Raw genomic sequence first — 60,948 nt, 5'->3', positions numbered from 1 at the left:
AACGGGAGCTCAATCCGTTATGTGGTGCTAGGGATTCGAACTGCAGAACTGCTGACCTTTCTGATCGACAAGCTCAGCGTCTTAGTCTCTGAGCCACCGCATCCCTCTGGGTAGAAGATATGAAGTGCCAATTTTCATGCTTCTGCTGGGCCACTGGGATGAAACAAAACTGGTAGATGTCATAGTGAAAAATGCAGCTTCATAGAGATGATGTAATGGATGTAGAAACAGGAAGTTGGCACCCACTGCAGCAGCAATATTTTAACTGTAGTAGTAGTAGTGGTAGGAGTAATTAGAGTAAGCCTCTTGTGATTTCTGTTGAACGCTTAAATAGTTGAATGGTATCTCCTTACTGTTGGAGGAGACAGATACCAGGAGTTGATTTAAGGACATGAAGGTTATTCCAGGACATAGGGAACAATCCCCAGAAAGGCACAGTCAAGGTCTAAGGGTGCTGGAAGCTCTAATGTAGCTAAGAAACTTGTAGCAGAGGCTTAGTACAAAATACCAGACATTACGAGCCATCTGGGACCTTGCAATGAATACGCGCCAGATGATCACAAGCAGAGTGGCCTTCAGTGCACACTGGATGATCTTTAGCCTGACAAAAAGAGAGAGAAGAAAAAAAAGAAGAGCTGAACTTTCAGGGCTTGATGGTTCACAACACAGACCAGTTCGACCACCAGCTGCAGTGGTGGGATTCAGCCAGTTTGCACCAGTTCAGGAGGACCAGTTGTTAACTTTCTGAGCAGTTAGGTGAACTGGTTGTTGGAATAAATCACTAGGACAGAGAACTGGTTGTTAAATTGTTTGAATCCCACCACTGACCAGCTGGGACAGTGAGATGCAGAGGTGGTATTCAGCGGGTTCTGACAAGTTCTGGAAAACTGGTAGCGGAAATTTTGAGTAGTTTGGAGAACCGGCAAATGCCACTTCTGACTGGCCCCACCCCCATCTATTCTCCGCCTCCCAAGTCTCAGCTGATTGGCTGGGTCTTCTTTGGTTGCCCTGCACAGAAGAACAGAGCTGGAAAGCATGTTAGTGGGGTGGGAAGGGAATGGGGATTTTGCACTATCCTTTCCCCTGCCGTGCCCACCAAGCCACACCCACCAAGCCATGCCCACCAAGCCACGCCCACCAAGCCATGCCCACCAAGCCACGCCCACAGAACAAGTAGTAAAAAAAATTTGAATCCCACCACTGGTGAGATGAACTCATCGTATTAAAAAAAAAAAAAGTATTTCCTTCTGTGCCGTCTTGGGCCAAAACGAAATCATAATTCCATCCGTCTGATCCCAGTCATTTAAGGAAACGGGAGGAAGGAGTGGGGACATGATCAGAAGACTTGGTGACCCAGATCTCAAAGACTCCTGTTACGGGGTTTCCTTATCCAACTTAGATAGGAGATTTGAGCAGTCCAGCTTGAGATAGCAACGTCAGTTTCCACCCACCATTAACCATTCAGAAGGTTAACACCACATTTCATGGGAGCAGCAATCAGATTTAGGTCATTATGTAAGGATCAGACATGATATATGCACCTGGACTACCTAACCTAAATCACTATTGCTATTGTTAAGTCTTCCTATTCAGGTCTTGGGAAACCTCCTCCAAGTTTCATGCTTATTGTGATAGGAATGAGAAATGCTTAAGTACAGAGAAGAATAGCGCCCAAGGAGCACTGAATTAACTTTACTTTTAGAATTACATAGAACCATGATGGCAAACCTATGGCACGCGGGACACAGGTGACACGCAGAGCCATTTGTGCAGGCACGCGAGCCCCAGGCAAACTTACCTCACTGCGCATGCGCACGCCTCCCAGCTGATTTTCGGGCCTTTTTTGGCCTGCCAGAGGCTTGAGGGATGCCTCTGCAGGCTTTGAAGGCCACAAAATAGGCCCGTTTCATCACTTCCTGTATTTATGGAAATACCGGAAGTGATGAAACAGGCCCATTTTTCGGCCTGCAAAGCCTGCAGAGGCAACCCTCAAGCCACTGGCAGGCCGAAAAAGGCCTCAAATGGGCTGAAAATCAGCTGGGAGGCGCAGTGCAGATAAGGGGGCGGTGGTGGGGATTGTGTGTGCATGCGTAGGGGGCGTGGTGCTGCTGCGTACATTGCCTCCTGGGTGCTGGCACACAGACACAATTTTTGGCACAGAAGCCCCAAAAGGTTAGCCACCACTGACATAGAACAACAAAGTTTGAAGGGATCTTGGAGGCCATCTATCCAAGCCTCTGCTCAAGCAGGAGACCCTATACACTTTCAGACAAATGTCTGTCCAATCTCTTCTTGAAAGTTTCCAGTATTTGGAGCACTCACAACAGTGGTGGGATTCAAAAAAATGTACTACCTGTTCTGTGGGTGTGGCTTGGTGAGTGTGGTGTGGCTTGGTGGGCGTGGCAGGGGAAGGGATACTGCAAAATCCCCATTCCCTCCCCACCCCACTAACCTGCTTTCCAGCTCCGTTCTCCTGTGCAGGGCAACCAAAGAAGAGTCAGCTGATCAGCTGGGACCCAATGTGAGGCAGAGAATAGATGGGGGTGGAGCTGGTATTTGCCGGTTACTCAAAATTTCCACTACTGGTTCTCCCGAACTGGTCAGAACCTGCTGAATACCACCTCTGACTCACAACTTCTAGTAGCAAGTTGTTCCACTGATTAATTGTTCTAATGGTCAAGAAATTTCTCCTTAGTTCTAGGTTGCTCCTCCCCTTGATTAGTTTCCATCCATTGGTTCTTGTCTCGCCTTCAGGTGCTTTGGAGAATAGCTTGACCCCAGAATCAATCAATCAATCAATCAATCAATCAGAATAGAGCTGGAAGGGACCTTGGAGATCTTCTATACCCTATACAATTTGAGACAATTTGAAAGCTCCTTTTTTGTGGCAGTTTTAATTGTGTGTACTTTAATATAGATACATTAATTATATATACCTATCAATCAGATCCAGTTCTTTTCCTCGCGCTACCTACTTCTTTGATCTTGACTACTCTTTCTTTCTTGGAGGTAATATAGCATTCCAGATATATGTGGCATTCAATCCAAACCCTGTTTTGTGGTGACCAAACAATTTCATTCACCGAAAGCATTCTGCTCTCAGGCTGTGAAAGTTAACATAAAAGATTGTAACTTAACACAAAAGATAGCATGCTCTTACTTTCTGATGTGCTGTCGGGTTGCAGGAATTCCAGCCATGTCTTCTTTCAACAGATACTTCTTAGTTCCTAAGCAGTAATCTTTCACATATTCTGACCAAGTCAATTGGCAAATATCAAAGTAGAACAACTGGAATCAAGCAGAAAGAAGACTACTTAAAATGGAGGAAAAGGACTATTCCACTCTTTATTTTATGGTCAACATTATAAGAAATGTCTTTTTCTGGACAATACCCGTATTGATATACTGATGTACCATTCAAGCAATGGCAAAAGGATATTTCTAAATTTGTTTGGCAAGGCAAGGAACATAGAATTAAATACAAACTCCTGCAGGATGCTAAAGAAAAGGAGAAGGTTCAAATGACCAAATTTGAAATTGTATTTTGCAGCTTGTTATTTAGTTTGGATTAAAGAGTAGGTGGCTGTAAGAATTAGGATTTTATTGGAATTGGATTCAAGATTTGGATGCCATGGTTATTTGTGGAATGACAAAGGTGAAATACAGATATCAAAAATCATTTTATTAGATGTACCATAGTAAAAATTAGGAATAGGCATACAACAAAATTGTCTCCTAAAATTCCATGCCATCCAAATCTTAAATCATGTGCTTCCAATTCTAATAAAATCCCAATTCTTGCTGTATGGTTGCCACCCCAACAAGCCTTTTTTTTAGAAGGTAAATGATAGTTAAACAAAAATAATAATAATAACTTAATGCTAATTTGCCAAATCTTTCCCAAAATTTAACTTAATAACAAGACAAATGAGCTATATACAAATGATGAAAATAGAATTGTTAAGATGTGGACACTTTTCTTGAAACCGGTTAAACAAGTTAATGATTATGTGTATAATGGCCAATTTTTTTAGATATAAAATACACCTGGATCAATGGAAGACTATGTGGAAGAAAGGGTTGAAATTTCAATTTAATTCTAATCTTAAAGGGAATTTCTATAAAGTGATATATCCTTGGTAATAACAACAGATAATTTGTCAAAAAAAGTAGGGAATTTCAAATATTGGTTTGAAATGCAATCAAACTGAGGGAAGATTTTTCATCTTTGGTAGACATGCAACAAAATGAGAAAATTTTGAGCTCAGGTATGTATTTTGATGCAGAAGATTTTAAGTGAACATATAATTGAAACCTGGGTTTTTCTCTTGGACTTGATCAGCAAACAAATAGAAAGATCTGATATAACTTTGAACAGTACAGAACAGTATATTCTTATAGAATCGTATATTCAGTATAACAGCATATTCTTTTGGAATAGTATATTCAGTATATATTCTTATAGGAGACCTTCAAATTTCTAGGTTCTATCATATCTCAAGACCTAAAATGGACACCTAACATCAAAGAAGTCATCAAAAAAGCACAACAAAGAATGTTCTTTCTGCTCCAACGCAGAAAGCTCAAACTGCCCAAGGAGCTGCTGATCCAGTTCTACAGAGGAATGATTGAGTCTGTCATCTGAACCTCTATAACTGTTCTGACCCAAGCCTTGTTCCAAACAAACAAACACCAAACAGAGATAAAAGCAAAACCTTTTGAATGCTTCTCTGTGAATTCCGTTCATTCACAGTAAAATGCAATTAAAACTAATTGTCTTTGATAAGAACAAGCCTTGCCAAGGTTGTGCAAGGCTGCCAAGAACACTAGATTAAATTGCAAGGAAATATTCAAAACCAAAAGTCTCCAAACACAAACCAAGATAGTCCGGACTTCCACAAGGCTTGAAGTGCAAGAACTTCTTTGCTTCCTGCAAAGAATCTCAGTCTCTCAAGCTGGCTTTTATCTCTTAAGGGAGGAGCCATTACCTTGCAGCCTTACTCCTGAGTCGCCCGTGCTGCTTTCCTTTGAGCAGCCCTGTGCGCACGCACATTGGACACAGGTTCCTCGGGGACCTCTTCCTCACTGCTGCCAGCCCCCACAATCTCCAAAGGCAACACTCCACTCTCTGACAGTCCTGGCCCCATCCCTGCATCACACGCAGGCCCCTCATCCGAGGCCTCACCCTCCGAGGTCTCAGCCATCTGCATCTGCTGCCGGTGAACCACAACAATAACTGTCTGGTTTGGTTCTGCAACCAAACAAGACAGACACAGACATCAACTGGGCAGTGGCACGCCAGAAAATGAGCCCCATCCGTGGGATGTCCCATCCATGGAATGCAGGCAGCACACGAAATCATGCCCCTTCCGATCTGTGGAGAAGCCTCTTTCCACAGAACCAGTCCCGGGTTCCCAAAAGTTTGGGAGCCACTGCTATAGATAGTTGTCCATTTCCTTAAACTGGCATTGCTTGTTCCATGGTCCCATCACCAATTCTTGGGGAGCCCTTGAAAAATCCTGCTGTTCAGAGGGGAAAGAGTTGTGTTTTTATTCTGGAAGAAAATTCAGGGTCCTCTTGAAACTTTGACTGTAAATAGCCAGATTTTTATGCATTGAAAAGCTTGGGTAGGTTTCTAAACTGGCTGATCAAATTGCAAGTGATAACATCTATTTTTTGGACCCTTTTCATGAATGTGGTTTTCCAGGTTGAGATGGCAACCAAGATAAAGCCTGCTCTAAGAGCACTCCAGGTATCCTTAGAAGGAAAATTCATTAGTCAGCATTAGAAAGACTAGAAAAAGATATAACAGAGGGGACGAAGCCTCCTGTAGCCCACCTGATGGGGTTTGTGAGAGAAACCTCCTTCTAGCCCTAAAATTCCCTGTTGTGTCATTGGTCCTGGTATCTGCTAAAGGCAGGAATGGACCTGGGTGTAGGCTTGAAACCTTGATCTTGGCCTTCTAGCTTGGTAATACCTTGATTCTGAAATCTGCATTGGAGAAGAAGCATGCTCTAGAGAAAGAGAGAAACCTAGACACGTGCCAGAGGTGGCACAGACAGCCGTCACCCCAGCTCAGCTCTGCCACGCATGCGCACATACCTCCTGCCAGCTGGAGTTCGGGTCTCTGCCGCACATGCTCGAAGGGTGGGGCTCGTGGGGGACATATGCGCATGTGCGGGGGTGGGGCGCATGCATGGAGAACACACACGGATGCACAGGGGGTGGGACAGATGCATTGGGGACAGGGCACATGCATGGGGGCTGCATGTGCATATGCAGGGACACAAACACAGATGTGCATGGTGGGGCACGTGCACATTGCATTTTGGGGGTTTACATGCGTGCTTTGGGCACTCGGTGCCGAAAAGGTTAGCCATCACTGACCTAGGCCCTTTATGGTGGGATCTGTTATTGGCTTGAGAGTTCTATAACTGGCAGAGAAACTACAGAGGGTCCATTCTAAGCCTCTTGCCTCACCCACTTTCTAGGCTGCCTTTCGTCGGATCATTCCCTAAGCAACATCTCTTCAGGCCCGTCTCCCAAGGTCTTTCCCACACATCATTACAGGGACTGACCACTTGCATAGGGCCAGTGGTGGGATTAAAATAATTTAACAAGTGGTTGGCCCAGGGTCAGGTTGGCTGTCGTGGGAGGTGTGGCCATCTCTGCCCTCCATCTCTGCTGCACTTGCAGGATGAGCTTCTTGATCCTGAGTGAACCAGTTGCTATAACCCACCCCCCACAGTATCCAAGTGGATCCTGGGCCCTGCACTGTAATGGAGAAATGGGAAGCGGAGCAGCCAGCATGAGGGAAGGAGGAGAATTATGGAGAAGAAAGAGGAAAAGCGGCCTTTTCCTTCCCTTGCGCCAGCTGCGCCATTTGCCCGTTTTTCCAGTGCCTTTGATAGCAGGGGTGGATGGGTAATTTAACAACCGGTTCGCATGAACCGTTGTGAACCGTCTGAATCCCACTACTATGTAGGGCTCTGAGGAAAGAATATGTCCTTTTTGAAATCGTTTGCAATCTAGCCCGAATACACTTTTTAATTATTTAATTTTGACTGATGGGGTTCAATAAGATGCTTACAGTTTTATCTTTTGGATTGAGCTCTTTCAGTAACATGCTTGTATTTTCATAGCTCCAGTCCCAGGAATTGCTGGTAAAATATTCAAGAAGATTCAAAGTCTTGTCCAAGCGGGTGACAAGCTTCATCATCCTGAAAGACAGAATAGAAACACATCTATCTATGGATAGATAGGACTGTAGCATCTCTCCTGAAAAAGACTGAGCAGAGAGTGCTTTCCAAATCATCTTGGCGACACAATCCCCAAATATCTAAGGTGGGCTATTGTCAAGGCCTTTCCCAGAGGCATCTACAGACACCTTTCTGATGGGAATGCTGGGAAACCAAGGAAGTTGTGCATTTAAAGGCTGCCACAACCACTATTGGCTGTTACTGATTAATTTTGTTGATTGCATTTTTAATTAAAATCATTTCCATTGTCTGTAAGCTGTTGGGAGAATTATTACCCTGAAAGATATGGATGTTGTGGTCTGCCAGCAGAGCTGGCGGCAGACTCGGACAATGAGGAGGTTGGGGAGGAACATGGGCCAGGCCTGGAGTCTGGGGAAGGCTCTGATAAGGGCTCTGCATCAGAGGCAGAGATGGAGCCAAGGCCATCTGACAGTTATCAGCTGCCTTTGGAGTCAGAGATCAGTGGGGTAGAAGAACAGCTGGAGCCTGTTCCCAGTGTACGCATGTGCAGAGCTGCCAGGAGAAGGGAACAGTTAAGGAACAAGGGTTGATTTGGGAATAAAGGCACAGGTGGACAGTGAATGGCCCCTCCCATAAGGAATAAAGAGGAGCAAAAGAGGAGTGGTGTTTGCAGGAGACAATTAGTTCATTTAATTAGGGGGAAGATAAATCACCCTTGAAAGACTGTTTGCCGGGACTTTGCTGGATGTGAATGAGAGGAATTCACATTAGCTTAAAGAAAAGGGGTTTTGTCGGGACGAGGAGTTTGCTTTGTGATTTTGTGAAGGCTAGGTCAGAACAATGGAAGAGTTGTTATTGTTGTTAGTGTGTGTGTGTGTGTGCGCGCGCACGCACACACACACACACACAAACACATAATAACAATAAGCAAAGCCGCAAGTCAATCAGATCGTTTTTCTGATAAATCCTCCAATGCTGTGAAATTGGTGGAGAAATTCATCCTCCTTCGAAAAATGTCTTTTTTTATTCTTAGGGGTGCTTTTTGGAACTGCCCCCTGCACCCCACAATGTAGATCCAATCTCACCATGGCTTCTTTCCTAGCAGCCGCAGATACCCATCACAAAGAAAAGCAGGGATGGTGTGATAAACAAACGTCCAGTACTGATGGAGGAAGTAGCTTGAGGTCATGGTGGCCTTTGGTATTCTGAAGGGTTTCTCCAGTGGAATTTTTTCATATACAGTTGCTGCATTCATTTCTGCAGAATGGTAGAAAAGAGATACTGCACCCATTGTGGTAATTGCATGAAAAAGAGACAATTATTGGAAATGTCCATTTAAGAAGGCAAAGTGGGATATAATATAGAGCTGGGACTGGGAAAATATCTGGAAAAAATTATACGATAACAAAATCAGAGGCATATAAAGAAAACCAATATAAAATGTGCTACCAGTGGTATCTAGCCCCTCGAGATTGGCTAAAATGTATCCTAATTTAAGCCCAAATTGTTCGAAATGTAAGCAATCACAGGTTACCTTCTATCAGGTTTGGTGGCTGTGTCTGAAAATTAAGAAATATTGGACTAAAATACAAAAATTAAAGGAAATTAAAGGTTAAAGGAAATTGCGAAACTCCCAATAGAATTTAAAGCAGAAATACTTGTGGGAATTATCAAAGGGAATTATACAAAAGAGATAAAATATCTAATCCTGCATATAATTACAGCAGCGAGATTAGACTCACATAGTGTTGGAAAGGAGATTCGATGCTGAAAGAAGATTCTAATTAAGATAGCTTAATTATCCAAAAGATTTTTGATTGCGCTGAAATGGACAAACTTACATTAGAACTAAAACAGAAAGAAGACTCAGATTATTATACAGTTTGGGAAAATTGGTATCATTAGATAAATAATAGAAACAAGCAATTAAATAAATAAGGAATGTATAGTTTAGAAAAATAGAGGTATATACTATATATAAGAACAATTAGGAGTATAAAATATACACTGGAATAACAATTGAAATTTAAGTATTGTCAAAATGGATTGTAATATACACAACATTTTCATTTTAAATATCTGTATTGTATTTTGTATTTTAATATTTTAAATCTGCAATAAAGGTTATTTATTTATTTATAGGTATAAGTAAAAACATAATTATGAATACATGGATACATGTAAGAAAAATAATAGAAACAATAGGACAGGGACGGTAGGCACATTGGTGCGCTTATGCATGCCCCCTACAGACCTCTTAGGAAAGGGGTGAGGTCAATAGTACACAGTCTAAGGTTAAAGTTTCTGGGGTTTGGGAAAGAAACCATGGAGTCAGGTAGAGTATTCCAGACATTGACCACTCTGTTGCTGAAGTCGTATTTCCCGCAATCAAGTTTGGTGCGGTTAACCTTGAGTTTGTATCTATTGTGTGCTCTTGTATTGTTATGGTTGAAGCTGAAGTATTCATTGACAGGTAGGACATTGCAATGTATGATTTTATATACCGTATTTGCCGGCGTATAAGACGACTTTTTTGCCCTGAAAAAGATGCCTCCAATTGGGGGTTGTCTTATATGCCGGGTGCAATCTATACGCCCGGCAAATAGTAATTGGGAAGCACTGCGGCTGCCGCGGCTGAGGCACTTTGCGCACCGTGGAAACAAATCCCGTGAAGCCGAAAGGAGCAGCCAGCCTTCTCCCAGCTCCCAGAGGAAACGAGGCTCGCACCGCCCGAGCTCCGCTGAGGTATCCGGCTGGGGCTGTCAGGAGTTGTTACCGCTGGCGCGGCTCCGCGCGGCTCCAGTCCGCGTTGCCTCGGGAAGGAAAGGCAAAACCAGGAGCCGCTGCTGCCATTGCAAAGCGCCGCCGCGGCTCTTCCTTTTTGCCTTTCCCTTCCCGAGGCAACGCGGGACTGGAGCCAGCGGAGCCGCGCCAGCGGTAACAACTCCTGACAGCCCCAGCCGGATACCTCAGCGGAGCCGGGCGGTGCGAGCCTCGCTTCCTTGGGAGCTGGGAGAAGGCTGGCTGCTCCTTTCGGCTTCACGGATCGCTTCCACGGTAGACAAAAGTGCCTAAAAAAAAAAAATGCAAAAGTGGAAGGCGTGCGGAAGAGGGGCGAGTATATAATAAACTATATTTTGAGTGGAAATGTTGGGGTCGTCTTATACGCCGGGTCGTCTTATACGCCGGCATATACGGTACTATACTTTGAACATCAAAGAAAACAGACGTAATTTCCAATCACATGATCAGAGGTAGTATTCAGCCGGTTCAGACCAGTTCTGGCATACCGATAGCGGAAATTTTGACTGGTTCTGAGAACTGGCAAATACCACCTCTGGCTGGCCACGCCCCCCTGCCCCTGGCCTTATCTCTCCTATATTCCCATGTTTTTTTAGCTCAGCTGATTTGCGTGGCAGAGCGGATTGCCACGCCTCAACTGAGGTAAAAAACTGAGGTAAAAAATTGAGGCAAAAAACAGCACAGCTCATCAGCGTTGATACAGGGTTGAGCTCTGCGCGCACGCACACACACAAAGTGCTCTCTCTGAACCAGTAGAAAAAATTTGGAAACGCATCACTGCACATGAGGTAGATGAGCTGAAGAAAGAGGAATAATTCCCTGTCAGAAAAGAAAATGGCTCTTCCCCCAACCACCGGTCTTGTTAATTATTATTGTTATTATGATGTTACGAAAAATGTTTTGCCTCCCTTATTTTACTTGGTCGATGTCTAAGGCCACTGCTTTCCTATTAGGAAGAAGGTAGCCTTAGAGATTTACAAATAAAAATAAAATAAATCACTGGGCTACTTGCAAGGTATTTCCACACAGATAGACGTTGTAACTTCATTGTAAGCTTACATTAACTGAATCTTGTGAAGAACCCCACCCTATGTTCTTTTATCCACAATGAGAATGGCGGCCCTTGAAATCTCAACGGTGAGACAAGCGGTTAAAGGATGACTTCCAACCAAAATAATCCGGTGGAATTTTCTGAATTCTGAATTCTTAAAATAAAATAAAAAAAATACTCACGCAATTCTCCCCATGACAATGGGTTGAGGCCACCTGAGGTACAGTTGTAAATCAGTGGTGATTTGGGCCTGAAAAGGATAGAAATAAAAGGCCAAGAATTCACAAAATGCACCAAATGTATGAATACTCATTTATTATAAGGATATATAAATGGGAGGATAGACATACAAAGTTATAGCAAAATGAGAGGTGTTTGAAAAGCATGTCAGAAAGGTCAGGATGAGGCTGTTGATTGAAGCTGCATTATACTATCTCTGGCAATCTCAATACTCAAAAAAGGGGACAATTTTTTGATCTCAACCACTTGTGATGATGATGATGATTATTATTATTATTATTGTTGTTGTTGTTGTTGTTGTTGTTGTCATTTTTTAATCTTTAGTGAGATTCACAGCCTTTGGGGCCGGTTGGTAGCTCAAGAGCTCGAGTCCTAACCAAGGACCTAGGAACTGTTCAGGTAGCGTCGGAAAATATAAGCTGTTCCAAATAGGATGGTCTTTTTGTAGAATCAGGGTATTCAAGTCTGATAAATTTCCCAAAAGCGAGGTAGCCCTTTAGGTATTGCTCCCAAGGCTCCAATTACAATTGGGATAACACACAATTTCTTTTTCCAAAGTCGCTCAACTTCAATTTGTAAGTTCCGATACTTTGTGATTTTTTCTTGCTGTGTGTCTTCAATTCATGCACCACCAGATATCACAATGTCAACAAACCAAACATCATCATCATCATCATTATTATTATTATTATTATTATTATTATTATTATTATTATTATTATTATTATTATACCCCAGGGCCCATTTCAAGGTGCTTTTTCAAAAGGTAGCTGGAAGGTCAGGTACTGATAGTTGAGACTGGATGGTGAGGAGATGTGGACACTGCCATCTTCAAAAAGTGAAAAGTACTTTAGATACAGAGGATCATTGGTTTGTGAAACGAGGGGTAAAAGAGTCCATCTATGTTAGAACTGTGAGCTTAAATAAACTCCAGAGGATGATAGAGGACAGGAAGGCCTGGAGGAATGTTGTCCATGGGGTTGCAATGGGTTGGACATGACTTTGCAACTAACAAAAACATGTTAGAACTGAACAGCCCTCCCTCAATAGCGGGGGAGGAATATGGCAGCATCTATCTCTTGTCCGCAATGCATTCCTTTCAGCAGTTCCAAGAAGATTCTCCAACCATTTGCACTCTGATTCAGGTGACCCTGAGGGTACACATAAGCCCCCAAGTGGCCTCATGCTAATGACCAGATGGTTGCAAAGAAATACAATATTTACACACACACACACACACACACCAATTTTATCAAAACCTATTCTTCTATCCCCACTACCATCCAGTTCTTCTTCTTCTTCTTCTTCTTCTTCTTCTTCTTCTTCTTCTTCTTCTTCTTCTTCTTCTTCTTCTTCTTCTTCTTCTTCTTCTTCTTCTTCTTCTTCTTCTTCTTCTTCTTCTTCTTCCTTCTTCCTTCTTCCTTCTTCCTTCTTCCTTCTTCTTCTTTCTTCTTCTCCTTCCTCCTTCCTTTTCCTCCTCCTTCTCTTCTTATTCTCCTCCTCCTTCCTCCTCCTCCTCCACCACTTCTCCTTCTCTTCCTCCTACTTCTGCTTCCTTCTCTTCCTCCTCCATCTCCTCCTCCCCCTTTTCCCTCCTCCTCCTTCTTCCTCAAGGGGGAAAAAACAGTCCAGTTGCCTTTTGAACAAAAACCATTGAGACATCCATGACCTGGATGACTGAGAACCTCCACAGACACCCACTGTCCAATGTTCAGTCTATTATGAGTCATTTTTAGGTAAAATTGGAAGGCAGGTTAGGAGTAGGGAGGACTTTTATCATTAGATTCAGCTATAGAATTTTTAGTTTGGGTTACAATGGCTTGAACATTTTTGGACCAGAACTCCCTTCCCTGCAAGTCTCTTATAAAGCCATTAGAATCCACGAAAAGTGTGTTTGTTTGTTTGTTTTGCAGGCTTCAATATGCAGGCTTCTTCTTCTTCTTCTTGTCTAGTGGTGATTTCTGCCCTTGACAGTAGTACTGAGTTGTTGTAATGATGCTGTCTATGAGCTGTGTTTGAGTGCTCCCTATAACATTGTACAAAATGGCAGCGTTCACCTGTTCCCAGGAAAGAAACCCCAGCAATGAAGATTGTGCCGGCTTCTCTCACAAGGCAGTGGCCAGAAGCCAACATTATGGATCTTGTGATGGAACGTATGGTTAGAGTGCGGTACTGCAGGCTACTTCTGCTGACTGCTAGCTGCCTGCAATTTGGCAGTTCAAATCTCACTGGGCTCAAGGTTGACTCAGCCTTCTGTCCTTCAGAGGTCACTAAAATGAGGACTCAGATTGTTGCGGGCAATAGGCTGACTCTGTAAACCACTTAGAGAGGGCTGTAAAGCACTGCAAAGCAATATATAAGTCTAAGTGCTATTGCTATTGCTTGTGAATGCACTACTGCCTGTAGGAGGCACTGTTGGGCTTTCAGAAAGCTTTAAAGACCTGGATGACAATATTTATTTATTTATTTATTTGATTTGCCAATTGTTTACAAGATAATAAGTATAAGTGTATACATAGTTGTGAATACATGAAATGGGTACATATAAGAAAAATAAAAGAAGAATAAGAGAAACAATAGGACAGGGACGGTAGGCACGTTGGTGCGCTTATGCACGCCCCCTACAGACCTCTTAGGAAAGGGGTGAGGTCAATAGTAGACAGTCTAAGGTTAAAGTTTTTGGGGTTTGGGGAAGAAACTACAGAGTCGGGTAGAGTATTCCAGACATTGACCACTCTATTGCTGAAGTCATATTTCCTGCAATCAAGTTTGGTGCAGTTAACATTGAGTTTGTATCTATTGAGTGCTCTTGTGTTGTTATGGTTGAAGCTGAAGTATTCATTGACAGGTAGGACATTGCAATGTATGATTTTATATACCATGCTTAAATCAGACCGAAGACGGCGTAATTCAAGGTTTTCTAGTTCTAGAATTTCAAGTCTGGTGGCATAAGGTATTCTACAATGAGTAGAGGAGTGGAGAACTCTTCTTGTGAAATATTTCTGGACTTTCTCAATTGTGCTAATATCAGATATGTAATGTGGGTTCCAGACTGATGAACTGTATTCGAGTATTGGTCTAGCAAATGTTTTGTATGCTCTGGTTAGTAGTGTGATATTACCAGAGAAAAAGCTACGTAGGATTAGGTTAACAACTCTTAATGCCTTTTTGGCTATGTAGTTGCAGTGGGCTCTAGCACTTAGATCATTAGAGGTGAGTATTCCAAGGTCCTTTACAGAGCTTGGGTCATCAACAAGATCTTGACTATTCAGCTTGTATTTTATTTTCTGATTTTTTTTGCCAATATGTAAGACAGAGCATTTATTTGTTGAGATTTGAAGTTGCCATTTGTTTGACCATTCTGATACATAGTCAAGATCTTTTTGTAGGGTAGCAGTATTGTCTGTGGTATTGAACAGCTTTACATCATCAGCGAAAAGAACGCAATTGCTCTTAATATGATCACAGAGGTCGTTTATGTAGAGTATGAAGAGAGTTGGTCCTAGAACACTGCCTTGGGGAACACCACTATTGACAGGTACCGAATTTGATAGGACGCTATGGGGAATATGGGGAATTGCAATTTTGGCAGCTCCTTACAGCCTGCAACCTTGAAAAAAAAATCATTCTACTTCAATGGCCTATCTCTCGATCAACAAAGAGGCCCCACCTGTGAACTGCAGTGTACCAGCCAGCAGCAATGGTTAAGTTGATAGCGAGATCTACTGGGATAATGTCAGCTATGGCAGCTGGATTGCATTTTACACTCCGTAAAATCCCTTTGCCACCCTAGAAATAAAGAAATTCATTAACCTAGATAACTCGACTTCCTTGTTTAGTATAGAGTTTAGGTAGTCTGAGAGCTGAATTCTGTAACTGTGGGATAAGTTCTCCTGAGCTATACTGGGAAGAAAACTTTAGGGGCTTGTAGAACACTTTCCACCTCTGCTGTCCCCAGAATCTGGCTATCCACAGCTGCGGTGTAAAAATTCCAGAGCTTTTACTGTCATAAATGTCAGGAAAGCCAAAAGCTCTTAAATTCAGTCAGAAACACCAGGCCTGGTGAACCTCCTTCTTGATCAGCTAAGGCCAGGGATGTTAAATTATAGGCCTGTGGGCAGGATCCAGCCTGCAGGGTGCTTAAATCTGGCCCACGTGGCCGGCCTGGAAATATCAAAGGACTGGCTTGTGGAGCCTCTGCCGGCCAAAACAGGCTGTGTGGAGGTTTCACGAGGCCCTCACAAGACCCTTTTCAGCTGCCCCGGCCTCTAGAAGCACTCTGCTGGCCAAAAATGGGCCATGAGTAGGCCCTGTGAGCCCTCACAAAGTCTGTTTTCAGCCTCCAGCAGCATTCTGTTGGCAAAAAACGGCTGGGAGAGTACTGCAGGAGGCCATGGGGGCTGAAAACTAGGTGTGGGGAGACACATCTGGCGCCCCATGCCCCATTTTGGTTGGCAGGGTGTTACAGTAGGCATCTGTCTCATCTCCCCCACTCCCTGCTCCCCCCCACATGCCGGCCCACAGAGGAGAACTACAATGCTGATCTGGCCTTCGGAGAAATCCAGTTTGACACCCCTGGACTAGGCTATGCGTTGTCAGAATCACTAGATTCTGCCTTTATCTCTTTAGATAAGCTTCGTGCTTTGGTTCTCGTGGTTTCTTCTGGGCCTGTTTCACTGCTCCTAAGATTTAGAAGTCCTATTTTCATCTCTACTTACCGCAACAAGGAGGCCACTTGTACCGTTGAAGTTGTCAATCCAGCCCTGAAAAAATGAAACATAGAAAAAGTGGTTGTTGTGGAGTCTGCATGTTCATTAAGATTGTCCACAGGTCGGCAGTTCAGCAGTTCGAATCCCTAGCAGCGTGTAATGGAGTGAGCTCCTGTTACTTGTCTCAGCTTCTGCTAACCTAGCAGTTTGAAAGCATGTAAAAATGGAAGTAGAAAAACAGGGACCACTTTGGTGGGAAGGTAACAGTGTTCCGTGCACCTTCGGTGTTTAGTCATGCCGGCCACATGACCATGGGGACATCTTCGGACAGTGCTGGCTCTTCGGCTTTGTAATGGTGATGAGCACCATCCCCTAGAGCCAGAAATGACTAGGACATATGTGCGAGGGGAACCTTTACCTTTAACAGAGTCAAGCACCTTCAAGACCGAAAATTGAGACTCTCCTGCAGAGTTTTGCTCTTCACAGGTGGATTGAACAAATATTGCAAACAATACTAAACGCTTGCTCAGGCCTATCCAGCAAGAAAGAATGTAAAAGGGTAATAATAGAAAGATTTGAATACTACCCAAACTTTGAAAACTTAACATGGAAGTTACCAGTTTTATTTCTCCTTGAATTTTGACGAAGAGACACAAATCTGAAGCAAACTGCAGCAGAAGAGAAAAACCCTTCCCTTCACGGTCAAAATCTGGATTTCTCAGACATTCATCCTGTTTATCCAGCATAAATTGTTCTGAGAGGCTGTTGATAGTCAGACTGGAAGATGGGAGAGTTATTTTGTCCTGCTTCCCTGAATGAGGCTGCTAGGTCTTGCACAAGAATGTGTGGGCAGAGTTGCCATTTAAGCCTACCTATGACAGGAACTGGTTTAGCAGACCTGAATGGTTATATCATGCTTTGTTCTTGTTGATGAGAATGCTGGTGTTAATTAATCATCTTTTAGGTTGAGCGGTTGTGAACAAATATTTGGTTCAATCCAGGCCTGGGCTGCAACGATTTTAGCAACCAGTTCTCTGCCTGGTTGCTGGGTGGGCGTGGCCATGGTGGGCGTGGCCTAGTCAGCCTCCTGCACCATGGTGGGGGGGAGGGCGTTTTTGCCATCCCCAGACTCCAGAGGCTTTCCTCAAGCCTTCAGGATGACGAAAACGGCCTCCCCAGTCTCCGGAGGCCCTCTGGAGGCTGGAAACGAGCTCGTTTCCAGCCTTCCGGAGCCTCTGGGAGGCCTGTTTTTTGCCCTCCCTGAGCTTCCACGTGGGCCCTGTACTTACCTGGCATTCAAAATGGGCCACAAGGATTCTCCTGGGAGGGACAGGGTGGGATGGGCGGGGCCAGCCAGGGGTGGGATTTACTGGTTCGCTGAACCGGTAATTAAAAATGATAAAATTAGCTACTGGTTCGCCCGAACCTGCAAGAACCTGTAGCAGCCCACCTGTGATTCTATCTGAAGCCCATGAAATGGAAATACATTTGGTTGATATGGCTCCCTGTGTGTCAGAGTACCTTTAGCCATAAGCCATAAGCTGTAAATACTTTCCCTTCTGTATTTATTATTCATGTAATAGTCCATTTCTCTACTTTAAAAAGTCCTTGAGGCACCTAACCAAATACTGTAGATCAGTGGTAGTCAACCTAGTCCCTACCGCCCACTAATGGGTATACAAGCTTTCATGGTGGGCGGTAGGGGTTTTGTCCCCTACTTTATAAATCACCATTACTGTGAAACTGGTGGGCGGTTCGAAAATTTTACTACTAACAGAAAAGTGGGAGGTAGGTATAAAAAGGTTGACTACCCCTGCTGTAGATCATTCTGGGAAATCTGTCTGTAGTTTGGGAAGTACAGTTTGAGAGGTGCTCAATATGGAGCCCCCGGTGTCAGTTTCTCTAAAATGATGTTCTGTTGTAATTAATTTGAAGGGCTTGGCTCTAAACAATGTTCCTTGTTCATCATGTTTTCTGGATGGAGATTAGACTCATCCCTTTGGGTTGTTTGTTGGTTTTTCAATGTTATGGTTGTATCCATAAAATTAAGCCCTGAAAGTGAAGTCCATTTTGCTGGCATTCTTTTGAACACATCTCTCCTCCTGAGATTCCATGAGAGATCCCATCCATGAATCCAGGTTCCACTCTCAGAAGGCAAGCCATAGCTTTAAAGCTCATGGATGATGGCTTCCCTCTCCTTCACCAAAAGCATGAGAAGGGTGTTCTTATTTAGAGCCATTAGGGAATGGCTCTACATCAACATTTTTGCCAGACGTAGCCTGTGAACCCAGCAACGGAAGAGCACGCATGCTTACCGGGAAGGGCTCCTGCCAACTGGCCCCCACGATGGAAGGTCGAACGATGGCCACATTTAAGTCTCCTTTCTCCTGCTGGATCAGATGTTCAGTCAGAGCTTTGGAGAAGGTGTAGGTGTTAGGCCAGTCTCCAATCAAAGTTGGGGTGATCGCGTCAATGAGGGACTCATCCATCCACCTAGCAGGATATTTTTTAAAAATAGAAATAAAATAAAATATCAATGGGAGAAAATTAAAGTTGAAGCAGTGTCCTTATATATATTCATATACATGGCAGGTCTTCCTATAAGATAGCAATAGTACCTAAGACTAATATACCCTTCACAGTGCTGTACAGCAATCTTTAAACTTTTTACAGAGTTAGCATATTTCCCCCAACAATCCGAGTCCTCAATCCTTCCTTCTTTCCTTCCTTCTTTCCTTCTTTTTCTTTCCTTCTTTTTTTCTTTCTTTCTTTCTTTCTTTCTTTCTTTCTTTCTTTCTTTCTTTCTTTCTTTCTTTCTTTCTTTCTTTCTTTCTTTCTTTCCTTCCTTCCTTCCTTCCTTCCTTCCTTCTTTCTTTCTTTCTTTCTTTCCTTCCTTCCTTCCTTCCTTCCTTCCTTCCTTCCTTCCCTTCCTTCCTTCCTTCCTTCCTTCCTTCCTTCTTTCTTTCTTTCTTTCTTTTCTTTCTTTCTTTCTTTCTTTCTTTCTTTCTTTCTTTCTTTCTTTCCTTCCTTCCTTCCTTCCTCCCTCCCTCCCTCCCTTCCTTCCTTCCTCATGTGTCTTGCTCATCTCATTATTGTTTACCAAGTGGAAGCCAGATCTTGGGTCAAAAAGGATCACAAGATAGATTCTTCCCATGGTACATCTACTTTAGACAAGCCTTGCACATTTCTGGAACTTTCCTACCACTAATCCTCCCCCCCTCTCTCTCCCTCCCTCCCTCCCTCTCTCTTGGAAGAAAGTGCATAGGACAAGGCCATAAGTATTCATTCAAGCATTTTATTTGTTTATTTTATTTATTTAGTTTAGTTTGTCAAGCTTGTATGAGAAAACAAGTATAGGAACATAACATATAAACATATAAGTATAAACTGGCATAAGTATATACATAATAAATGAGTATGAATAAATGGGAACCGTAGGACAGGGACAGTAGGCATGCTGGTGTGCTTATGCACACCCCCCCCCTTTAAGGACCTCTTAGGAATGGAGTGAGGTCCATGGTAGACAGTTTAAGATTAAAAGTTTTGAGGGTTTGAGGATGTAACTACAGAGTCAGGTAGTGAGTTCCAGGCATTGACATACTTGGAAATACATCGCAACAGAGGAAGGATTGCTTTCATTACTTACAGCAGGGGTCCACAACAGAGGTGGGTTTCAAATTTTTAACAACCGGTTCTGTGGGTGTGGCTTAGGTGGTGGGCGTAGCTTGGTGGTCATGTGACTGGGTGGACATGGCTTGGTGGTCATGTTATTGGCTGGCCATGGCCAGCTCAATATCACTCACATCGAGGCACCATCTCCTCGCCTGGCCTCTCATGACTGTGGGGATGCTGCAACAGTTGTAAGTGTGAAAAAGGGTCATAAGTCACTTTTTTCAGTGCAATTGTAACTTTGAATGGTCACTCCACACAAGCAAAGTGCCAGCAAAGGAGGGAAAATAACTCCAGAGACATTCCTGAGACAGGAAGTCTAGTCCTGCCAAGAATGTAATAAGGGTTAACAGAGAGGCAGTTTCTGTAAGCAACACCAGAATGTTTCCTTCCTGCCTTCCTTACAGGATTAGGCCAGTAATTTATTCTAACAACTGGTTCTCCGAACTGCTTAGAATGTTAACAACCGGTTCTAGCGAATAGGTACGAATTGGTGGAATCCAAGCCCTGGTGCCCAACCCTGAGTCTGTGTACTGGCACCAGTCTGTTGCATGCCAGCAACCAGGCCACGCAAACAAGCAAAGCCCCATTCACAGAATACATGCAGCACAGGAAACCATTAGCGCTCCGGTCCATGGAAAAACTTCTCTCCACAGAACTGGTCCCTGGTACCCAAAAGATTGGAGGCCATTGACTTATGCCACCAAGTCCAAAGGCTTCTTTATTCTTTGTCCTTCTCCACAGGAACAATGATGGTTGATGTTCTTTTGTCAGAGTATGTGTTTCCTCCTTCTCCATTACTATTTACTAGGGCAAAGTTCATTATATAATATAATCATTATATTTATGGTTATGATCATGATTTATCACTTGTTGCTCACATGTGCACTGAGAGTTTATTCACCGGAGATAAATTCCTTGGGTGTCCAATCACTCTTGGCCAATAAAGAATTCTATTCTATCAAGAATTCTATTCTACATTGTAACAATACTCTTTGCGTGAGGCATCTACATAAATCTTGTCCATTTCTGGAACTTCATTACCACAAATCCTCTCTCTGTTTTTACCTCAGCTGAGGTGTGGCAATCCACTCTGCAGAGCAGATCAGCTGAGCTAAAAAAACAAGGGAATATAGGACAGGAAAGGGTGGGGGTCGGTGGGTGGGGCCAGTCAGAGATGATATTTGCCGGTTCTCCAAACTACTCAAAATGTTCACTACCAGCATGCCAGAACTGGTCTGTACCAGCTGAATACACCTCCATTACTTACCCCACCAGGTCCAAGAGCTTCTTTGGTTCCACAGGAACAGGATAGAAGACCTCCTCTATGTTCTTCCGATTACAGTTTGAGAAGGCCGTTGAAACGTGGATGAGGGCTTCAAGATTCTTCATCTGGTGGGCCAGCCCCAGGAGCTGCTGGGTGCCCATGACATTCAGGAGAAGGGCATCCCTGCTCAGGAAAGCACAAAAAGCTAGGATGAGGTCCACCTGGTTGGATAGCAGGTCCAAACCAATCCTCTTGGCTCTTCTGAGAGATGCCCCAGGAGCTTCAGGACATCTTGATGGCAAGATATCTCAGGTAGTGTGGAGAATACCACAAGTGTAGTCTACATCACCTTATGAGAGGTCTCTGCTAGTAGTGGAAATGACTTGGTACAAATTAGTTGACCAACACCAGGGGTGGGATTCAAATTTTTTAACAATCTGTTCTGTGGGCATGGCTTAGTTGGTGGGCGTGGCTTGGTGGTCATGTGACTGGGTGGACATGGCTTGGTGGTCATGTTATTGACTGGGCGTGGCCAACTCAACATCACTCACATCGAGGCACGCATCTCCTCACATGGCCTCTCGTGACTGTGGGGATGCTGCAACAGTCGTGTGAAAAAGGGTCATAAGCCACTTTTTTCAGTGCCATTGTAACTTTGAATGGTCACTTCACACAAGCAAAGTACCAGCAAAGGAAGGGAAAAAAACTCCAGAGACGTTCCTGAGACAGGAAGTCTAGTCCTGCCAAGAATGTAATAAGGGTTAACAGAGAGGCAGTTTCTGTAAGCAACACCAGAATGTTTCCTTCCTGCCTTCCTTACAGGATTAGGCCAGTAATTTATTCTAACAACTGGTTCTCCGAACTGCTTAGAATGTTAACAACCGGTTCTAGCGAATAGGTGCGAACTGATAGAATCCCACCCCTGACCAATAACACCCCCTCAATAAAGATAACAGCATAACAGCATCATCTACAGTAGAGACAAACACCACCCAGTTCCTGGACCCTGATTTTTAAGGCCATTTGCTTTTTTGGCAATGGGAAAATCAGAGCCTCTCTCTCATTGTTCCCAAAGAGCATATCTTTTATTTCTGTTTATTTGGAGGCTGCCTATGAGCAAAACCCTTTGAGCTTCCAGTGTTGTGTCCATTCGCTAACTAGGTTTGAAGAACTAAAGAATAAAATATTGGCAATGTACTTTTTGTTCATGATGTCCAAAGCAGGGGTCTCCAACCTTGGCAACTTAAAGACTTGTGCACTTTAACTCCCAGAATTCTCCAGCCAGCTTTGCTGGGAGTTGAAGTCCACAAGTCTTAAAGTTGCCAAGGTTGGAGACTCCGGCTCTAAAGGGTATCAGAGAGAAACAGTTTTCAGATAAAATGTTCTAATTTTTTTTTTAAAAAAAACAACAGCATGTCTCGGGGAAAGTTCTGAGGGTTGATGCCAAGCAGCAATAGGCAAGCAATGGCCAGCAAATTGCACATTATAATTTTACTAATTTCCCAAGAATGTAGCTGCCTCGTTTTTGATGGAATAATAAATAAATAAATAAATAAATAAATAAATAAATAAATAAATAAATAAGTAAGGAAAGAAAGTGGCAATTTTCTGGTGGCATTCATATCTTATCCAGATGCCCGGAACAATTTCAAATCAGATTGTCAAAGTTGAACTATATACCGTTGCCAAATTTTTCCAACATAAGTTTAGACAATTTTGATTCTAAGTTTTAAAGGATGGAAATGAATTTGGTTTGCCTCCCAGGTGCTTCCTGCTCCTCTCCATCACTTTGGTGGGAAATAGCACTCTTCATTAAATAGCACCCTTCAAACCAAACCAAACCAAACCAATAAGCCGAAGAAATATTTCATTCTTCTAATATTTAAGGTGTATTAAATATTTCATTATTTCTCCATTATTGGCCTCTCACTAACTAGTCTTTTGAAATCAGAAATGATTTCCAAAGGCGTTAAGCACACCTTTGCTTCAAGAAGCCAAAGGAAGTGTTCTGACCTAGGCTTCACAAAATCCTGTAGCAAACTCCTCGTCCCGACAAAACCCCTTTTATTTAGGCTTCCTCTCATTCACAAAAAGCAAAGTCCTGGCAAACAGTCTTTCAAGAGAGATTTACAACAACAGACCTTATCAGGCTTGGAGAGCTGCCAGGTCAATAGTTGCAAAGCTGTAGCAGTAAATACTTGGCAAGGAGTCACAAACAAATCTTTACCCTAATTAAATGAACTAATTGCCTAAACACCACTCCCCTTTTGCTCCTCTTTCTTCCCTATGGGTGGAGCCATTCACCGTCTACCTGTGTCTTTACTCCTGAGTCGACACTTGTTCCTTAACTGTTCCCTTCTCCTGGCAGCTCTGCGCATGTGCACACTGGGAACAAGCTCCAGCTGTTCTTCTGCCCCACTGATGTCCAACTCCAAAGGCAGCTGATAACTGTCAGATGGTCCTGGCCCCATCTCTGCCTCCGACGCAGAGTCCTCGTCCAAGCCTTTCCCAGACTCCAGGACTGGCCCATGTTCCTCCCCAACCTGCTCACTGTCTGAGTCTGGCGGGCCACAACAGGAGGATCTTATACAAAGCCTGGTTCACTAATGAAGCAAGGTTCTTTGGTTCTGTCAGGCAAACAAGTAAACTTGATGGATTTCTTCATAACCTTTTTACACATAGTCCTCAATTTATAACTAGTCATTTAATGAAGTCTGTAGAGATTCTCAGTCATCCAGGTCATGGTTGTCCCAAAAGTGCTTTTCCAGGAGGCAACTGGACTTTCTTGCTTTTTTTTCTTTCTTTCGAAGACGTTTTACTTCTCATGCAAACAACCAGCTGCCTGCTAGGAGTATAATTCCTTCTATTCCCCACTATCCTGTCAGAGCTGAAGAAGCTTCTTGGATGAGAAGTGAAACGTCTTCAAAGAAAAAAAACAAGGAGGTCCAGTTGCCTCCTGAAAAAGCACCTTTAGTCCTGTAATGAACACGTAAAGTTATGACAGACTTCCCAAACGCTACTTAAAACCTGGTTCTGGAGTCCCAATGGATGCACACACATCCGCAGTCACATGACTGCCATAAAGGTCATAAAACCAGGTCCAGTCATGTGGGTGCCTTGACTTGTGACCATCATGACTTACCCCAGAAATTCCAGGCTCCATTATGGTTGTAAGTCGAGGACTACCTCAGTGGTGGGATATCAATTTTTTTCCTACCGGCTCTATGACAGTGCGCTTTGCACGCACACGCAACAATCAAAAACCACCCTCTGTCAGTGCTAGTAAGGTGAGCTGTTTTTTTAGCTCAGCTGAGGCACAGCAATCCAGTCTGCAGCACAAATCAGCTGAACTTAAAAAAAAAAGGGAATATAGAACAGGATAGGGTAAGGGCAGGTGGTCGAGGCCAGCCAGAGGTAGTATTGGCTGGTTCTCCAAACTACTCAAAATTTCTGCTACCGGTACACCAGAACAGGTCCAAACCGGCTGAATACCTGTGTTGTAAAAAAATAATGGCTGAACTGACATATATGATTATAAATGTTTTAACAGCAGCTAGAATTGTATTTGCCAAAAACTGGAAAAGTGAAAAAAAAAAAATTCCAATAGACGAGGAGGTGATTAAGAAAATAATGGAATGTGCAGAAATGAGTAAATTGACATTATCAATTAGAGAGCAAGAAGATAAAGAATATTATGAAATTTGGGATTTACTTTATCAATGGCTAGATAAGAAAATAGGGAAATAAAATATACTATGATATAAATACAACATAATAGTAAAGATAAGACAATGTAATGATATGTTATAACTGATTACAATGAAATGAATGATATTATGAATTAGATTTTGTAAAAGTTGAGATTTGCTCGCAAAGGATGACCTGAATTTATAATTAAAGTCTAATAAGGAGTTAATAATAATATAATATAATATGCATAGTTGATCTATATAATATGAATTTTAATTTAGAAGGGAAAGACTGTTGATATCGTGCACAAAAGATATGTACCAACCAACACACTGTAAAATGGAACGATGGTTTTATTTCTTGTTTTATGTTTGTATTTGTCAATGTTTGTTGACAAAATAAATAATTTTTTTTTAAAAAAAACTTATAAATCAGTTTTGTTCTGTAAGATTGTTGACTGACTACTTTTCAGAATATCTCCAATAAATTAGAAATTTTTTATTAAAAAAAATGGTTGTGCTCCAATATACATCTCCAAAGTGATATAGCCCTGATTCTTGGGAATGGCTTGCTGTATTTAGTTATGTCTCCTTTCAAGAAAATACGATTGGGGCTGGATGGCAAGAAACCCAAGGAGAGAGCAAGGAGAACCTACTTCAGGGGCTCGTCGAATCGAACCGTTGCAGCACAATGGAAGATGACGTTGACCTCAGAGACCAGCTCCTCCATGTCTTTGGAAGGGATGGCCAAGTTTGGTTGGGTGAGCTCAGCACTGATGGGCTTAATCTTCTTGTGGAAATTGGGCCACTCTTCCCGGACTCTGTCAAACACCTAGAGTGGAACAGACAATATTCACTTAACAAAGGAGGAAAATGCTCCAGGGTCCTAAGATTGAAATCCACCAGGAATTAACTCAAAGGTGCCTTTTCAAGAGGCAACTGGACTTTCTGGTTTCTCTTTGAAGACATTTCACTTCTCATCCAAGAAGCTTCTTCACTCTGAACTGAGGAAGATTCTTGGATGAGAAGTGAAACCTCTTCAAAGAAAAAGCAAAAAGTCCAGTCGCCTCTTGAAAAAGCATCTTTGGGACAACTATGACCTGGATGACTGAGAATCTCCATAGACACCAGGAATTAATTTAATTTCATTAATTAATTTGATTTTATTTTATTCGCTATTTACTTGATATTATTAATAACAGCATTAAAATGCTAGCAGATAGAGCCACAATGACTGCTGAGCAGACTTTTCAAAAATATAGATCAACTCAAGAAAACACAAACTTTTGGTATACTTTTTTTAAAAATCCTTTTTACTCCCTTAATTTTTGATTCTTCCTATGATTACTCAAGTAGTTAGTCAGGTTTGACAGCTGCATCTCTTTCAGCCAACTTTGATAATTAATATCTGATTATTTGTGTTTCTTTTCAAAGATTTCAGCCATATTCCCTCAAAAGAATATCAACACCAGAGGACAAATTTAATTCAATGGAAAGAGTAAGATGATTTGCATAGTGATTGCTTTCCATAATTATCAGAGAGAGATGCAGCTGTCAAACATGATTAATTACTTGACTAATCATAGGGAAAGTCAGATCCTGTATTCCACCTGGGTTGGCCAAGGAGGAGGAGATAGGAAAGGAGGAGGCAAACTTTCTGCTTGCTGATGGAGAAGAAGGAAAAGCTTTGACGGAACCAAAGAGACAAGGAAATCAGAAGGAGGAAGGACCAAAGTCTGTTCTCCTCTCTTTTTTTTTCTTTTTATTGCTTTACAGGTAGTCCTCAATGTACGACCACAAGTGAGTCCAAAGGTTCTCTTGCCAAGTGAAACATTTTGTTGTGGCCTGCCAGCAGCCAGTGGAGCTGGTGGCACACTCGGACAGTGAGGTGGTTGGGGAGGAACATGGGCCAGTCCTGGAGTCTGGGGAAGGCTATGACAAGGGCTCTGCATCGGAGGCAGAGATGGAGCCAGGGCTGCCCGACAGTTATCAGCTGCCTTCAGAGATCAGTGGGGCAAAAGAATAGCTGGAGCCTGTTCCCGATGTGTTCATGTGCAGAACTGCCAGGAGAAGGGAACAGTTAAGGAACAAGGGTTGATTTGGGAATAAAGGCACAGGTGGATGGTGAATGGCCCCTCCCATAGGGAATAAAGAGGAGCGGAAGGGGAGTGGTGTTTGCAGGAGACAATTAGTTCATTTAATTAGTGGGAAGATTTGTTCCTGACTTCTTGCCAACTATTTTCTGCTAGCGTTGCACTTGGAAGCTATCAGCCTGGCAACCCCCCCAAGCCTGATAAGGTCTGTGGTTGCAATTCACCCTTGAAAGACTGTTTGCCGGGACTTTGCTGGATGTGAATGAGAGGAATTCACATTAGCCTAAATAAAAGGGGTTTTGTCGGGACGAGGAATCTGCTTTGGGATTTTGGCAAGCCTAGATCAGAATACATTTGTTAAATGAGGTTTGCCCCCTTTTGCCCCCTTTCTTGCCACTGTTGTTAAGTGAATCACTGTGGTTGTTGAGTTAGTAACATGGTTGTTAAGTGAATCTGATTTTCCTATTGACTCTGCTTGTCAGACAGTCACAAAAGGGGAACACATGACCCAGGGACACAGCAACCGTCATAAATATGAACCAGTTGCCAAGCAGCCCAATTTTGATCATGTGACTACGAGGGTGTTGCAATGGTCATAAGTGTGAATGTCATGCTCCTGGTGGAGACTGACTCTGAGGAGGAGGAGGAACAGTCAACAGGGAGTGGAAGTGTGGCTCCAGAGGTGGTGGAGGAGGCTAGGGAGGGGCAGTTGCTGGCTGAGCAGTCAGAAGAGGACCCAGGCCCATCCCCTCTCCATCCTAGGGCACGCAGGGAGGAGAGGATAAGGGAGAGACATGAATGGCATGGTCTACGGGGCAGGAAAGGGCCTTGATCCTCTTCATGGGCTGCAGCTGTGAGAACTGGTTCAAAAGACGAAAAAAACGTCTCTGTGGTCATGTGGCCAGCATGACTAAATGCCAAAGGCTCATGAAACACTGTTACCTTCCCACCAAAGGGGCCCCTATTTTTCTACTTGCGTTTTTACATGCTTTCGAACTGCTAGGTTGGTAGAAGCTGGGACAAGTAATGTGAGCTCACTCCATTATGCAGCGCTAGGGATTCGAACCGCCGAACTGCCGACCTTTCTGATCAACAAGCTCAGCGTCTTAGCCACTCAGCCACCGCATCCCATCTTATTAACTGGATCAACATGGACTTGATTAACATGGGCTAAAATGTGTTTAATAAATAAAATGCACAAATCTCATAGTTGCCTCTTTGGGATTAAGACCAGACATGCTCCCCTACCATAGCAGTGAACCTATGGCAAAACCCTACCAGCGTCTACCCTGGGAATTCCTTACCTTGCATTTCAGCAGATTCTCCACTCGGGTTTGCATGGAACGCCCACCTTTGGGCCGCACACACACGTAGATGGCTTTCACGTCGTGGCAAGACCGGAGAAGCTTCTCAACCAGGACTTTCCCCATAAACCCAGTGGCTCCTGTAACAAGAATTGACTTCCCGCCATAGTAAGTGCCAACCAAAGACACGGTGTCCTTCATTTCCAAGCTCTTGGTGGCAGGATTTAGAAGGAAAACACACGGAATCACACTGTGATGACCCATAGTCTGTCAAAATAACCCAAAACCCAAAACATATATTAAAGTCCGGTAAGGCCTTCAACTTAACTTCACTGTTTTTTTTAAACAAATTTTATTAATTTTTTAAAAACAATACACAAACAAGCAAAACGTAGAATATAATAACATAAGACATCTTTTCTGAAAAACAAATAAAACATCTTATTTAAAGACAGGATAATTCCAAATGATCACATTTCCATACAAGCACAATTTAATATGTATATTTATCTTATCTGTTCAACTTCATATCTTTTCCCAACTTCTCTTTATTTCTCCCTTTCCTTCTATTCAATTATATTTCTTTTGCCTTGAATTGTATATATTCATTGTATCCATCTGTCTTATACAATTTCGTTATTCTCTTCCAACATTCTTCTAACGTTTTATTAATTCAAACATAAACAAACAAAACACAAAACATAAATACATAAAACTTCTTTTTGGACAGACATAAATCATATTCATGCTCAGTTAATATACTATTTCATATCTTATTTAACATTCTATATTTTCTATATATTTTCTCTCTTCATTCACTCTCTTCATTCTATTTTATTTATTTCATCTCAATTTAGATAATTATACTTACATCTTTTGTCCGTTCTCTTTCAATTATCTATTTATCTTTTCTTTCTAATACAATATTTCTCCTGTAATCACTGGTTGAAGTATGACAACTTTGTTATCTTTCCCCTAAATTTAACACTTAAAATAATACATACTTTCCATACTGATTCTGCTTAGTACATTCTAAAAATTACATTTTAGAATAATGAAACAAAAAAAAAAGAGAATTAAGTTTATAAGATAGTAAAAACAATATTCCATAGAAAGTTAAACTCTATTATTAAATCTTAAACATTTTTATAGATTCCCTTTAATGCATTATTAACTCATATAATATTTCAGTTTTCTCACTCAATTTCAAATACTAAAATCTACAATACAATCTTATGTACTTTTGCAGAATCATTTTTTAAATTATAATTTACCCTTTGTCTCTGAAAAAAAAACCTGTTTTTTAACATCTTGTTTTAAACCTTTATGACTTCTTTTTCCTTTTTCCCTTTCTTTCTTATCAATTCTAGCCTTTTTGCCCCCCCCCCCCATCTCTCAAACTCCCCTCTCTTAATCTTCCCTCTCTGTTGTATTTCTCTTTTCTGTTGCTTTCTGACATTGTATCGATTTTTCATCTTATTTTTCCCTTTCTTGGTTGCTTTTTTAAGTTCTAAATTCTCCATTTTCTTTCCCTCCTTTCTCTTATCTTCCTCAAGTAAGATTGTCTGTCCATTAAAGATGGCTTCTTCTCCTTCATCCCAGCCTTCTTGTTGTTGTATTTCTTGGTAGGTAGAAATCGCCATTTCTAAAAAGTGAAAAATAGATTCAGAAGAGCCCTTGCCTTCTTGTTCCTCTTCTTTTAGCTTTTGAAATTCCATTTGCAATTCCTCAACAGATAATGCCATATTTTTTTCTTAAAAACAACCCAAATGTTTTTAATCTTTCAAGAAATAGTTCCCCAAAATCCCAAAGTCACAAAGCAATCCAAATCAAAATAAATTGTTTCATTTAGCACTTTCTTCTTTTTATATTTTCTCTTCCTGGGGTAGAGTTCAATTACACAGTTCCAAAGTCATTTTTAGAAGCCTTATTGCCTTTTATATCGGTCTTATAAACTCTAAGCAGTCTCCTTCAATACAATCTTAAAGTAAGTTCTTTACCTCTTCCCTCCCACTTATAGCAAAGAAGATTTTAGTTTTTAATTCCAATGTTCAGAAATCTTTTATCCCCTTGGCTTTAAATTTCAGGTTTAGTTACCTTCTGTGCCCAAGCAGGTTTTTCCGATTTCCATCAGCTATTTCCATGGGGAGGGAGAGTGAGAGAAAATAACTTTCCCTTTCACTTTTCTTCTGCCGCTTTCCAGTCTTCTTAGGGAACAATGTATCATTCAAACAATTAAGATTCCAGGGTATTTAAAAGTTCCTTGTTGTCCCGGTTCAGCCAAAAAACTTTCACTTTCTCCAACTTCCTCCTGCACAATCTTACCTGGCTGCAGGCTTCTTTGTGGCGGCCATTACTGACCGCCACTCCACCACCTTGGGAAAAAGGAGTTTAGCCAGCTGAGGAGGGGGTTTGCGATACCCCCAAACCCCTGTCCGGATCTCCTCTCTTCAGTTGCCTCTACGGGGCAACCATATCCTCCAGATCCGGCTGGATCGGAGGCACTTCGGCAGCGAGCGCAGCAGGAACCACGCACGATCGTGGATTCCTGCCGCCGCCGAAGCCTTGCAAACCGGAAACCCTTAACTTCACTGTTTTATTAGGCACAGTTTAAAGTCACAAAAGTAAATAATGAGGCAAACAGAAAACCAAAATAAACCGCACTGATGAGAGTTCTGAAGCAAGCCGAGATAACTAATTATAAACTCCAGGAAAATAACCGAGAAAAGTCCATGGGAAGAACGCCAGCAAAGATAAGCCTCTTTCAAGGTAAACGCTAATTGACTCCAGCAATTCTAACTACGTAGTTGAAAACTTATGTACATAGCTCCCACCTGCAAGCCACGAGGAGGATCATGGTAATCTCCTCTTGAGTAGACCTCACTTTTCCCTGATCCTCTCCTCCCTGCGTGCCCTAGGATGGATAGGGGAATGGGCCTGGATCCTCCTCTGACTGCTCAGCCGGCCTCTGCCCTTCCCCAGCCTTCTCCACTACCTCTGGAGCCACACTCCCACTCCCTGTTGGCTGTTCCTCCTCTTCCTCAGAGTCAGTCTCCACCAGGGGCATGACACACACACAATTCGATCTGCATAGCATATGGAACAACCTTTGAAGCTGTCCAGTGGTCTACAGTACATCTGTTGAAAGTGTTTGAAGCAGTGGTGGGATTCAAAAAGTTTTACCACCGGTTCGGTGGGCGTGGCTTGGTGGGCACACTTTGCACGTATGCACACACTTTGCGCAGGTGCAGAGGCATTCCGACTCACCTCCTGCAAGCCTGCACGATCCCGGTCACTTCAGCAGCTGTCACGCAGCACTTTGCTGTGCCATGCAAAGCAACTGCGCTTCAAAAAACAGAAGATGAAGGTGAGTATGGGAGCCTGGGCAGGCAGGTGGGCCCAACAGTAGAGCGGCAGAGATAACTGGTCTGGTCTCCACTTCTCATTGCCGCTACTGGCTCGGCAGAACCGGGCCAAACTAGTAGAATACCACCACTGGTTTGAAACTTATCGTTGTTCAATGTGGCAAAGAACTGGAGGGAGGGAAGGGTGAGAAAGAATGCAGAGACTCCAGGGATAAACCATGAGAGCCAAGAACCCACCAAGGTCATGGCTGCTGGTGTCCAACAAAGAAGCGAACCCGTTCTCAAAATAAAAGGACAATTCATCATTGGACTGTGCAAACATCTGTTGGCAGTTAAAACCCACCCCTCTCCCACACGGCTAATTATGTTCAGCAGGAAAAACGGTGGCATCAGCTGACTGATTTTAATTCAAGACTAGCACTCTTTGCTTCAATCAAATACTTGCCATACGGGCATGCTTTCCCCCAGCCCAAACCTGGATCCATTCATCAGGCCAAGCTTCATGTGACTGCGAAGAGAAAGGAAGATGTCATTCGCACTTGAAGACTCACCCAGGTGCAATCTAGAAGCAGCCCGGATTGCTGCCAAGCAGCAAAAAGGGGATCTGGAGATTTCCTTCCAATCTCTTTACAGTCCTTCCCCCCACCCCATCCTAACACATCTCTCTTTCCTCCTGCTTGGAAATCGCCATCTCTGGGATGCCATCCGACATCAGCATAAACCATAGCTAAGGATGTTTACAGTTCATTCCCTTTTTTCCGCTCAGTCGGACAACTGACTGCAAAGAGAAAGCAAGCTATCATCAGCATAAAAAAAACAAGAACAAAAGAGCCTCGGTGGCGCAGTGGTTAGAGTGCAGTACTGCAGGCTACTTCTGCTGACTGCCAGCTGCCTGCAATTTGGCAGTTCGAATCTCACCAGGCTCAGGGTTGACTCAGCCTTCCATCCTTCCAAGGTGGGTAAAATGAGGACCCAGATTGTTGGGGGCAAGATGCTGACTCTGTGAACTGCTTAGAGAGGTCTGTAAAAGCAGTATAAAGTGGTATTTAAGTCTAAGTGCTATTGCTACAAACTCTCGACAACTCCTTCTTCTACTCAGTTTCTACTAAGTATGTCATATTATTAAAAAAAAAAAAGATCTAGTAATGATGGTTGAGGGAATGCTGCCTCCATCCCACCCTCCAATATCTGGTTAGGAGTTCAAATGTCACCCCAGCAAGTTCAGGATTCAGTGCCTTATACCCCTTGGCCTATCAAGAGGACAATGAGAAGCCATCCTATGCAGTGGTGGGATTCAAATTTTTTTACTACCGGTTCTGTGGGCGTAGCTTGGTGGGTGTGGCATGTTGGGCATGGCATGTTGGGCATGCCAGAGGAAGGATACTGCAAGATCTCCATTCCCACCCCACTCTAGGTGAAGGTTACTGCAAAATCCCCATTCCCTCCCCACCCCACTAACCTGCTTTCCAGCTCCGTTCTCCTCTGCAGGGCAACCAAAGGAGACCCAGCCAATCCGCTTGGACTCGGGAGGCAGAGAAGAGATGGGGGCGGGGTCAGTCAGAAGTGGGATTTGCCAATTTTCTGAACTACTCAAAATTCCCACTACCGGTTCTGGTCAGAACCGGTTGAATACCATTTCTGATCCTATGTGATTGCACAGCATTCTTTCTCACAGACCTGGCCTTGAAGATCAAGGAAAGTTCCTGTTATGTTCGAAGGGTTGGGCTCATAAAGACGAGAGACTCCGGTTTGGTAACAACAGCTCTTTATTTATCGGCTAAAATCAGCTCAAAAGAATAGCAGCCGCGGCGGCTCTTTTATAGAGCTTGCCGGGGCTTTAGCGGCCAATGACATCGCTTTGAGTCTCCCGCGCTTGGTTTCAACCAATCGCGGCAGACTCTTAGCGAGCCAATCACAACCGCCCCGGTTGTCCAATCAGGTAGCGGTTAAACGGACCAATGGGAACGTTGGGTTTCAAGTCTGTCAGTATGGAACAGTTCCTTGCCCACAGAAAAAAGTCTTAAGTGGGGGAAGGCCTTCTTCTCACCCAGGTTAGAAAAACTTGCCAGCCTTTTCCCAGGGAAGCCTTCTGTACACCTTTGTTCATTGAACCATTTCCATTTCCATACCTCCTGATTCCTTAATGACTCAGTGGCTTACAAATAAAAGGAGAAAGGCAACGTGTGCAGAAAAAAAAACCTCAAAGCAACCAAAAGATTATCATAATCTTTAAATCCTTCTTTCTGCACAAGGTGTGCTGGTTAACATGCAACGGGCCAAGCGTTGCCAAAATCATAATTGGTGTTATTACTCTGATAACTCTTAATTAAAAATATCTCTGGAGTCATTATTTAAAAAAAATAAATAAACAAGTTTGCTAGGGGTAGTGACAAGCTTTTGTAAGCAAAAGTCAGTTCTCTGTTACATCATTAGACAAAAAAAGTTTCAGTTTTCAGCAGTCCAAGAGTTCGATTTGCCAAGTCACACTTCTGAGGTTGTAGAAGACAGAATACGGACAAGTGGAGTCATTTAGAGGATTAATGTAGGCCTGGTTCCCAAAGGCACAGTGCAACAGAGACATTCATGAAATAGAGTAAGCTATCTTCTGCGTGATCCTTGGTGCACTCTGAGCTTGGTGATTTTCTTGCGGACGTTTCATTACCAACCTAGGTAATATCATCAGTGATTTTTTAAAAATGGTAAAAGTTACCCTATCAGTCTGACTCTGGGGCCTCCAAGGCAGTGGTGGGATTCAAAAATTTTGTCTACCGGTTCTGTGGGTGTGGCTTGGTGGGCGTGGCAGGGGAAGGATACTGTAAAATCCCCATTCCCTCCCCATCCCGCTAACCTGCTTTCCAGCTCCGTTCTCCTGTGCAGGGCAACCAAAGAAGACCCAGCCAATCAGCTGGGACTCAATGGGAGGCAGAGAAGAGATGGGGGCGGGGCCAGTCAGAGGTGGGATTTGCCAGTTCTCCAAACTACTCAAAATTCCTGCTACCGATTTTCCAGAACTGCTCACAACCTGTTGAATACCATCTCTGCTCCAAGGTCCCTTCCAACTCTGTTATTCTGTATTGCTTGATTATTGTTTTATTTACTGGTGTTGTTGTTCAGAGCTGCCCAGAGTTGCTTAAGTGGGCAGCCATATAAACCTGTGGGAAGCCACACACAGAAGAATGAAATATTTTGAGGATGTTGGAAATTAAAACCCACCCCTTTCCTAGAAAAATGAAATATTTTAGGATATATTAAAAAGGAAGAATATTTCCCCTAAAAGAGAAGTAGAAACTCAGAGAGGCAGAAACTCAGCACCCCACCACCACCTTTGTTAATGGGCCATTAAGGCCTGGGCCAGTCTATTCTACATAACGAAGATCTACCTTCTTCAGGCAGAGCCATTTAATTGCCCTTCATCGCACCACCCACCAAGTTTCAACCAAACTTAGCACACAAGACAACCTACAAAGCTAGCTATGACCTCTGACAGCAACCAATCAGGATACTCTTCCTGTGCCCCAGGAAGTTCAAAACCAGAGAGGGCATAAAACCCAGGGACTCTCAGCTTCTCTTCCCTTTTCTTTGCCCAAGAGCTCCAAGGCATGTGATCCTGTCCACTATTAAACCATCTTTCCAAACAGCCTCCCATATTTCCTCTTGGAATTGAACCCAGAAGGATATTTCTTCCAACAAGGAATATTGGGGGGGGGGGGGAGGCAGAATATTATATTTCCCTAAAGGAGAAATGGAGGAACATGCTCTTGGAGATAGAAAACAGCACCCCGCCCCCCAAGTCTTTCTTAACAGCCCCAACAGATACTGAGGCCAGCTTTTAGAAATGTAGATTTGGTAATCCATTCAAGAAAGGATGTTCTGGAACAAAGACACAATGGTAGGATTAGAGAGTAGTCCCTCACCCAAGATCCAACACAGGAAAAAGCTATTAAGCCACCATAGGAATTGCCCAACACACTCTTTCAGAACACAAGCCCCTTCATCACCCTCAAAAACTTCAACCAAAGTTAGCTCAGACATAAACACCTAGGATTTTTAATTTGCCTATAGAGCCAGCTATGACCCCTACATAACCCCTACATGAGAGTCTGATAACAGCCAATAGAATGTTCTTGCAGAAATTACACAGTGCTGAAGAAAATTAAGTTACTCCACTCAAGTTGGCCAACAGCATCAGGACTTGAGCTGGAATCACTAGAGTTTCCAATCCTTGGAAACAATCAAAGAAGAGAAGAAAACCTCTATAACTCTCTGGTTTGGTTCAGCAACCCAACAGGACAGACACAGATGTCAGAGAGTAATTAGGACCACAGAAAAAACAATTGCTACCAACCTGCCTTCAATCGAGGACCTGTATACTGTATGAGCCAAAAAGAGGACTGTGAAAATATTTACAGACCCCTCACATCCCAGACATAAACTGTTTTAACTCCTACCCCTAAAACGACGCTATAGAGCATTGCACACCAGAACAACTAGACACAAGGACAGTTTTTTCCCGAAAGCCATCACTCTGCTAAACAAATGATTCCCTCAACACTGTCCAACTATTTATTAAGTCTGCATTACTATCACTATTAATCTTCTCATCATTCCTTATCACCCATCCCTTCCTACTTTTGACTGTATGACTGTAACATTGTCTCTTGTATCCTTAGAATTTTTATTGACTGTTTCCTAGTATGATTTTGATTGTTTATTGTACCCTATGACTATTATTAAGTGTTGTACCTTATGATTCTTAACTCTTGACAAATATTTTATGTACACTGAGAGCCTATGCACTGAAGACAATTTCCTTGTGTATCCAATCACACTTGGCCAATAAAGAATTCTATTCTATTCTATTCTATTCTATTCTATTCTATTCTATTCTATTCTATTCTATTCTATTCTATTCTATTCTATTCTATTCTATTCTACTCTACTCTACTCTACTCTACTCTACTCTACTCTACTCTACTCTACTCTATTCTATTCTAGCAGGAGCAGGACAGAGAAAGTAGGTGAAAAACAAGTCGGACTATTCCAACGTTGTTTTGAAATACATGCACTCTCGCTAAAAGCTGTGTGAATATTTGCAAGGGCAGTTTGCAACATCCAATGGGTTTTTCAGCTAAGCAGAATGTAGGTGAGGGTGGAACAGAACATCAACTGGGTTAAAGGACGCACCCTTGTCTATTTGCTGGCCTCTTTTCATCCTCATTCTCAAAACGTGTCAAAATCCAGGATTAAAGTTCCCTGACCTAGAAGTCATATTAAAAACCTAATTCAATTACAACACACTTCTGCAATCCAAATGGGAGGGATATTTCCACAATGCCAGCAAAACACAAAACATTTCTCAATCCAGGGCAATGTTTCTTCAGATCAGTTGCAGCTGTGAGAACCCACAACTCATGTTGCAATCTGGCATCTCCAAACCACCATGGAATAAGGCTTAACTGCTGGCAACAAGGATGCCTCCAAGTCTTCAGCAATACACATACACAAAAAGCTCCAATGGTGGGATTCAATTTTTTTTAATACCAGTTCTGTGGGCGTGGCTTGGTAGGCATGGCACGGGAAGGATACTGCAAAACCTCCATTACCTCCCGACCCCACTAACCTGCTTTCCAGCTCCATTCTCCTGTGCAGGGCAACCAAAGAAGACCCAGCTAATCAGCTGGGACTCGGGAGAATAGATGGGGGTGGGGCCAGTCAGAGGTGGTATTTGCTGGTTCCCTGAACTACTCAAAATTTCCGCTACCGGAACTCCAGAATTGGTCAGAACCTGCTGAATACCACCTCTGGGCATAGGGCTGTCCATTTAACAGATTTAACATAGTTGGAAGAGCCCTTGTAGGTCATCTAGTTCAACCCACCCAAGTGGGAGACCCTACACCATTTCTGACAAATGGCAGCCCAGTCTCTTCTTGAAAGCCTCCAGTGATGAAGCTCCCACAACTTCCGAAGGCAACTTTTGTGCCATGGGTTGATTGTTCTCATTGTCAGAAAGTTTCTCCTTATTTCCAGATTGAATTTCTCCTTGATCAGTTTCCATCCATTATTCCTTGTCTGGCCTTCAGGTGCCTTGGAAAATAGATTGATCCCTTCCTCTCTGTGGCAGCCCTTCAAATATTGGAAAACTGCTATCATGTCTCCCCTGGTCCTTCTCTTCACTAGACTAGCCAAGCCCAGCTCCTGCAACCGTTCATTGTATGTTTTAGTCTCCAGTCCCCTGATCATCCTGGTTGCTCTTCTCTATCCTTTTTCTAGAGTCTCAACATCTTTTTTATAGTGTGGTGACCAAAACTGGATGCAGTATTCTAGGTGTGATCTTACTAAGGCTTTACAGAGTGGTAGTAATACCTCACTTGATCTTGATTGTATTCCTCTGTTAATGCAACTTAGGGTTGCATTGGCTTTTTTGGTTGCCACTGCACGCTGTTGGCTCATATTTAGATGGTTGTCCACTAAGACTCCAAGATCCCTCTCACAGTTACTGCTGTTAAGCCTTGTTTCACCCAGTCTACATGTGTACTTTTGGTTTTTCTTACCTAAGTGATCCATATCTAACTTTGAGCCAGTAAGGTGCCTTTAATTGCCAAGGCCTGCTGTAAGATCATGCCAAGAAAACCTAACATATATAATAATAAGAATATACAGAATTTGAACAGACAGCCACCTCCACATAACATGCCAGGCTTAATCATTGCTGATAAGGCAAAAAGCCTGAATAGTGGCTGTGATTTTGGCAGCACCTGGAGACAGCAGAAGAGAAAGAGAAAGAATTGGAAAAGATAACCAAATATAAAGTTCTGCAAATAGAAATAGAATGATTGCAGCAAAAGAAAGCGATAGTAGTACCAGTTGGTGCATTGGGTGCAATCCCAAAATAACTGCTTGAAGACTATTGGCATTGACAAATTCACCATCGGTCAATTGCAAAAGATAGCTTTGCTTGGAAACAGTTACAGCCTGTGACAATACCTTTAAGACCATTAAACGCCCACATATAAAACATATGAAGAACGGTTACAGGAACTGGCCATGGCTAGTCTAGTGAAGAGAAGGACCAGGGGAGACATGATAGCAGTCTTCCAATATTTGAGGGGCTGCCACAGAGAGGAAGAAGGGGTCAAGCTATTCTCCAAGGCACCTGAAGGCCAGACAAGGAATAATGGATGGAAACTTGAACAAGGAGAGATTCAACCTAGAAATAAGGAGAAATTTTTTGACAGGGAGAACATTCAACCCATGGAACAGAAGTTGCCTTCGGAAATTGTGGGAGCTTCATCACTGGAAGCTTTCAAGGAGAGACTGGACTGCCATTTGTCAGAAATGGTGTAGGGTCTCCTCCTTGGGCAGGGGTTTGGACTAGGTGACCTACAAGGCCTGTTAATCTGTTGTTGTTATTATTATCAGTCTATCCCAGGTCCTTGGGAAGGACTCAATAGGTGGATAAAAATGACAAATCCAGTCTGGCTGATGATGAATGAAGCAATATGGCAATAATATAATAGAGTCACTCCATCATCCCAGCAGCCCAGTTAAAGCAATTAGGCATCTCTACTGGAAGATGCTGAAGGCGATTGATTACTTAGCAATAACGAATGCAAAGGCATTCATTCATACTGAGCTGGAGAAGGCAATGAGAAACCATTCCTGGTGTATAAGGCAAACACCTAGCTCTCTAATGTTGGGGAAGGTGAAAGGAAAGAGAATAGGCAAGCAGCAAAGTAGATGGATTCAATTACAGCGATGATGGGTGTACCACTATTACATCTGCAGAACCAGATTGGAGAGAGATCATCGTGGGAAAAAGATCTATTTATGCCGTCACTAAGAATCAGCACCAATTTATTAGATTAATCAGTCAATGTCTAATTGTTCTTCAATGCAAACATTTTCAGGAGGCAACTGGACTTTCTTGGAGTTTTTTTCCCCCCTTTTGAAGACGTTTTGTTTCTCCTCCAAGAAGCGTCTTCAGCTCTGGATTTCAACTGTCCCTCTGCAAATGACCATCTGTCTGCAAGGAATATAAATCCTTTGATTCCCTGCCATCCAGTCAGAGCCGAAGAAGCTTCTTGGATGAGAAGCAAAACGTCTTCAAAAGAAAAAACAAGAAAGTCCAGTTGCCACATGAAAAGGCCCATTTGGGACAACCATGACCTGGATGACTGAGAATCTCTACAAACTTTTAGCCGTACAATTTGGGATGAACACCCTTTGAATGGTGTGAGAGTAGGAATGGATTTTCAGAGGAAAAATTGCAGAATGCAGGAACCATTTGCACTACTCAGGTGCCCCTGAGGACACAGAAAAACCTCCAAGTGGCCTCAATGACCCTCTAAAAGGATGCAAATGACCAGCTGTCTGCTAGTAGTATTAATTCCTTCCACTCCCCTACCATCCGGTCAGAGCTAAAGAAGCTTCTTGGATGAGAAGTGAAATGTCTTCAAAAGAAAGAACAAGAAAGTCCAGTTGCCTCCTGAAAAAAAAGCACCTTTGGAACAACCATGAGCTGGATGACGGAGAATCTCTTCAGACATTCCCACAGTTGCTCCCTTGGTCAGGGCAAGCAGGGAGCATCTGGGGTTTTCACCAACTCAGTTAGAGCTCCAGGGTCAATGACAATTCACCGCAACTAACTCACCTATGGCCAACACGCTGCAGCCAACTTCCCATGGGCAACTTGCCCCAGGACAATTATTTGATAGTATCAAAGAAATGGAACAGAATAGAATCATTAAATGGCAGGGTGAAATATGAATGGCAAAAACATTTTTAAAAAATATTTTTAAATATTTTAAATAATTAAATAGAATTGTTAAATTGTCCCATGGCAAATTGACCATGGTGAGTCGTCCCATTCCACAGTTTCCATGGGTCATCCATGCCGAGAGCTTTCCAGGCAGTCTTCCCTCCGGCTAGTTTGTCCTGAAAAATTCTGCTTTCTTATCTACTCCAAACTCACTCACCTTTGTAAACAAGAGAAAAACTCTGGACCTTGGAAAGGTCTTCCCAGGAACTCTCTCACAATTGGAGCTGGGATGAATGCCAGTGTCTGGCTGGAGCTCAATATAGTGTTCTGATTCCTTAAAAGAGTACTTACTCTATCCCGCCTCTAACCCTCTTCATTAAGCGGATTAGCCTTAATGCCATTGTTGCCCTGGAATGATTGATGGCCCTATGAAACCGGAACAGGGTGTTGAGTTAGGGAGTTCTGATGCTATAAATCTGGACTCCTACCTTTCTTTGGCTTAGAGCAGAGATCATTCTCCAAGGGATTTATGACACCACGCGCCAAACACCATGGAAACAATACAGTGCATGACGAATGCTAGCTGTTCATGAAACAAACATGATCAAAGAGGCTACTCAAAAAATAATAAGTGTGAATTGATTGATTGCATTGCCATCATGTCGGAGGCAACTCTCAGCAATCACACAGGTAGATCTACTCTATGAGAACCTGTCCTTAGCCTGATCTTTGAGATAGCTATAGCAATAATGTATTCCCTCCAAAATAAGATCAGGTCTTATATTAATCTTTTGCTCCAAAAAGACACATTAGGGCTTATTTTGCAGTTAGGTGATGAACATTCAGAGGCTTGGCAACTGTTCATCATATATTTTAGTTTCCAGGCTTTTAATCATCTTAGTTGCTCTTCTCTGTACTCTTTCTAGAATCTCAACATCTTTTTTTCTAATGTGGTGACCAAAACCGGATGCAGTTTTCCAGATGTAGGCCTTACTAAGGCTTTATAAAGTGGTAGAAATACTTCACATTATTGATGATAAATGGTAAAACATAGATGATAAAGATAGAAGATAGATGACATAGAGAAAGAGAGGGATGGAGGGAGGCAGAGAGAGTGAGAGAGAGAGTGAGAGAGTGAAAGAGAGAATAGATGAAAGATAGAGAGAGAGAGAGATTTTCTTTCATTCATCCAATCATATCTGATTCTGGGAAAATAGAGAGATAGATAAAAAGCTTCTTTATAACCTATCAGACGACAAATTCTCATTGCAATCCTCATTCATGTTGATCTTGGCTGGACTTTCATTACTGATGCAAACTGGATGCAGTATTCATGATGTAGGCCTTACTAAGGCTTTATAAAGCAGTACGAATCCTTCACGTGATTTCGATTTTACCCCTCTGTTTATGCAACCCAAGGGTTGCATTCGCTTTCTTGGCTGTTGCCGGATTATAACCACTGCCGATTATAAACACATTTTGATTTGAAGTTATAAGCACTTCATCCCTGGAAGCTTTCAAGAAGAGACCAGACTGCCGCCTGTCAGAAATGGTGTAGGGTCTCCTGCTTGGGCAAGGGTCGGGTCGGGGTTGGACTAGATGACCTACAAGGTACCTTCCAACTCTGTTAATCTGTTACAATGTCACTGGGGGGGAGTGAAACTGACTTATGACCATCTTTCACACTTTCCACCATTGCAGCATCCTGAGGGTCTCGTGATCAAAATCCAGACATTTATGACCTCCTGACAAGCAAAATCGATGGGGGTGGAGCCAGATTCACTTAATGAACTGTGTTCACGGTTCTGTGGGCATGGCTTGCTGGGTGTGGCTTGGTGGCCGTGGCAGGGGAAGGTTACTGCAAAATCTCCCTTCCCTCCCCACTCCTAGAAGTTACTGCAAAATCCCCATTCCTTCCCCACCCCACTAACCTGCTTTCCAGCTCCGTTCTCCTGTGCAGGGCAACCAAAGACGACGCAGCCGATCAGCTGGGACTCAATGGGAGGCAGAGAAGAGATGGGGTTGGCAGGGCCAGTCGGAGGTGGTTCTCCATACTACTCAAAATTTCTGCTACCGGTTCTCCAGAACTGGTCAGAACCGGCTGAGTACCACCTCTGGATTTAGGATCATTTCTAGGCTCACTTGTTTCTGAATCTTTCTTGGCCTTCAGTTCAAGTATCTACTCATGCAGTGATCCCCAATCCCCCTCCCCACCCCAACCACGGAGCATGGGTACCAGTCTATGGCCTTTTAGGGAATGGATCGCACAGCTGGAAGCGAGCAGCGAATGAGCGTGTGAAATCAACACACACACACACACACATCCATGGAAAAATTGTCTTCCTTGAAAATGGCCTCTTGTGTCAAAAATGGTTGGCGACCTTTGTACAAATGAGAAAGCAGATGGACGATCAGGTTGGAAGCAATTGTGCAGACCCCTCATGTTACATAGGCTGAGCAGAGCTTCAGCCAATTACGTGCCATGCACACACACAGAGAGACACACACAGACAGACAAACAGAGGTCAGAGTAGCCTGGCAAGGAAATTATTGGTTCAGTTCCTCATATCTAAAGAGCTGCGAAGATGTTGCTTAGCTTCCGAATATGAACGTTTGAGAAACAAAATACTGCAATATTCTGACAGTAACTACAGTAGGATGACAGAAAGTCCTCGACGTACGACCACAATTACGACCAGAATTTCTGCTGCTAAGCAAGGCAGTTGTTAAATGAGCCACATCCAATTTTATGAGCTTCTTTCTCCCATTTTTAAAGTGAATTAAGGACTAGTTTCCAAAACCCCAGAAGGCAGTACAAAGAAGCAATGGATGGAAATTAATCAAGGAGAGAAGCAGAGGTGGCATTCTACCAGTTCTCACCTATTCGCTAGAACCAGTTGTTAACTTTCTGAGCAGTTCGGAGAACTTGTTGTGGGAAGAAATCTCTTTTTGTTTTTTTCCACCCTTATTAAATTCTTGGCAGTATGCCTAGACTTACTGTCTCCAAAGGAGTTTTTTCTTTTTTCTTTGCTGGTACTTTCTTAAAGGGGAAGGGTTGTTTTAAGCTTTTTACACTGCTGTTGGGAGGAAATACTACCTGGAAGTACTTCCATCTGCACTTTGAAGAGATCAGCGCTTTGAAGAAATAATTGAATAACAAAGCAGAGCTGCCAGAAAGAAGCCTTTTAATGACAAGGAACCAAGATGAGTGACATTCAGCAAGGCTTTTTGGCTAGATAGATTGACATTCAAACGTGAGTTTACATAACCTTTCTGAGTTTTGGTCTAAAACTGGTTTTCGGTGAAGTTTAATTCTGTCCTTGCTGATGTTTAATCCTGTGTTTATTGATGGGATAATTTTCCCTATTCAGCTTTGTTTGGAAGGAAAATGTTTAATTTCTGTTTCTGAAAAGAAACTGGGTTGAGAAATCTGGCTAGTTCCTGTGTCTATTTGTTCTGGTAATTGGTTTAACAAACAACAACTATTATTGTGGTTTAATTATTTGTATTGTGTTTGAATTTTTTCCTGCCTCATCGTTTCTTTTACTATTTGGGGAGGGGGGGTCTTCCTTCACTGCTTTAGTGGTATCTGGCACTGTCCTTTTGGGGTGTACTTCCAAGAGGCAGGATGCAAGGTTGGCACTGATTTTTTTACTGCCTTTCTGGGGGGCATGTGATCTTTCCTTAAAATCTGGACGATTTCCTTGGGATATCTTGTGAGGTGAGTGAGACCAGCTGGCATCTTTAAGTGATGCAAATGGATATAAGGATTGCTTCTCCTGGGTGTTCTCTTTCTGCAGAGCTTATATGACCTCTCTGCTAAAGGATTTCACTCAGGGGTGGGATTCAAATTTTTTACTACCGGTTCTGTGGGCGTGGTTTGGTGGGCGTGGCAGGGGAAGGATACTGTAAAATCTCCAGTCAGAGGTGGGATTTGCCGGTTCTCTGAACTACTCAAAATTTCCGCTACCGGTTCTCCAGAACTGGTCAGAACCTGCTGAAGACCGCCTCTGGTTTCACTTTATGAGCAAGAGTTGGCTGCTGATAGTTATCACTGTATTTTAACTATTTTAATTCCCCAAGGTGCTCTGGCACCGTGCCTGATCTGTAACTCCAGCTTGCGGGCATTTTTAACCTAATGATTGGAATTTAGAGCAGCTTTTGGCAAGCAAAGAAGCTTTTTGTATTTTTGTACTGGTAATCCTTGACTTACAACAGTTCATTTAATGATCATTCAAAGTTACAATGGCACTGAAAAAACTGACTTATGACCATTTTTCACACTTACGACCATTGCAGCATCCCCACAGTCAGGAGACACCAGGTGAGGAGAAGCGCCCCTTGACATGAGTGACGTGGAGTAGGCCATGTCCATCCAGTCACATGACCACCAAGCCACACCCACAGAAATGGTTGTTTAAAAAATTTGAATTCCACCTCTGGAGAGAAGCAACCTGGAATGAAGGAGAAACTTCCTAACAGAAAGGACAATTAGCCAGTGGAACGGCTTGCCATCAGATGCTTCATCACTGGAGGTTTTAAAGAAGAGACTGGGCAGCCACTTGTCTGGAATGGTATAGGATCTCCTGAATCACTGCAGAGAAGCTGTTTTTTCCCCCTATTGACTTGGCTTCTTTGAAGCTGGCTGGGAGGTTGCACGACCCTGGGAATCCTGCAACCACTGTAAACATATGTTGGTTGCCAAGCATCCAAAATTTGATTCCCTGGAGATGCTGCAAGGGTTATAAGTGAAAGGTCACAAGTCATTTTTTTCTGATGCCGTTATGACTTCAAACGGTCACTAAACGAATGGTTGTAAGTTGAGGGATAGCTGTATTCCAGTAAAGCACAGCCCCATAATGAAAGTACAATTTGGAATGGCCCTAATAGGTGGCTAAAACAGAAAGAGAATGGAATACACTAGAGTGAGCAGGTAGAGAGCCAATATTCCATTTTGTTTTCTCTGAAGATGGAAATTCAATTGCAGTTCTCTTAGGACAGCAGTTGACAGATGGGAAGATTGGATGCCAAAGACACCAAGAATGCTTTAGAAATCTCTCTGGGCCTCCAGTTTTAACTGGACAGAGCCTTTTTATTAAGTTGTTGACATGCTGGGTCTGTGTGGTGTGTTTTCTAGATGTTCTTGATCAGAGATGTCAATCTGATTCCATCACAGGAGGCTTCCTCCTAAGGTTTATGTTGGGGAAATGCAGAATTTGGAAGATATTCTGTGAAAACAGGAACAGAGAAGAGAGCAATGTGGGTTGTGTGGCTTACAGGGGAGGAAAGGGCCCTGTTTCCCTCCATTAGCTGCAGCTGGGAACATAGTGTATAAAAAAGGCAAGCTGCATGCAGCAAGCTGTTGGGAGCAAATATGACTTTATCTTGTATCATTGTGGCTTATCTGTGTTTCTGTGTGAGTTTTGCCGTGCTTTCAAGTCTGAAATTCCAGCTCCTGCCCTGCCAAAATAATTACTTCAGTTTGGTTTGTTTGGATTTTAAGTTACTGTTTGTGTGTACCTTGTTTTGGACTGAATTTTCTACAGTCAAAGGCTGTTCCTGGGATGGTTTTTCTCCAGCCGAAGGTAACCTGGACACTGGGGGCAAAGTTGGAGATAATAAAGGGACTCTTTTTGCTTATCTGACTGTGTTGCCTTTGTGCCACGTCCCAGATCATCTCTCACACACACCCTGCGGATGATATGTTTCTTTCACTAGATTCAACTTGTTTTTCCTCTAAATGGCAGCACAGTCGCTCAGCAGATAAGACATCGTTTGAGACCCAAGCGGCACATGATGGGGTGAGCTACCGTCCTCACTCCAGCTCCTGCCAACCTAGCAGTTTGAAAGCATGCAAATGCGAGTAGATAAATAGTTACCATTTTAATGGGAAGGTAACAGCATTCAATGATGTCATGCTGGCCACATGACTGTCAGCATTGGCTCAATGGTCATCTTCAGTCAGCATTGGCTCAATGGTCTTGAAACACTGTTGGCAATGACTACCAGAGTAAAATCTGCAGGAACTCCTTCACATGTTTTACCTTTTCCTCCAGAAGTTGAGAATGGTACATATTTGGCCGCTTTCTTCCTAGTGAGCTAAGGATTGGTCCCATATCATCTAATGACACGAGGACTGTTGAGGTTAGTTTTCAACCTGGATTTCCCCAGCTTCTAGCCCAGATTCCTCTTTCAGTTCGCAAAACACCAGGCAGCTCAAACAAGAGTTCAACATTCTATGAGCAGGCCCCTATTTCAGACGTTTGAAAGCTATCAGTTAAAAGAAGATATTCCCTTATGTTAAGAAATAATTTCTCTTCTCTTTGTTTTCTCATCTCTCCCCGTTTATAAAAGTTAGCTTATATTATTAAGTTCTCTCTTAGTTTGAAAAAAAATGATAGAAGAAATCACGAATTCAATTCCTTCTTCCCTGTGGTGGACTTCATCCCCTCAGCCATGACTCTACAACTGGCCAATATCTTTTGTATCAGTCCAAGATTCTGGGCATGTATCTAGTGGGTTATGTCCTAGGATACCAGGTGAAATTAGGTTTGCAACCAGAAAGTTGGCTTATTAATAAAATATCAGGAAACATTTGCAGTGTGGACATCTGTATACACTAATTAAAATAGAAAACATCCTACCACAACAACAACAACAACAAAGAACATCTGATTATTTCAGGACAGCCAGTCAGGTCTAGCGGTTAAGGCATTACCATGCTGTAAACTGGAAGACCATGAGTTCAAGTCCCGCCTTAGCCATGAAAACCAGTTGGGTAACTTTGGGTTGGTCCCTCTCAGCCCCAGCCCACCTCAAAAGTGTTGTTGTGGTGGGGGAAATAGGATGAGGAAGGTGTGTTTGGATATGTTCTCAGTGTGGAGTTATTTGTAAAAATAACAAGGATGAGAAATAAATAAATAAACAAACAAATAAATAAATACACGTGGGTTCATGAAGGAGAAATAAAAGCACACGTAGAAAAGAATGAGAGTGTGTAAGAGACTGGTTCTGGTGTACTGGTAGCAGAAATTTTGAGTAGTTCGGAGAACCTGCAAATATCACCTCTGGCTGGCCCCACCTACCCACCCTCGCCTTTACCTCTCCTATATTCCCTTGTTTTTTAGCTCAGTGATTCGCTTGGCAGTCGCGACTCAGCTGAGCTAAAAAACAGCTCACCTCACTAGCGCTGACAGAAGGCATTTTTTGATTGCTGCACATGCATGCGTGAAGCACGCTCTCATAGAACTGGTAGGGAAAAAATGGAATCCCACCACTGATGTGGATTATGAAAGTCTATTGGCCTTGTGAACGAAGACCACATGAAACCAATGAAGTATGGACAACTTCACTGGTCCAAATTAAAATGGAAACCTTACAAATACAGTACTCGAAACTGAATCTGAATGGATAACTCTGCCCATTCAGCTACATTTTTGCAAAGCACGAGAGTCTAACAAACAGTTGCTATGATTAATGACACCCAGGTAGATTTAGGGAAGGAGTGCCAAAATAAAATGACGGTTGCTATGATTTAGTTCATTTGGATAATTGGAATTAAGAAGGAAATTATATGCACTGCTACAATCTTCCTCTTCCTTCTTCTCCAATTTACTCTCTTGGGTACAGTAATTGTAGAACACTTACGTACATATAGTAAGTATCATCCCATGATTCAGAGGTCAATTTTTAACCACACATCCTGATACTTAAAAAATATTAGCCATTTTTGAAGAGCTGGTGTTTATTTTCCTGCCGTTCCTCAACTAACAAAAGTGCTCATATAGTCCTGAGAATTTTTTTAAAAAAGTCAACTCTAGTTACAGTACAAGGAACAAACTTTATTTCAGAGAATTAATTCCTCCAGGCTGCCTCAGTGTAAATCAGAATTTGACATGCAGTATGGAATGGCCTAGCCATCAAGAGGGTACTTTAATGCAGGGGTCTTCAAACTTGGAAAGTTTAAGACTTGTGGACTTCAATTCCCAGAATTCCTCAGCCAGCTGGGAGTTGAAGGCCAGCTCTATGATTCTATTTCTATTCCTAATGGCCATCTGCCACCTGAATTGTGTTTAGAACTTAGAAGATGGTCTATTCCAGAGGTGTCAAACTTATGGCTCACTCCTGCCTGATTTAGTGAAGGGGGAAAATGTCCCGATACAACATGCGATGCCGCCATGACAATGCAAGTTTGGTCTATTCAAAATCCTAAATCAAACCAGATCAACCAGATTGTGTGATGTCCGGGGTGAGATTCAGCCGGTTTGGGAAGGTTTAGGCGAACCGGATGTTAAATTTACATCTGGTTTGCAGAACCGGTAGTTGAACCGATCAGCTGACCCTGCCCACCCCTCCCTGCCCCTCCCAGGAGTCTCCACGCAGCCAATTTTGGGTGCAGGGTCAGCGTGGAGGCTCTGGGAGGGCAAAACACGGTCCTCCTGGAAGTTCCAGAAGTCTGGAAATGGGCCTGTTTGTGGCTTCTTGAAGGCCTCCGGAACACAGGGGAGGCCATTTTCACCTTCCCAGAGGCCTGAGGGAAGCCGCTAGTCTCTGGGGAAGGCAAAAAACAGCCCTCCCGGAATTTCTGGTAGGCCACGCCCACCATGGCCACAACCCCACCCAGCAACCTGGCAGAGAACTGGTTGTTGGGATTTTCAAATCCCACACCTGGTGACGTCCATCCCATCCCAATGGGATACCCAGGAAAGGCATGGGCCAAACAGGAGTTCAGTGGTGTTATGTTCAGATTTAGACATGGTTGCATTTTATTTTAATTTGTTAGTACCTACTGAATAATTCAGTAGAACCATAATATGCAGATCACTCAATCATAGGAATGCTGGGAGCCTCTGGTTGGAAGAAATTCCTAAAGGTTGAATCATGCAAGGAAGGACAGATGGATCTCCAGCCTAATTACATGGTGGCCTCATACCAAGTTAATTCATAATTTATTAATACCTCCACCTTCCTTCCTTCCTTCCTTCCCTAACTCCCTCCTTCCCTCCCACCCACATCTTCCTTCTTTCCTCCCTCTCTCATCTTCTTCCTCCCTCCTCCCTCCCTCCCTCCCTTCCTTCCTATATATATAGGGCCTGTCCCCAATTTCAAGGGATATCACATCACAAAGGAAACTTGACAAATGAATGGAGAAGAGAGGAGACAACATGTATTGACAGAAGGTTAAAGTAAAGAAGAGTAAAATATGGAGATGACTGGGAAAATTTGCCTCCAGGTAAGAACCCATGCTTTGGCCTGAGGGAAAAAAAACAGGGTACTCTCAGAGTCAATTTGGTATTACAACTGAAGGATTTCCTTCTTCTTCCTCTCCTTCCTCCACCTTCCTTCCTTCCTTCCTTCCTTCCTTCCTCCCTCCTTCCCTCCCACCCACTCCCTTCTTTCCTCCCTCCCTCATCTTCTTCCTCCCTCCCTCCTCCCTCCCTTCCCTTTCTTCCCCTCCCTCACTTCCTCTTTCCTTCCTTCCTTCCTTCTTCCTCCTCCCTCCCTCCCTCCCTCCTCCCTCCTTCCTTCCCTCCCTCCCTCCTTCCTCCCTTCTTTCCTCCCTCCTCATCTTCTTCCTCCCTCCCTCCTCCCTCCCTTCCCTTTCTTCCCCCTCCTCACTTCCTCTTCCTTCCTTCCTTCCTTCTTCTCTCCCTCCCTCCTCCCTCCCTCCTTCCTTCCCTCCCTCCCTCCCTCCTTCCCTCCCACCCACTCCCTTCTTTCCTCCCTCCTCATCTTCTTCCTCCCTCCCTCCTCCTCCCTTCCCTTTCTTCCCCCCCTCACTTCCTCTTTCCTTCCTTCCTTCCTTCTCTCCTCCCTCCCTCCCTCCCTCCATCCTTCCTTCCTTCCTTCCTCCCTCCCTCCCTCCATCCATCCATCCTTCCCTTCAAGCTCAACCAAACAAGCAAGCTCAGGGAATAACTAGAACATAGAAGAACTGATTAAATTACATGGTTTTGCCTACAGATTAAGGATTTATCTAAATCTGATACCACACAAGCATGTTCCACATTGCCCTTTTTTCTCATAATGGTAAAAATCTTTACCATAAGTCAAAGGCTACATAAAAATCCCAGGCTGTTAGGTACACACCAACTACAAACTTCCTTGTTATCAGTTAGAAGACCCATTTTGTTCCTAAATCACAGGAAAGTTACAAGAAAGGCAAATCAGAAAGACTGATATACAGGTGTGTATATCAGTTCTAAACTGACAGGGGTTCAATTGTTGGAATTTTTATAACCCCCATCCCATCCATCTCAAAAAAATCTTGTTAAAGAAAATTGAAAAAAAGAAAAGAAAACCTCATGTCTAATCCTTTAAATTAAATTATAGATCTAATCTTGTTGAAACAATGCTAGCATTTCAAAAACAGTAAGGATTTTCATACTGCAATTGTTTTAATGTTTCCCAGCTGATTGGGGATTCTTAAATTACAAGTTGTCAAGAGGAGAGCAATGCAACAAAACTGTAACCTTGGTTTGCTGTCCTCAGGTGACAGAACCTTTTTGTCCAAAACCATCACTGTTTCGTGTTAAGCAGGTAGCTCAAGTAATCCTTCCAGTCACTAAAACTGAAGCTTAATTGATTAGGTAATAGGAAAAACGACTCACAATGAAGAATTATTTCTGCTAAGCAATTTGGAAATGTAGGATAATCTGTGATCTGAAATTGTGAGCCAAGTCGTATGCCTGACAGTTAAGACATCACCAATGTCAGTTCTGAAGATGAATAGTGTTAAGTATGAGGCATGGGTTTAGAAATGGAGACGAAACTGCTTCTCGTGAATTCAGCTCTTTATTTACAGCATGTTAACAGAGACAAAAAAACCCGGATAGCGGCCGCCCTTTTATAGAGTGAACTGCTATCCGGATGACCAATGGATGATGTTATAGGGTTTGAACCTCGTCCAATGGGACTCGGCCCGCCAACAGCCAGTCAGATTGCTCAGAATGAACCAATCATAACTTGCCATTATATGGGCCAATAGGAAGTGCAGGATTACGATCCTGCTATGCAAATGAATCTTTATTAATCACATTTCTTTAGTTCACAATAAATAGTATTATATTTTGAAGTCTAACATTGAGAATCAACATATTAGTGGAAGTAACAATGAACAATCAGCAACTGTTAGGAATATTTGTCTTCAGAGAGATATTCACCTTCCTTTTCCAGAATACTTCCTTTTGTGTGCATGTGTAAAAAAATCAACATAGCAAACCCGAACAGGTGATTTTTTTTTTAAGTGCACTATGTTCAGAAGGCAAAGTTGGAATGAAAGAAAAAAAGAGGAAGAACAGTAGCAAGGTGGATGGACTTAAGAGTAGTGATGGGGACACTGCTGTAAGATCTGAAGGACCAAGCTAAAATTTAGGAACAACAGTTGCAAGAATTGTGTTTGTCTAATCTAGTGAAAAGAAGGAGTAGGGGGTGACATGATAACAGTGTTCCTGTTCTGACCCAAATCTTGCTCCAAGGAAACAAACATGAAACAGAGGTAACAGCAAAACCTTTTAATGATACTTTACAAATTTTGTTCCTTCACAGTTAAAAGGCTGTTTCAAACTAATTATCTCTGATAAGAACGAGCCTTGCCAAGGTTGTGCAAAGCTGCCAAAAATACCAGATAAAGTTGCTAAGAAATATTTCAAACACAAAGAGTCTCCAAACACAAACTAAGAAAGTCCGAACAACCACGAGGCTTGAGTGCAAAAACTTCTTTGCTTCCTGCAAAGAACTCCGATATCTCAGCTGGCTTTGATCTCCTAAGGGAGGGGCCATTACCTTGCAGTCTTACTCCCGAGTCGCCCATGCTGCTGGAGCTGCTCTTTCCTTCGAGCAGCCCTGCGCACACATGCACTGGGCCCAGGCTCCTCGGGGACCTCTTCATCAGTGCTGCCAGCCTCCACAATCCACGAAGGCAGCATTCCACTCCCTGGTGGTCCTGGCCCCATCCCTGCATCACACGCAGGGCCCTCATCCGAGTCCTCGCTTTCCGAGCCCTCAGCCATCCGCAGCTGCTGCCAGCAAACTACAACAGTTTCAATATTTGAGGGGCTGCCTCAAAATAGACGTCAATCTTTTCTCTAAAGCACCTGAAGGCAGGACAAGAAGAAACAGATGGAAACTAATCAAGGAGAGAAGCAACCTAGAACTCAGGAGGAATTTCCTGACAGAACAATTAATCAGAGGAACGATTCCAGAAGTTGTGGGTGCTCCAACACTGGAGGTTTTTAAAAAGAGATTGGACAACCATTTGTCTGAAATAGTATAGGTTTCCTGCCTGAGCAGAGGGCTGAACTAGATGACCTCCAAGTTCCCTTCCGACTCTGTTATTCTTTTATCATTCCTAGTCTTTTGAAGGTCAGGTTTTCCTCGTCCTCCTTCATTCTCAAAAAGAGAAGCGGCCTAGAACTAAGGATAAATTTCCTGTCAGTGAGAACAATTAACCAATTAAATGCCTTAAAAATTATAGGTGCTCCAACACTGGAGGTTTTCAAGAAGAAATTGGACAGCCATCTGGGGTCTCCTACTTGTCCAGGAGGTTGGACTAGAAGACCTCCAAGGTCCCTTCCAACTCTGTTATTTTGAAAATCTATCTGTGTGGCTACAAAGAGTCAACCAAACATGATGGCACTCAGTCAGTCAGTCAGTCAGTCATTATGTCAGTCAATTGATCAATCAATCAGTTCAGAAATCAGGCTGGAGTGTAACCAGTGTAAGCTACGAGAATATGATTTAAACTTTAACCAGGAAAAGATTTCTCATCTTTGATTTCCTGTGCATACAAGGGTACGTCTATTCCAAGCAAGTTTGATTCCTGGATCAGTTGGTATGAGACTGCTACCTGACGGGCATTATGGAATCGATATTTTGGAGCTTCTAAACTCCACATGAATCTTAAACCTCCATCTGCAGAGTCCTAGAAATGTCAGTTCTTTCACTACTAAAATTAGGGCAGCCCCCAAATGTCTTGTCTGCATCTCACACAGGGAAGCTGAAGTCTCAGAAGGCAAAATGCTCAAGTAGGTTCACCAAAATCCCTTGCTTTCTGGCTCCTTTATCAGCATGTCTCCTTTTTCTCCCTTCTTTTCTCACATTCTTTTCTTTGTTTTAACTCTTCTGAGTCTTGTGTTCCCTCTAAGGCAGGGGTGTCCAACCTTGGCAACTTTAAGACTTGTGGACTTCCTCCCAGAATTCCTCAGCCAGCAAAGCTGGCTGAGGAATTCTGGGAGTTGAAGTCCACAAGTCTTAAAGTTGCCAAGGTTGGACACCCCTGCTCTAAGGTGTGCCCACATATGCACGTGCATCTGTTGACTGCTCGCCCATAATATACTCGCACACATCAAAAGTCTCGAGTGCCCACAAAATTAAGTGTCCCCAAAATAATAATAGGTTTAGGCACCATCAAAATCCAGCCTCAAAACTGGCAAGGAGTCCTACTAAGATTTGTTCTCTTGTTTTCATCACAGCAACGAAAGGTGCTTGGCATCACCAGGAGGCAGTTGGAGATGAATTCCTGGGGAGTTTGCCAGGCCAATTGTCTTGGGCAGGCCATTCGCAGAAGGACTGCTTTGGATTGGGCCAAGTTAGAGGTATACCTGGCATGATCCCAGATCCCAGAGTTCAGACTGGTTCAGGCGAACTGGTTGTTCCGGCGATTAGTTGGCCCCACCTACCCACCCCTGCCCTAGTCTGTCCTATATTTTCATGCTTTGCAGCCCACCTGATTGCCGTGGCTCAGCTGTTTTACTCACGGGGCTGAAAAGTTTAGAGTTGAAAATGGGCAGTTTTCAAATGCTGCATGTGTGCGCCCAAAGTGCACATTTGGCATGTGTGCGCACACTCACCGAACCGGTTGTTACACCAGTTGAATCCCACCACTGCCTGCTCCCCACACACACACAAAAAGGTTTAGTGTTTATTTCTTTATTAAATCAATGCCTGACTCACACACAGGTGACAGGTGATGGCTTACAACAAGCTTTGTGAATTAACAACAATTAAAGGATTTAAGGACTGCCTCTTGAGCCATACAAGGTCCACGATAATTTTAATGCTATAGGTGTTTCAATTTTTAAAATTAATAATAAAGTTTAAATGAGTCAAAATACATATCCAAAGGAGAAGAAAGAATGGGGGGGGAAATGAAGGAGTTATTTAAATGCTTTTAGTGTTTCCTTCCTTCCTCCCTTCCTCTCTCCCTCCCTTCTTTCTCTTTCTTTATTTTCTTTCTCCTTCCTTCCTTCCTTCCTTCCTTCCTTCCTTCCTTCCTTCCTTCCTTCCTTCCTTCCTTCCTTTCTTTCTTTCTTTCTTTCTTTCTTTCTTTCTTTCTTTCTTTCTGTCTTTCTTTCTTTCTTTCTTTCTTTCTTGTCTATTCCCTTCTGTCTCTAACTTGAAATTAACAGCTAACTGCCAAAAAAACAAAAACAAAATAAGAGCTACCAAAAAAAAGTCAAAAAGAGTTTTAGGCTACCTCAATAGAAGGATGGCATCATGATCACGAGAAGTGACAGTACCGCTTTATACCGCATTAGTGAGACCACATTTGGAATATTGCAGTTCTGATTGTCATGATATCTGAAAAAGAAGCCAAGACCCTAGAAAGAGTGCAAAGAAGAGCAAGCAAAAGGATAAGAGGCTAAACTATATGAGGCTAAACTATATGAGGAACAATTAAAGGTCCAGCCTAATGAAGAGAAGGATTACAGGTGACATGATAGTTATCTTCCAGTACTTGAAGGACTGTCTCAGAGATTAGAAGGTAGCAATCAGATAAGAGAAATTGGAACCCAGGCCAGATGTGTAACCTCACTAAGCACCCTGGATTAGATCTTCCCTAGTTCTCATGAAGATAAAGAGGAGGAGTGGGAGAGCATTCAGATTTACAAGATTATATTACTGTAACATAAGAAAAGTAGCATTAACATTCATGACCTTGATTTATGGAAGGCTGACAGTAGCAAGTCTTTCAGGACAGACCCCTAAGTTCAGAAAGAAAGAGGTGGCAACCATGCAGGAAGGAAGTGATAATTGGGCCATCCCTCAAGAGCCTAGATCTCTTTAAGTTTTCACATTGTTGCTTGTGGACCAAGGGGTTATGCACAGCTGTTGAGCAGCCAGGCAGGAAGAACATGGGGCAAGGCAGCAGGAAGCCAATAGGCATGTTGGCAGAGGTGGGATTCTACCGGTTTGGCCCGGTTTCACCAAACCAGTAGCTCCAAAGATCGGCTGAGAGAGAACCGGTTTGCCCGTCTGGCCTCTAAGCTGTCCTTTATTTCCTGCTTTTTTCAACCACAGCTGCTTTGCGCAGCAGGAAAAGATGATTTCCAAACACTGCGCACACTCACTGAACTGGTTATTACACCGGTTGAATCCCACCCCTGTCATGTTGGGAAAACAAAAGAGGGTGATGGGAAAAGAAGATTTGTCAGATGTTCTACAAGCAGCTTATCTTAGACTTAGAGCATAGAGCCCTTGTACAAGATGGCTTGAAAAATATATGTCATGCCAGGGCTGTGTTTCTCAACCTCAGGAAATTTAAAATGAATTCTGGAACTTCAGCTTCCAAAATTCTGGGCGTCAAAGTCCACCCATCGTCAAGTTCCTGAAACACTGTCCTAGAGAGACAAAGCAAGACTTTTGGGTCAAGGTGGAAGAGCCAGTTGAAAGCCACCTGATCACAAGTGTTTATTTATCCATATCAATCAGCCCTTGGGGTGATGTAAAATGTAACACACAATTATAAACTTGCAAGGCAGTCCAAATAAGAAGAACACACAGAAATATTAGCTCTATATCAGGCTATGCTAATAGAATCTTGCATGCTTGAAAGTTCACCTCTCTCCCTCCCCTCCAATCATATTTACAGCCCAAGAAACTAGGGAGATTCCCTTCTAAGATGTTTGCCTTGCCCATGTTCCTTTTGTAGGCTCAGCTCTGATCATTGCCTAGTCTTGGCTCTTCCTCTTTTCTCCCAAGGCCATTCCCACATATCATTACACAAGACTACAAGTCATTAATCCCTGCAGTTTTCACAAATTGGTCACAAATCTTATTATTATCAGCTGAGGATAAACCCCAACACAAACTCACAAGGGCTTCAGGGCTCACCCAAAGGCAAACCTCTTTTCCTCCGAAGACCCAACTCAACCTCAGCTGGTGGTGGAGAGCATAGAGCTCAGATCATCCTGCCTTTTTTTGACACAATGCACAATTTGAATTGGAAATTCACTGCTGTGAGATGTGGATGGTCTTCCCAAGCGTGTTGGCTTCCAAAAAAAGGTTTCATTTTGTAAATCAGGTCAATTGGCTGCAATATGGTAGCTTAGATCAGGGGTGTCAAACTCAAGGCTCATGGGCCAGATCTGGTGCTTAAATTTGGCCCATGGGGCCACCCTGGAAACAGTGAAGGACTGACCCACGGTGCCTCTGCCAGTGAAAATGGAGCTCGGAAAGGCTGAGTGTGGCCTCCCAGGCTCTGTTTTCAGCTGTGATAGCCTTCTACAGTCCTCTGCCACTGAAAATGAAGGTCAGGGAGAGGCTTTTTCAGCTGAAAAGGATTTTTGGCTGTGACGCCCTCCATTTTTGCTAGCAGAAGGCTGCATGACACTGTTGCAGCCAAAAATGGGGCCCCATCCTATGTTTTCACTGGCAGAGGGCTGCAGGAGGCCGTCACAGCTGAAAACAGGGCCTGGGAGACTGCACACAGCCCCCCGACCTCTATTTTTTTCTGACAGAGGGCTGCAGGAGGCCGTCATGGCTGGCCACACATACCCCTGCCTGCCCCCCCCCAAGTTCAAACATGAGGGCCTCAATGAAATCGAGTTTGACACTCCTGGCTTAGATCATGTACCAGCCCAGTGGGCTATTGACCTTTTGACCCTATCTTGCACTGAACAATCATCTAACTATTGAATTGTTCAACCCTTCTTAAAAGCCAGATCCGTCCTGAGCATATTCCTCCTGGCTCATAAAAGAAGTAGCAGACCCAGTGGCTCACAACAGCCGGATCCCTCCTTCATAAGCTGTACTACAACAACCCGAATACACCACGTTCCTTCGGGGTTAAAAGGCAGCCAAGGGCAGCCAGAACAATATCAAGTAAAATTAAGGCGAAGGCAGGCGAATTTAACAGAATAATAGGCAGACTGTAATAAATGAGGTCAACGATGAGATCTAGAAATCTCTGGCTTTATAAGCCTGGCAAAGAAGGTGGGTATTTTTTGTACCCAGCCAAGATGCAAGAGGCAAAATGCAAGAAAGAGTTATTTCAATGCAGAACTGCAAAACTCACTTTTAGAGACCACTTCCAAAGCCTCGCCTCTTCTCTTCTCTTCTCTTCTCTTCTCTTCTCTTCTCTTCTCTTCTCTTCTCTTCTCTTCTCTTCTCTTCTCTTCCTCTCCTCTCCTCTTCTTCAATGTAACCTAGAGAAGGAGCTTGGAAGAGACAGATATCCTTATGAATAAAAGCTCATTCCTCCCTGCCTGTCTCATTAACACCAGAAATCTTGCCAAATTCTGAAGCAGCCTACCACAAAGAGCTCTCAAAGCTGGAAGATTGGTGGGGTGGAGGCATTCTTCTCTTACCTGGTCAGCATTTTTCTTTCAAAATTGCCTTTACCACTTTAAATTCTCATGAAAAGTAATTGCTTGTTAAGTATTATTTAAATACATTGAATATTCAGACATGGGAGAAGGCACTGCCTAGCAAAACTTGACCAATCCACAGAAGTGAAGTAAAGCAGGAGAGTACTAAAAACAAATGTGGCTGCATAAACTAGATGGGGAGGAGATTTCAAATTTGTTGTAACTCTCTCCGCTCTGAAAGGAGATCATCTTGCCTTTTAACAGATGAGCAGAGTTGGAAGGGACCTTGTAGGTCATAGTCCAATCCCCCATCAAGCAGAAAATCCTTCCGCCATTTCTGATAGATGGCAGTCCAGTCACTTCTTGAAAGCTCCACAACTTTCAAAGGCAACTTCTGTTCCATTGGTTTGATTGCTCTCACTGTCAGAAAATTTCTCCTGATTTCCAGGTTAATTGACCTTGCCTCCTGTTTGTGGTGCCTGCAGTAAGGTATGTCAGTCAAACACCTCAGAGCAGTGGCCTCTGCGTGGGAAGCACAATAAAAATAAAACATAAAAGTCAAAGAGAGCCCACACTAAAACCAGTACTCAAAAAAGTAGATAGCAACAAGCCATTTCCACATGGTTTTTCCAAGAAAGCCATACAAACTCATTAGCTGCTGGGCGTGACTCAAAGGAAGCTTCACAGCCAACGAGGTGGCGATATCTAGCCATCTTTGGTTGGCCTTGAAAAACAAAATGGACATGGCTTTTGGGATGGCAGATGTTTAGGAAAGCCCAGGCTAAGCTGGGAAGTCAAAACAACACCCCACAAAAAGAAAGCAAAGTCAAATCATCTCCACGCTGTTGCCAAAGAACCACCCAGATGCTTCCATGAAATCGCAAGGTGTTGAGCGTGACTTGAGGCTTTCATTTATCCTCAACTTCAAACCATTCTGTCAACGTTCTGGCTGATGAACCCAACCAAATCAAGCACGGCTGAGACAATCCAATCTCTTAATGCAAAACTTTATTGAGTACATCATATCGGCAAAGATGAGGGCAAAACAATGTTCTAAATCAGCGGTGTCAAACTCAAGGCCCGTGGGCTGCATCCGGCCCATGGAGTGCTTAGATCTGGCCTATGGGGTTGCCCTGGAAACAGCAAAGGACCGGCCCGTGGTGCCTCTGCCAGCGAAAATGGAGCTCAGGAGGGCATCCTAGCCAAAAATGGGGCTGGGGGGGCATGCATACCCACCCCTGAGCTCTGTTTTCGCTAGAAGAGGGTTAGCAAAACAAGCAAAACAAAAGGAAAAATGTTTCCCCTTTTGCATTTGAGCATGGAAGAAGGGACAGGAAAGGAGAAAGGGAAACAGCAAAGACAAAGAAAAAGAAGGAAAGGTGGGAAGAGAGCAAGGAAGGAAAAAAAGAAGGAAAGAGGGGAAAGAAGAGGAAAGGAGAATGAAGAGGGAAGGAGAAGGAAGGAAGGAAGGAAGGAAGGAAGGAAGGAAGGAAGGAAGGAAGGAAGGAAGGAAGGAAGGAAGGAAGGAAGGAAGGAAGGAAAGGAATTATAATGAGAGTGAGGGAGGGTTCCAGGGAAGTCCTGCCTTAGTACTTGGCCACCACAAGTGCCCTTGATACAAGTGACGCCCACCAGAGGTGGTATTCAGCAGGTTCTGACCAGTTCTGGAGAACCGGTGGCGGAAATTTTGAGTTGTTTGGAGAACCGGCAAATGCCACCTCTGACTGGCCCCGCCCCCATCTGTCCTCTGCCTCCCATTGAGTCCCTGCTGATCGGCTGGGTCTTCTTTGGTTGCCCTGCAGAGGAGAACAGAGCTGGAAAGCAGGTTAGTGGGGTGGGGAGGGAATGGGGATTTTGCAGTAACCTTCCCCTGCCATGCCCACCAAGCCACGCCCACCAAGCCACGCTCAGAGAACTGGTAGTAAAATATTTTTAATCCCACCACTGATGGCCACCCCGGCCACACCCATCCCAGCCACTCCAACCCTGCTCCCCCCAAGGTCAAACATAACCCTGATGCGGCCCTCAATGAAATTAAGTTTGACAACCCTGATCTAAATGATCTTACCATTTTCCACACAAACCCACATAGTTAAAGTTCAGGTTCTCCCTCCCCACCATTAGGCCAAGTCACATTGTCCAATGGAGTCCCCTGATATTGTTGTGTGAGAGATCTTTTAAAGGCCTGGTAAAAGCCTGCCAAAATGTCTTTGATTCTCATGGCGGACATTTTGATGTCTATCTCTCCCTTCCCAAAGTGCCATTTTGAAGCTTGGCCCATTCATTTCGTGATCATTTAAAACTCAAACGGCACTGAAAAACAAAATGACTTAGAATCAGTCTTCACAATTATGACTGTGCCAGCATCCGATATAGGCACACGACCAAAATTGGGGGTCATGTAAAAATTGCAACATCCTGGGATCACACGATCACCATGCGTGACCTTCCCAGCTGCCTTCCAACAAAACCAAGTCAATGGGAGAAGCCAACCTCGTTTAACGACTCCATTCACTTAACAATTGCAGTGATTCGCTTAACAAACTTGATATTAAAAAAAGGGTCATAAAATCAGGCACAGCACACCTAACAATCACCCTGCTTAATAAAGCAAATTCCGGTCATCTGGCCATCCATGATGGTGCCAGGGATGTTCAAAGTGAGAGGATTAAAAACAGTCGAGATGACAACTACAACCACAATGAAATGAAATTAAAACCTTGCCCCTTTGTTGGGTGCATCGTGATACACACAAAAATACAAACATTCAGGGTTTTTAAGTGAATCACTGCACCTGCTAACATTATTAACACAAGTGGTTAAGTAAATCTGGCTTCCCCACTGACTTTGCTCGTCAGAAGATCACAAAAGGAGATCACATGAACCCAAGACATGGCAACCATCATAAATATGAGTCAGCCATCCAAATTTTGATCACATGACCATTCGGATGCTGCAATGGTCGTAAGTTTGAAAAAAAAGTCATAAGTCATTTTTTTTTCATTTCCATTGTAACTTTGAACAGTCACTAAACAAACTATTGTAAGTCAAAGGCTACTCATATAAGAGAAAAATGTCCATGTCCATGGATCTTGTCCATATTGTCTAGAAAAAGTGCAGAGAAGAGCATCAAAGTTGATTAGGGGACTGGAGGCTAAAACATATAAAGAACAATTGCTGGAATTGGGTAAGA

The 60,948-nt window shown here is 43.2% G+C and overlaps 1 protein-coding gene across 1 annotated transcript; it reads right to left on the bottom strand.

Moving 5' to 3' along the window:
• Positions 1-291: 291 nt before the first annotated feature.
• On the bottom strand, positions 292-28,264 carry LOC113419737 (fatty acyl-CoA reductase 2-like). Its single transcript, XM_026679281.2, has 11 exons — positions 28,045-28,264; positions 25,304-25,479; positions 20,962-21,141; positions 18,338-18,515; positions 16,032-16,076; positions 14,984-15,102; positions 11,256-11,323; positions 8,306-8,477; positions 7,091-7,220; positions 3,161-3,288; positions 292-601 (listed from the first exon to the last, which is right to left on the bottom strand). The coding sequence occupies exons 1-11, from the start codon at positions 28,243-28,245 to the stop codon at positions 439-441; spliced, it is 1,560 nt and encodes a 519-aa protein (XP_026535066.2). The 5' UTR covers positions 28,246-28,264; the 3' UTR covers positions 292-438.
• Positions 28,265-60,948: the final 32,684 nt, after the last annotated feature.

The sequence above is a fragment of the Notechis scutatus genome, chromosome 6 (assembly GCF_049901735.1).
Source record: "Notechis scutatus isolate UNSWTSFEM ecotype Mainland chromosome 6, rNotScu1.2, whole genome shotgun sequence".
NCBI lineage: Eukaryota > Metazoa > Chordata > Lepidosauria > Squamata > Elapidae > Notechis > Notechis scutatus.
The sequence above is the reverse complement of the archived record's forward strand: the minus strand, read 5'-3'. Positions and strand labels throughout refer to the sequence as shown.

What these genes read in the sequence shown, in the direction of transcription:
- LOC113419737 (XM_026679281.2), bottom strand. Translation starts at nt 28,245, where the DNA reads ATGAAGGACACCGTGTCTTTGGTTGGCACTTACTATGGCGGGAAGTCA. An exon ending in CGATTCGACGAGCCCCTGAA is followed by an intron (nt 21,142 to 25,303) that starts GTAGGTTCTCCT and finishes TTTCCTGAGCAG; the next exon opens with GGATGCCCTTCTCCTGAATG. An exon ending in ATTGTCATGGGGAGAATTGC is followed by an intron (nt 8,478 to 11,255) that starts GTGAGTATTTTT and finishes ACCATTCTGCAG; the next exon opens with AAATGAATGCAGCAACTGTA.